Genomic DNA, 72,089 nt, shown 5'->3' on the forward strand with positions numbered 1-72,089 from the left:
TTGCTTGAAATTAAGACTTCTAAATAAAAACAGCAACAAATAAGCCATCAGGATAATATTCATGTTAAGCATGTGAGGTTCCCTCTGCACAGAGCATCTGTATTGCAGTTTTGTTACCAGCAGGTATGTGTGCCCCTGAACTGGTGCATCACAATCTCAAATAAAAGTAAAAACAAAAACACATCTACTAGGCATCGTGCCTAATTCCATTAAAATGCCTCACAAGTGACTGAATATTGAGATAACTTGGCTCACAAACTTGTGCTCAAATAAAAATCAATAACTGGATCTCCTGTAACCCACAGTCCTAATCCCCTATATTCAGCTTTCCATCTTCAAGAGGCAGGAAATTCTATTCCTAAATTCATGGGCACAAGAACAAACCTTACCTTGCTCTGGGATGAAGTCGTACACATTCGATTGTGGGATTCATTTATTGTGCCCTACTAACTAACCTGAGATTCCAAGAGCTTTCTGCCCATCATCACCAGTCATAAAAGTTTTTCCGGATCAAAATTAGCCCTTCAATGACCTCTGAGGAAGCCCAATGTCCTCATGGGTTTGAACAGTTTTAAGGGACTGGAATTTAGAAAATAATTCTACTGAAGAGAAGAAAAGTAGCATCCAACGCCGCTGGCGCTAGAAAATTCCTTTTTGTCTGTGTAGCACTTGCCATCTTTTAATTTCAATGAATCTTTAGAATGGCTTTTGTTAAGGCAAACTTTATCTGCCTTATGAATTAGAACCTCCGAATGGAGTTTTATTTTGCTTATTTTATGGCCTCTTTATTATGTATCTTTTAAACTACATGGATTCCTGAGTGTCAGCAAGACAGCTATGCTGTAAAGAAAATGATGCCTCACAACTCTGAAACAAAACACTCTGCCTCTAACAACAGAGGCTCCACTTACCTTTTCATCTGAAATCCTTGCTACTAGAAAAGACAATTCACTGAAAACAAGGAAGTGGGACAGATTATTTCAAGATCCTAGATGACTGATCAAACATCTGTCTACCCTCAATATTTGTATAGCTCCAGTCTGTGATTGCAACAATTTTCAACCCATCATTATTACTTAAGTTCTGTAGCATTTGGTGGCCAAGGTTCACTGAAATAATTAGCTTGCTTTCTGATTCATCATGCTTTCCATTCTTTAAAGTCACATAAGTAATTTTCATTACAATTTCATAAACTAATGTCTTAATTACTTCTCAAAAGTAAAAAGGAACATTGCTTGCAAACAAAGTTACATTAGCTTGTAACAGAAGATAAATGCATACTAATAACATCAAATTGATTCAGTGTATAGTCTAGATCCAATCTATGAACGGTTTTTGCTACTTCCAGCAACAACACGTTTACAGTGTTTCATATACAAGTTCTCTGGCAAATCATGCTCAAGTGAGAGTCCCAAGAGATCCTGAGTTAAATTTATCAGAATAATTGCAAAATCCAAATGAGAGACCATCAATAAACACAGTTTTATGCCCTTTTATGTCTTCTCTTACAAAGGGATATATGTTCATACTGTATTTCTCAGGAAATAATCGATCCATCTTCTTCAGCAAAGAAGGTTTATATTCTCTTTACATGTGTTGGGATATGTTTGTCCTCTTTGAAACACTAAAACATAGAATTTCAGTGACACCAGCTAGTGCCTTAAGACTCTTAAGTAAAATAAGTTGTCATGGGATAAGAGGGTAGGTCCTCTCATGGATTGATAACTGGTTAAATAGGAAACAAAGGATGGGAATAAATGGTCAGTTTTCAAAATGGAGAGCGGTAACTAGTGGTGTCCCCCAGGGATCCCTACTGGGACCAATCCTATTCAACATATTGATAAATGATCCTGAGAAAGGGGTAATCACTGAGATGGCAAAAATTGCAGATGATACCAAACTGCTCAAGATAGTTAAGTCCAAAGCAGACTGTGAAGAGATTCAAAGGATCTCACAAAAGTAGATGAGTGGGCAGCAAGAAGGCTGATGAAATTCAGTGTTGATAAATGAAAAGTAATGCACACTAGAAAACAATCCCACTTATACATGTAAAATGATGGGGACTAAATTAGCTGTTACCACTCAAGAGCAAGATCTTGGAGTCATTGTGGATAGTTCTCTGAAAACATCCACTCAGTGAGTAGCGGCAGTCAAAAAAAGCAAACAATGTCGGGAATCATGAAGGGTACGTCTACACTACACCATTATTTTGAAATATCTAGTTTTGAAATAAGGTATTTTGAAATAATGCGTCTACACACAAAATGCATTTCGAAATATCATTTGGCTATTTCAAAATAGCATGTCCACACTTAGTGGATGCTGAATTGCATTTAAGGCCGGCCAGAACCAGGTCCAGCGGGGCATCAGGTCAGGAGTTACTTTGTGTGGCTGCTGCCTGAGGCTATCTGAGGCCTGTGCTTAAAGGGACACCCTCTCTCCCCCCCAAGACAGTCAGTTCTCAGGTTTCCCTGCTTGCTTGCCTTCCTTGATGAGGGACAGCAAAGCATTTTCGTCTCTGCGTGCTCTGGTTGCCCTCACTCAGGACACCACAGCACTCTGCAACATAGAGCCAGAGCTGCCCCTGGGCACTCTGGTGCTTCTCGTGGATACGTTGCTGCGAGCCTGGCTGCACTTTCTGAAGGCTGTCATCCAAGGAGCCCATCGGGGGGCTGTCAGTATCCAGGAGACCCTGCGGGAGAGCTTCCACCCTGAGGAGCACTAAGAGCCTCCCTGGTCTGCCCCACTGGCGGCTTGTGCCTCATTCCTCCCTCAAATCCTTCCACCTAACCCACCCTAACCCCCCTTCCTGATGTAAAATAAGATGCATGTATTTTCATGAACACAACTCAATTTAACAAAACTGGGGGTGGAATGAAACTCTGGTGAGACTGGAGAAAGGAGGTGGGAGGGGAAGGAGACAGGGTGGGAGAGGGGAGGGGGAAACCTGGGAGGAGGGAGCTGGAAGGGGGAAGCAAGGGAAGAAGGGGGAGGGGAAGCTCAGGGTCTCACTAGATCAACTTGATTTTCATGCGAACCTCCTCCTGGGTTCGCATGTAGCCTTTGGTGGCCAGGCTGGCAGCTATCCTGCCATAGACAGTCACATTCCCCCATCTAGTGTGGAGATCATGGACGTGGGGACATCTCCCCAAACCTGAATAAGGTTCGTGGTCTCCACCCTGGACCAGGAAGGTGCGCACCTTCTCCAGGCCCTGGCAGGCTCCTGGGAGCTGGAAGACTGCTCCTGGGGAGGGGTGGAGGGCTGGCTGCCAGTGGCTTGCTGGTTCATGTTTTGGGGCCATTGGGTCAGGGGCAGTAACTGCTGCCTCTGGGCTGGCAGGCTTGGAGCTGGCACAGGCACTGTGGCCAGAGTCTACCCCTTTAAGGGCTCCAGGGAGGGGGAGAGGGAGATGAGTGTTCTTGGTTGAAGCCAGAGTGGCCACCAGGGCACCCTGGGAAGGGCTGGAGGCCCCCTATATCTAAATAAGTGTCTACACAGCACTTATTTCAAAATTGGCGTTATTCCTTGTGGAATGAGGTTTACCAATTTCAAAATAAGCCCTCCGCTATTTTGATTTAATTTTGAAATAGTGGTTGTGTTGTGTAGACACTAGGAAAGTTATTTCAAAATAACAGCTGTTACTTCGAATTAACTTTGATGTGTAGACATACCCTAAGAAAGGAATAGAGAAGAACAGAGAGAATATCTTATTGCTTCTATACCAATCTATAGAACACCCACATCTTGAATACTGAATGTAGATGTGGTTGCCTCACCTCAAAAAAAAGGTATCTTGGCATTGTAAAAAATTCAGGAAAGGGCACCAAAAATGATTATGGGGATGAAATGGCCAACGCTTTACCTCAGGGATCATCTATGTTCAGGCCCAGCAGCCAGCCAAAAGCTCTCTCTCACTCTCTTGGTCCCTGCCAGCACTGAGCTGTCTCTGGTGCTGCAACTCCCTTCCGCCAGCCAAGAACACCATCTGTAGAGCCCTGCGTGGACACAAAATTTTAATCCGGATCTGCTCTGTGAACCACATAAATAGTCCATGGATATCTGCAGATTTGTAGGGCACTATCTGCACTCCTCTGGCTCCAGTAAAGTATTGACTCTGGTCTGCATTGCTGTTCTTTTGATACTAGCCTGCAACCCTCTGATTGGCTAGTCCCTTGCAGCCTTCCCTGATTGGTTGCTTCCTCTACAGTTTTTTTAGGGCACTTGGGATGACCCCCCTGCTTCTTTCTAGAGATGTGCGTGACAGGATCCTGGAGGCCGCCAGAAGTGGTTTTCATGGACTAGTCCATCCAGTCATAGATGTGTATTAATAATCAGGACCAGAATGAAAAGGAGATGTTGCATTATATATAAAAAATAAAGGGGAAAAGGAAAAAAAAACCAAGGGTGACATCATAGTAACGGTTTACTATACATCAACAAATCAAGGGGAACAAGTCAACAAGCAACAGAAAGGTCCAAAAACACTTAGCAGCAATGAGGAACTTTAACTACCCAGACATCTGCTGGGCAAGTAATATGGCAAAACACAAAATGTGCAATAAGTACATTGGAATGTATTGGCCACAACTACTTGTTTCAGAAAGAAATTGGAGGGCAGTCATTTTAGGCTTAATATCACGAACAGGGATGAATTGGTTACAAAACTGAAGATGGAAGGCAATGTGGCTGAAAGAGACCATGGAAGGATAGATTTCTTGAGTCTAAAAAGAAAGAGAAAGCAGCAGAAAAAGAACACTGGATTTCAAAGAAGCAGACTTTAACACCTGCTAGGTAAGGGCCTATCAGTTAGAACTCCATGTAAGCGTGAAGGCTTGTCTCTTTCACCAAAAGATGACCCAATAAAAGATTACCTCACCCACCTTGTGTCTTATATCCCATGACCAAAATGGCCACAGTGGCAGGATCATCCAGGCTCAGAAAAACGTTGCCTCTTGGCTGAGCCAGCAGGAAGCAGTTCTGTATCTGTGCATCAGGCAACTGCATTCTGTATTGTAATGTGCCACATAGCTATGGATGCATGGCTATTAACTGATGGTCTATTAAAAAATATGCATATATCTCTTTAAACAAAGGAATAAGTTACTAGAGAAACACTTTGCATACCACAAGTTTTTGCAGAATACATCTGCCCTTTTAAAAAAAAGAAAAAAAGAAAAGAAAAAGGGGGGTTAGCTTGCTCTTGGAAATTCTGCCTAAAGGAAAACTGCTCTAATAATTTATTACTTGTTATCTGGAAGGAGGAGGTTACTCACCTTTAGCAGTAACTAACGTTCTTCAAGATGAGCGTCCCTGTGGGTGCTCCACAGCAGGTGTTGATGCATCCTAGCACTGCAGTCCAGAATCTTCAAAGCAGTGCCTTGGGGGGCTGCACATGGGTGGCAGCAGGCCACGCGAGTGCCAGGTGGTGCAACCATGCATGTACAGACACCCTCCCCCTCAGTTCTTCCTCCACATGGAAACCTGGCCGGTGGGGGGAAAAAACCCGTTCCAAAGTATAGGGGAGGAAGGATAGAGGAGAACCCACAGGTTTCTCTTGTTTCATCTTGAAGAATGTCAGTTACTGCTAAAGGTGAGTAACATCCTCTGAGAGAGAGATGTTCCCCCTGTGGGTGCTCCACAGCAAGTGACTGCAAAGCAATATGTCCTAAGGAAGCAGGGACTTTGGATCTGGCAGGTAAGCTGTAGACAGCACCGCCTTGGAGGCCCTCGTTGAAGAGAGAGGTTCATGAGAAAGTGCCTAGTGCTTCACAAACATTTGGTCAGAAGCCCATGTAACTGCAGGACATATGTCCTCAAGAGGGACCTTGCGGATGGAGGTAGGTGTAATGAGAGGATTGTGATGGTAGTATATGGCTATGCAGTCAGAAATCCAGTGAGATAGTCTTGGAGGATATCTGTTGCCCTTCTTTGCATTCTACAATGGATATGAAAAGTCTGGGCAAAGCCCTAAAAGGTCTTGTTCTGTGAATGCAAAATGAGAGAGCCGTGGGACATCTAGTATTTACTTCCTTGCTTTGAAAGTACTGGCATGAGGTTCAGGGGAAAATACAGGTAGGCAAATCTGATTTATGTGGCAGGAAGAGCGTACCTTGAAGAGAAATTTGGGGCGGGTACATAGTGTGACTTTGTCTTTCAAAAAGATGGTGTACGGAGGATCCACCATCGGGGCTGCCATTTCTCCCATCCACCTGGCGGATGTAATTGCAACCAAAAATGTGGTCTTCATAGAGAGATGAAGAAGGGAACAAGTGGCCATTGGCTCAAATAGAGGATTGGTGAGCATGTTGAGAATAAGATGAAGGTTCCATGGCTCCCTTGGTGGAGTTACATCAGGGTATGATGACTGTAAGCCCTTCGTGAAGCATTTTGTCATTGAATGGGCAAAAATTGTACTATCATCTATGTTTGAATGGAACATGGTTATAGCAGGTAGGTGCACCCTAACAGAAGTGATGGAAAGGTTGGACTGCGTTAAGTGCTGGAGGTAGTCAAGTATAACAGGTAATGGAGCAATCTCAGGAGAGAGGATACGTGGGATGGCCCAATAAACCAAGTGTGTCCACATGTCAGAATACGTTTTCCTAGTTGAGGCAACAAGACTGTGTAAGAGTACATTGCATATTTGTTTGGAACATTGTAATTCTATGCCCAAAAGCCATTCAGGTACCAAGCCTTTAGGTGGAGTCTGAGGAAACACTGGTGTTGTGTCTGAATGCCTAGTTGATATAACCGCCTGGGGTTGCGTGGCAGGGAAATTGGCAGAAACAGTGCCATTCAGCTGAGGAAAGGGAACCAGGATTGTCTGGGCCTGCATGGAGCTATTAGAATGACTCTGGCCCTGTCCCTCCTTATCTTGAGTATCCTGCAGAGGAGGGAAATGAGAGGGAAGGTGCAGAACATGCAACTGTTTCATTTAATGATAAGAACATTTAGAGTGAGCTTTTGCTTATGCCCACGCTGGAGCAGTACAGGAGACATTTTCTGTTGGCGCTTGTTGCAAAAAGGTCTACCATAGGGCGACCCCAGTGCATAAAAATCACATCCAGTGTCTGCTGATCTACCTGCCACTCATGCTGTTGAGGTAGCAATCTGCTTAATGCATCAGCTGTGGTATTCAATGTGCCTGGTAGATAATACGCACTGACAGTGATGGCATAGGAAAGGCAGAGTCCCTGGGAACAGGCTCCTCCCTGTCTGTTTATATAAAACATGCTGGCGACATTGTTGGTATATATATATTGACATGCTTGTATGCTATTACCAGAAGGAAGTGTTGGCAGGCTAGTCTCACAGCTCTTAATTCTAATACATTTATGTGGAGAGCCCCTTCCTCTGGTGTCCAGAGACCTTGTGTTGTTAGCTTTCCCATGTGCAGCCCCCAGCCCACGAGGGAGGCATCTGTTGTGATGATAGAGGGCTCTGGTGGTTGAAACAGAATTCCTGTGCATAGGTTCTGTGTCTTTGTGCACCACAGTAGTGTTTTTTTTACTGTAGGCCAGAAAGACTTGGTAAGGGGATGATAGTTTGCTCTGTAAACCAGGCTAAGCCAACCCTGTAGACACCTCGTGAACAGACATGTATTGGAGATCACTGGACTGCATGCTGCCATGTGGCCAAGCAACTGAAGGCAACTATGTGCCATTATCTGCGGCATCATGTGCAGCTTTTGGACCAGGTCCCTGATCTTCTCAAATCTTTCGGTGGGCAAGGAAGCTAGTTGAGTTGATCCTCTAAAGATTGTACGGACTGCACCAGTGTGAGTGTGACTGTTTCGTTTATCATCAGTAGGCCCAAAGAGTGGAAGCAAGTTGTAACTAACTGAGTCTCATGATGGGAGCGTGCCTGTGAGCTGGACTTGATAAGGCGGTGTAACGTTTCGCCCCATCCAAAGGGGAATATGTCACATTTCGCCCTGTCCAACGGGCCCTATCTCTGCACCTTGCTCTGTCTGTCCAAATTGGCTCTCCGGTTACCAACCGGGGCAGAGGGGACCTGGGCCCACCCCCTCTCCAGATCCCAGCCCAGGACCCTAAGGGTAGGCATTCAAAACGCACCGCCCGACCGGGGGTAGGGGGAGGCCTACGCCCGCAACTCACCGGTTCCCGGGGATTTCCGACCCTGTCCTGGGCTGCTTCCTCCAACCCCTTTGGTTCCGACCTGCCTTGATCAGTTCAGTAGGGTGCCAGGCGAGACTCACCCTCTCTAGTCGAGGGGGTCTTCTGCTGCCAGTCCCGCAGAGTTCCTGGCCGGCTGCACCTGCCGCCGCACCGCTCAGCAAGGTCTCCGCCTCTCCTCCCCGAGCTCACGGCCGCCTGGCTTTTGAACCCAGCGCTCCTGGCCTGGGACGCCAGCGCCTGTGCCCTGGGATGCCGGGTCCTCCCCAGAGTCGGGCGCGGTGGAGGCTCCCGTGCCTGCACCGGCCGCCGCCGCCAAGCAGGCTCGGTAGAGCTGCTCGGGCTTCCTGGCGGCTGCGCCCCATGGCACCCAAGTGCAGGGTGTGGGGTTAGGGCATGTGATCCCCACCGCCCCGTCACAGGCGGTCATTGAGATAATGAAAAATAATGACATTGAGTTTCCTTTGGTAGGTGATGACTATTGCAAGTATTTTGGAAAAGATCCTAGGTGCCATGAAGAGTCCAAATGGCAGGATAGCATTGGTAGTGGCATTTACCTAGCACAAAACAGAGAATACACCTATGAGCAGGATGAATGTGCACACAAAAACAGGCATCCTGTAAGTCAAGAGATGAAAACTAGTCATCAGGCTACAGAACAGGACTGATTGTATTGAGCATTACCATCTTGAACTTTTGCCTTTTTACAAATTTGTTAAGGGCTCTAAGGTCTAAAATGGGTCACCATCCACCATTCTTCTTTTGAGGGAGGAAGCAGTGTGAGTAGAATCCAGTCCCCTCGTATCCCTGTGGGACTAGCTCTATAGTGCCAAGTCTAAGAAGATGGTCAACTTCATGTTGTGGGATATTGTCATGAGATTGGTCCCAGAAGAGCATGGGGAAGGGGAACAGAGATAAATGGGATGGTATATCCTGAACTGATTGATTGAAGAACTCATTTGTCTGCCATGCTGTGTAAAAAGGGCAGAAGATGATGGTTGAATGGTTTCTTAGAAGTTAGTAGCTCTGAAGCAAGTGAAAGTGTTTTCCGTACCTCAGCTGAGGCCTCAAATTTGTTTATTTTGCTGAGACGGCTGATTTGCAGTGCTAGTCTGATTGTACCTACACTGCTGCCTGCCCCAACCCCGTTGTTGATGAGGCTAGTGTTCCTGTCTCTGCTGGTGGTAAGTATATGAGGGATACCTGGGTCTTGGGAAGGGTTGGTATCTAAATCGTCACCTTCTATTTGCAGATATGTGAATTCCCAAGGAATATACTGTGGCTCGAGTCCTTCATGGAATGGAGGACTTTGTTGAAAAGAGCTTCTTGCCCTCAAAGGGAAGGTCCTGCACTGCAGACTATATATCCCTTAGGAAAGCTGAGGAGTTAAACCAGGAGGCTCAGCTTATAAAAACTGCCCTGGCTGTCGCCCCAGTGGCCATGTCAGCAGCATCTAGGGTAGCTTGTAATGCTGTACGTGAAATTGCATGTCCTTTGGAGATCACCGCTTTAAATTGCTGTTTCTTTGACTCCAGTATATCGTCAATAAAAATATTGAACTTCAACTAGTTGTTGAAATCGTATTTGCTAAGCAACGTGGCATAGTTAGCAACTCACAACTGAAGTGTGGAAGACCTAAAGATATTTCTCCAAAAGAAGACTAGTCACTTGCTATCCCTGTCAGCTGAGGTGGACCGGGGCTGGTGGTGTTTATTTCTCTGGTGTGAAACCTCGACTACCAGCAAATTAGGCAGCAGAAAATCGGATCCCTTAGGGGGAACCTAATATTTTCTATCAGCCCATTTGCAGGTGGGCAGTATAGTTGTGGGAGTCTGCCAGATCATATTTGCAGGGTCCCTAAACACAGGATTTATAGGGAGTACGACCTTGGCTGTAGGAATGGCCTGTAGAATGTTGGTACGCTTGAGTTGGGTTTCAGAGACCTCCTCCATTGCAACATTGAGATCCGCTGCCATCCTTTTGGAGATCTTATGAAAGGATGTGAAGTCGTCCGCCGCAGTCAGAGGTGATGGCATTACTGCTTTGTCCAGTGAAGGTGATGAATTGGTGTCAGCAGAATTATCTGGCCCTGATTAATGGTTTTGCAGATCTGGTGCATCCTCTGAGGAGATGGAGACTGGAATCAAGGGGAATCATAGAATCCTAGAACTGGAAGGGACCTCGAGAGATCATGAAGTCCAGTACTCTGTCCTCACGAAGGACCAAGCATGGTCTATAACATCCCTGATAGATGTCTGTCTAACCTGCTCTTGAATATTTTCAGGGAAGGCATGGGCTGTTTATCTGTCTTTTTACTATGTTTCCTTTTATACACATATTCCCAAGGGCTCCAGTACAGCCACTGTGCACCATATGGCATGAGTGCTGGCATCCAGGGATGCGGGCCCTGGGCAGGAATTGCTGCCCCCATTCAGTGCCTAAAGGTAGGATGTGAGGAAGGTACCACGGTCCTGTTGTCAGGTGAGAGCTGGGGTGAGAAAGACAATTCCTCTGCATCCGCCTCTTCTCTAGTTGATAGCATAGGGAAAGAGATATGTCTTAGTGCCGCTGTGGCTGATAGTGTATCAGTGCTGAGAAACAGATATTTCAATTAAAATATATATTTTAAATGGGCAAACTAGTGCCCTCTTTAAAAAAGCAATTTAGAGTAAATTATGGGTCTAAATACTTGAACATTGAACAGATCTTGTATATCATGTTTTGCCTTTTTCAGGTGCTGAAAAATAACCACCTACCACCATTCAAAGTTGAAAAATTAACTAAGTTCTAGTCACCACAGTCAAAACATATCTAGTAACAATGAAAAAAAGCACAGAGATTGAACTGATACGGATTGTGCAAAGTTTTTTCACAACTGACAAAGCATGCGGACTACAGTTTAAGCCCACATTAAAGCATCTTGTAGAGCTGATAAATGGAAATTCTCAAAGGACGCTATTGATTGCTTTCATAACACTTTCATTCTATTAAGTTCACATTTTCATATTCTTACATCGTAACAGTGTGAAGTCTTGATGAACTAACAGTTGATGCACAACAAACCTTTTAGGAAATAGTGCTTTAAAAATACTTTAGTGAAATACTGTCCACATATACATATTGAACTTTCCCCAAATCGTTTCATAGTTCAGTAACATTGAATGGAATTAAGATAGCTATTTGTTCAATATAACATGTTGGTCCCCTTATAGTTAAAATGAAAATAAGCTATCTGTAAAAAAAAATTTACATTAGTAATTTTTCAAGTAAACAACTTGATTGATAAAGAAATAGAAAAACATGGACTAAAAACGTATTGCTGTTTAAAAGGTTAGTTTGTTCCAAGTTACAAGGTTAATATTATTGCTGTTTCACAAATGAACACGTGATTTCGGATTATTCACTTTAGGGGATGAGGGTGCTCAGAAAAGATAAGGCTCATAACCACTATCTTCAATGTTATATTTTGTGAAGTGGCATTGTTTTATTCTCTCTCCACGACTATAGCCAATGCAACTATTGCATTCATGCATTTGACCTCTTCATGGCAAGTATGAATACTACATTTCATCCCCACATCCTATATTCTTGATGCAATTTAATCTAATCCTAATTTACATTAGGCATATTTTTAATCTTGCCATAAGATAAAGCAACTAGTAAGAGTTTGTGACCTGAAAGTCAAAGGGACTCCTGTAATTCATGTAACTATTTCATCTATTCACTTCTATCAACTTTCTGATAAGATTTCTTATTCAAATAAAGCATTTTTCATTCACTCTGAATAATGGAGCAGCACTCAAAAGTAATTAGTAGTCCAATAACCACCACTTTGTTCTTTACAAATTTGAACAGTTCAGACTTACTCACAAGTCTGCAGTTCCACTTCCTTTGCATTGCATTGATTCCCAGTCATTAGAAAATACATTTATACAGGAACTTTTAAAAAGCAATCTATACTTAGACATTATACAGTGTTAGTAAAGCACACTAATTCCTTAAAGGCAACTTCTTCTTAAGTTATTTGTGCACACACAGTTGCCTGTGTTAGGTGGTGCGCAAATCAAACAATTTCACTCTTTCCCTCCCGGTTAAGCAAACACCATATTCGCAAGGGCCACTAGCAACTTAAACTGTATTTTAGTCTGAATTTTTATTTTACATACTATTGTTGCAAGTTAATACCTACTGTACTGTGAAGGAGATTAAATAAAATACTTCAGCTTTTATTTTGTCTGTAGTCACTTTCACTGTGATTACTATATAGTGAGCTTCCATTTCGTTTGTGGGTCCTTTCAAACAGCAGCACAGAGTAAAACATTTTTATAAATTAGCAAAAGAGCACGCTCTACTTTTTAACTTCCTCCTTAAAAAGGACTGGAATTCATGTTGATGCTGTTCCTTTAACAGTGATGCTTAAACTTTTTTTTCTGACCTAGCCATATTATAAACCACTGTTCAGGAGGCAGAAAGGGGAAAGAGAAAAGTTTAGTCTTAGATAGATTTAGCCTATAGGAAATGTCTATTTATAATATGGTTAGACTCAAACGTGTCAAGTGGTTAAGCAGCCAGAATTCTTATCCTAAAGCATTTACACTGGTCAATGATTTAAATACCAGGCATGATTAGATGTGGCCTTAATGAATGCACTGTTCAGATCCATTGCCACATCAGTTTTGTTCTTTCCTGCCCTTTGCCCCCCAGCCCTGCCCTAAAGTAGGTATCAGTACAGAAAGGGAGTAGCTTAAGTATCTGTAGACTGTTACACAAGTGAATGATCTACCACAAACAATTGCGAAGCTGCAAGCAACGAAGCAAAATCAGGTGGAAAAACCCACTTCGTTTTTCTTTGTATATACAAAGAGGAATCACATACTGACAAATGGACCCACAAATGCAACACCTCTTCAGTGGGAAAAATGTTCTTCTCCCTGGATTAGGTAACACACCTAGGACCATGAGTGACCTACACATATAAAACTTTTAAATTTTCAGGTTTCTTCAGACAGCTTAAAACAATACTTTAAATAAATTTTCCAAATTCAAAACTGTATTGTTAATTATCCACAACAGTGTGCAAGGTAAAAACCTGGCCTCAAAATAAATAAAAACAAAACAAAAACAAATACAACTGACTTTAAAAAGCAACAGAAATACAAACAGGGATTCTTCAGTCTTTGTAGGATGAGAGCACTGAAAGGGCCATTGCTGGAAAGGCTGCGGGAACCTCTAATCCAGTCCGTGCTCTCAGTTCCAGTCATTAGCTTGGTTTTTTGCAGAATTCACACTGTATTCCTCCACTGAGGTCTTTCACAACCCCTTCTTCTATCAGTTTTTGTAGGAATTTTGTTTCAGTTGTCACATTATGCATAGTTTGTCCATTCATTTCAGCCATGCAGACACTGTCATAGTAATGCAAAGGTGTGTTGGGTTGACTGAGGTCATATCCAAATCCTGCTAAACTCACTTCATCACATAAATGTGTGGCCAGAACAACAGCAGTGACCCCAATTGTGGGGACATTCTAAAAAGAAAAACAAATATTTACAATATAACATCTCCCTCCTTTATTAGTTTTTACAGAATCTGAAATGTAGGAGTGGAAGAGAGCTCCAGAAGTCACTCTGAGGCAAGACAAAAAACAATTAGACCACCTCTGTCATGTTTGACTAATCTCATCTTAGAAACCACCCATGACAGGGGTACTAAAACCTCCCTTGGAATCCTCTACAAGTATTTACTCATCCTTATAGTTAGGAAAAAAAAATCTAAAAGCTAGCATAAATCTCCCTTGCTGCAGTTTAAGTAAATTACTTTGTGTGCACATGGAAAACAACTGATCACTGTCCTCTTTATAACAGCTCTTTATACTGCACTTGAAGACTTCTCTCAGGATGAAGAATGCCCTTAAAAAAACAAAAACAAAAAAAAACACACCCTTCTCCTCAAATCAGATTTTCCAAATATTTTATTGGTTTTCTTGCTCCATTTTTATCTACCTCTTTCTTACAGTACAGTGACAGAAATTGAACATAGCACTTGAGTTCTCACCAGTGCTAAATAGAGTAGAACAATTACCTCCCATGTCCCAACATACTATGATCCTATTAAGATAACCCAGACCAATATAGCCGTTAGCATAGCATCACATTTGTAACAGACTGTTGAGTCATATTCAACTTGTGATGTACCTTATCCTCAGAGCTTTTTTATGCAACACCACCACCTAACCAGTTATTTTCTATTTTGTAGTTGTGCCTGTCTTTTTTTTTTTTTTCATCCTAGGAATGGTAATTTGCAGTTGTTTATTGACCACTTTGGCATCATCCACGAGTTTTAGAGTATGTTCTCCACTCCATTATCCAAGTCATGAGTGAAAATACTGAAGAGTACTAAACGCAGTATAGACTTCTCATCATCAATGAAAGCAAACAAAGGCAAACAGAACTGAATAATGAATGAAGCAAGAATGCCCAAGGGGGCTTATAAATAGTATGTGCTGAAAAGCCATGGATGGACTGAAGTCTAAGGTGAATAGTAATAGGTAATAAGCTTGCAGCTGCAGCTTTGTTCATTAGCACACTTGCAGCACATGGTTTCCTTACAATCGATACAGGGATTGGCTCACAAAATTAGTATGCTAATTGTAAAGTATGTGTTTCAATGTAGAATGTAATGCACATGTGTCAGTTAGGGATGTGACAGGTGATATGTTTGCCCTTCTCTAGTTCTGAGACCTCATCCATCCTCAATGACTTCTCAAAGACAATCATTAACAATTCCAAAATTACTGTAGGTAGTGTCTTAGGAAGCATACAGTGAATTGCATTAGACTCTGACAAGTTGTTACCCAACAGCTTAAAACATGACTTTAAATGAATCGCCCAAATTCAAAACTGTATTGATAATTAATGGGGAGCAGGTTTAAAACTAATAAAAGAAAGTTCTTCTTCACACAGCATGTAGTCAACCTGTGGAACTCCTTGCCAGAGGAGGCTGTGAAGGCTAGGACTATAATAGAGTTTAAAGAGAAACTAGATAATTTCATGGAGGTTAGGTCCATAAAAGGCTATTAGCCAGGGGATAAAATGGTGTCCTTGGCCTCTGTCTGTCAGAGGCTGGAGAGAGATGGCAGGAGACAAATCGCTTGATCATTGTCTTCGGTCCACCATCTCTGGGGCACCTAGTGCTGGCCACTGTCGGTAGACAGGATACTGGGTTAGATGGACCTTTGGTCTGACCCAGTACGGCCATTCTTATGTTATGTTCTTACTATCCACAGAAGTGTGCAAGGTAAAAAACTTGCCTCAAAATAAATTTTAAAATATAATGAATATACCTGCCATTAATAAGTAACAAATACAAACAGGAACCATACTGTGTTTTTACTATTCTTCCTATCTTTCATTCCCATCTGGATAGTTTGTTGTTGCAACTTTAAACTGCCAGGTATCTTGAACTATTTTTTCCTTCTATTTTCTTACCATGGGACCTTCCCTAGTTCTCAGAGTTGGTCAAGTCTGATGACATACTTCAAAGAAGCATTCTACCATTCTCACTCCTTCCTTTCCTTAAAAGGAAACTGGCGTTCTTCAAGATGTGTTGTTCACATTCATTCTAGTCAGGTGTACGCATGCATGAGTGTCAGAAACTTTTCCCCTAGCAGCTCTTGTAGGGTCAGCCATGAAGACCTCTAGAGTGGCACCACTATATCAGCACATATATACCACAACTGACCCTATCCTCCCTCAGTTCCTTCTTGCTAACTATTCCAACAGTGGGGAAGGAGGGTGGTCCCATACGTTTATTATGTACCAGGTTCATATCCCAAGCAGGTAGAGGTGGACAACAATATCGATATAACTGTCCAAGCCCTTCCTAAAACAAGTCACCATGAGGCGGCCAAACAAAGAACAGGTGGAACCCAGGTGGAAGACAGAGCACAGATCTGGTTGTCTGAGACGTCCCTTATGCTGCATCAGGAGGTCCGGGTACAAGGGAAGGGTTATCGGGGCCTCCACTGACAACTTGAGCAGGGGCCTCCACTGACAACTTGAGCAGGATGGAGAACCAATATTGGCACAGGATTATATGGGCCTGTCCCTACGGACTTTTAGGACCCAACATACTAGCAGAATCAGGGGAAATGCATACAGGAGAGTCCCTCTCTCCAAGTGGATAGCAAATGAGTCTCCCATGTAACCTGACAGTGATTCTGGAATGAGCTAAAGTCTATACACATTTTGTTCTCTGGAGTGGCCAACAGATCTAGATGGGGAGTCCCCCACCTGTGGAAGATTGACTGTATCACATATTCCCTGACTGACCACTTGCGGACAATAAAGGACCTGCTGAGGACATCTGCCAGTGTATGCTGTAGCCCAGGTAGATAATGGGCTTCCAAGTGGATTTTGTGCTTTATGCAATAATGCCACAGTCTCTGCACCTTGCTGAAGAGTCAAGATGATTGCATGCCCCTCTGCTTGTTTATGTAGAACCGTGGTCACCAACCCGTCGATCACGATCGACTGGTCGATCGCGAGGCCTCGAGCAGTCGATCGCGAGGCGTTTGGGCAACCCTGACCCCCATTTTCCCCCCCACCCCTGAGAAGCCCCACTACCTATCTCTAGTGTAGTGCCGGCTTCCCACGGGGTGGACGGAAGTCCTCTCTGAAGTCCGTGTCACTTCCGGGGGTTCCGGAAGTGTGCGGGCTGCTCCCTCTCCCACAGCTCTGTTGCGTGCTGGAGGACGGGGCGTTGGCCCTAGAGGAGGAGTGCGGAGGCTTCTTTGTGCCGCCAGCGCTGGAGGGGTGAGTTGGGCACAGGGGTTTCCCGTCCCCACTCCCCAAACTCTGTCCCCACTAGCACCCTGTCCCCTGCTGAACCCTGTCCTCTGCCCTCCCAGCACCCTGTTCCCTCTCCCCTGCCCCCAGCCTCAGAACTCTGTCCCCACAAAATGTATAATTAAATCTAAAATGAAGCATTTATAAATAGCATGAATAAAAAAACAGACCATTTATTTCATAACTATAGACACATTATTTTAATTTTATATATCGCATAATTTAAAAATAAAGTGTTTATCAGAGTGTGTAAGGAAGGGCTGGGGATAGCAAGTGATGGACAGGAGGAGAATAGAGAGGGCGGGGCTTCAAGGAAGGGGCGGGGTGGTAGATCTCTGCCTGTTCTGAGATTTAAAAAGTGATCTTTGGTGTAAAAAGGTTGGAGACCACCGATGTAGAACATCGCTGTCATATTGTCCAAACACACATTTGACCCTGCATCTGGGATTGGAATATCCGGCAGGCCAGTCTGATTGCTCTTAGTTCTTTTACACTCATGTGAAGTCTCGTGTCCACGGGCAACCACAGTCCTTCGATTCTCAAGTCAACAGGGTGGGTTCCCCCACCCCAGGTCTGGGGCATCAGTCATCAATGTTAGGGTGGGATCAAGGGGGCAAACTGCACCCCTTATGACAGGTTTAGACGGTCTAACCACCACCTGAGAGATTATCACTTGGTAGGGAATAGACACCACCATGTCCAGACTGTAGATACAGGTACACAGACTGAAGAGAGCCAGCCCCGAAGGGATCTGAGGAGTAGACATGCATATCTGATCATGTGACAACTCGACACCATGTGGCGTAGAAGTCTGAGACATGCCCTTGCCATTGTGACCAGGTACTGGGTGAGGGTGCATATCAGATCCCAAATGGCCTGGGCCTGAGACTATGGCAAAGATGTTTTCCCTTCACACTGAGTCTAGGATTGCCCCAATAAATTCTATTCTCTGCACCCAATTCAGGACTGACTTCTCCCTGTTGAAGAGGATGGCCAGAGTTCTGGAGAGCTCTAACAGGAAGTCTACATGTGTGTGAACCTGGTCTCCGGAAGTCGTTTTCAGCAACCAATCGTCCAGGTATAGGAAAACCTGGACCCCCACCCTTGCACAGGAAGGCCGCTGCCACTGCCGTACATTTAGTAAACACTCATGGGATAGATCAGAGGTCAAACGGTAGCACCACAAACTGGTAGTGCCTCTGCTACTGTAAATCTGAGGTAATGCCTGTGACATAGAAGGATTGACATGTGGAAATATGCATCCTTCATGTCATGGGCTTATTGTGACTAGCATGACCATCCTGAACTTTAGCTTCCGCGTGTAGCAGCTGAGATTCCTTAAGACTAGGATTGGTCTGAGACCACCTTTTGCCTTTGGTATGAGGACGTAACAGGAATGGAAACCCCTACCCCTGACTTCCACGGGGATCTCTTGTATCATACCTGCATCGAGGAGTGATCAGACTTCCTGTTTCAGGAGATGCTCGTGAGAGGCAACTCTCTGAAGAGGGATGGGGGAAGGGGAATGGTGATGCTGCGTGAATGCAAACTGCAGGGAGTACCCCACTCCAATTGTGCTAAACGGGTTGGTCTTTTTGGTCCCCTTGGCCTTGGGAGCCGGGACCTGCCTCTCTCCCTCATTGACAGCTGAGACCATGAGTGAAGAGGGATGGGGGTGAGAGTACAACTACTCATACCCTTTGGAGGGGACAAAGTACCTCCTCTCGACACCCTTGGCCGTTGGGGGAACGGAGGTCAGGATCATCCATAGGTTTGTATAATTTGACTGTCAACTTTTTGACAGAGCTACACTAAAGGGTCCATCCTGTGACAATGTCAACCATGGGGTCCTTTGGTTCCTGTATCTCCTCTAAGAGGGAATTCATGTTTTGGGCAACCTGGCGCAGTAGTTCCAGGTATGCCTTATGGCAGCGGTCTCCAACCTTAAGCATGAGATCACTTTTTTAAATTTAAGTGCAATCCAAGATCTACCTCACATATAAAGACCCTTGCCCCACCTCCTTCCTGCTCCTTCTCCGAGGCCTCATCTCTGCTCACTCTATCCTCCCTCTCTTGCCCATCTGCACTCACTTTCATTAGGCTGGGGCAGAGGTTTGGAATGCAGGCTCTGGTATTGGATTATGGGATCTGGAGTGTGGGAGGGGCTCTGAGCTGCTCTTGGGGTGGCCAGTTGGGATGTAGGAGAGGGTTCGAGGTGCAGGCTCTGGGAGGGTCTTTGGGTGCAGAGGTGCTCAGGGCTGGGGCAGAGGCTTAGGGTGCGGGGGGGGGGGGGTCATGACTGGGGTAGGGCTTCAGGATGTGGGCTCTGACTGGGCACTGCTTACCTCAGGTGGCTCCTGGCTAGTGGGACTAACTCACCCCTGTGCTGGCCCTGGACCACTCCTAAAGCAGCCAAAAACTGCATCCCAAATCCTGTTGTGCCCCCTCTCTGCTTTGTGGAGAAAGGATACAGAGTGAGAGGGGGCATCTTGACATCAGCACTCCTCTTCTAGCTCTCCTGCCCTGCACAGCAAGCAGGAGGTTTCGCAGGGGGAGGGGCAGCTCCAAGGCAAAAGGCAGGAGATGAGCAGCAGTGGAGGGGAGAGGCAGCTGAAGTGCTGGCACTTGATAGCCTCATGGCAAAACCAGTCAGGATCACCTGACAGAGGCTCCAAGATCTACCAGTAGATCCCGGTCTACCGGTTAGCGACCACTGCCCTACGGTCAACTTGCAGGAGACCAGATATGGAAGTGCCTGTCCCAGCCTCGTCCAGAGAGGACAACAAATAACGTGTGCAGGCAGGGTATTGTCAGCTGGCTGGGTCCAGGGTCCCTTTTCTGGTTCCACTGTATGTCCTTGCCCAGCTGGCCTCAGGGGCGGGGGGTAGGCTGTCACCTCTCAGTGGTTAGGATTCCATTGGTGATGGTGCCCTCAAATGGCGCCTGTCCGAAGGGGATTGGGACATGTGCCACAGGTCCACCATCAATGTGGGTGCACCCTGAGACTGATGGTATGCCCAGGACATCCAGAAAGGCCACTGCATAGGCAGTAGCCACCGTTGTTGCAACTGCACCCGAGGGGCCTGGTGGCATGACCGCAGCAGCTGTGTTTAGAGCAAGTCGACACAACATCCAATTCCATGTGGGACAACCATGGCGGAGTCAACGATTTCGATGCTGGGAGCCAAGACCCTCTAGGGGATCTTGAATGGTACTGAGAGGGTCTGGAATGGGAACAGCATGTGGTGTTCCTGGACCTCAACCTGGAGATCGATCTCCGCGCCAGTATAGTGCTCAGGGCCAAGCCCTCCATCTGTACCAGTGGTAGGGCATGCTGCCCTGGTGGAAGTGGACCTTCCTAGGAGGATGACCTGTCCTGGGACCATTCTGTGGACGGTGGTCAATGCAGCATCTCCGGTTTCCCCCCTCAAGAGGTGTAGTTCCGACAGTGCCAGAGGTTTTTCCCACACTCTGGATGCCTTGGCCTCCAAAATCTCTGTAAGGTCTCTGGCCGCAATTCAACACCTGCACTGGACTTAAGTCTCTCCATGATAGGTCACATGCCAGATATGACAGCACTGGTCCCTGGCTAGAGTCAATGACACACCTTGGACCTCTTGCGCTGGGGACTTCCACTGTACTTGGTTCCATCTCTCCTGGGACTTATTAGGGGATCTGCCCCAGCCCCCCTTCTGCCTCGCAATGCCAGCAAGGTGGACCTGTGTCTTGACCCTGCAGTTTTCAGTGCCGGAGAACCCTGGTACCAAGAGTCTTAGCGCTTACCAGGAGTCTTAGAGGGGGTTTTAGCGCTGCTTTCATGAGGAGCTGGTGGAGTCTATACTCCCGGTCCTTTCTGGTAAAGGGGCTTAAAGCTTCCACAAATCTTACACTTCTCAGGGTGCTGTTCTTCACCCAGACAGCAGATATACACGTCGTGTGGATCGCTTTTGGGCTTAAGGCATTTACAGACTGCATTAAAACTTGGAGCGTTAGGTATGTCCCAGCACCCCAAAGAAGCTAAAGATCTTGGGCACTTGCCACCTATCTGCTGACTCTGAAGACTCTACTTTTACGCTAATGAAGATGACAACAAAGAGCTATAAGGTAGGGACTAGACACTTGCCAGAGCAAGAGCTAGGAAGTTCCAACAGTCACAGATGGTAAGAAGGAACTGAGGGAGGGTAGGGTCAGCTGTGGTATATATGCACTGATATGGTGGCACCATTCTAGGGGTCTTCACGGCTGATGCTACGGGAGCTGCTAGGGGAACAGTTTCCGGTGCTCATGCATGCAGCACGTGTACATCTGATTGGAATCAACGTGAACAAGCACTCGAAGAAGAATCACATGTATCAGGTCATGATCATTTTCATCTAAACTGCCTTTGTAGCATTTTATCTTTTCAATATTTTACTAGAATACCATAAACTTGTGCTACTATCATGAAGAAACTATGCCCTGGTTCTGTTACATTTATTTATTGTACTTGCTTTCATCACGTGACTCTACAAACTGATGTCTCTACTAGAAATAGGAACACCACTTTGAAGGCTATGTTTAAATTATATTCAAACTAAGTATTTTCAGAATCCAACATTTGCCCATTACTTTTTTTTTTCCTCTGAATTTAAGTTAGTCAAAATTCCTGCTATGCCATGGCAAAGAACTAGGGTTTATTAACATAATTAAACTCCTTTGTTCAAATATCTGGAACCCATGAACTGCTGATACGTTAAACACCACTCGTCCCCCTAAACTTGACTTTGCAATCAGTGTGTAACACCATATTTGCTAGCAACAAGGTTGTGTTTTAACACAACTAGATTTCAGATAAGACTAGCCCTTGGTGGAGAAGGTAATAATTCAACTGACTGTTTCAGATTTTGAATTCGTTTGCTTCTCATCTTTGCCATGTTTATGCATTTTCCAATGACTACTTTTGCCTGACAGCATGCTGCCTGAGCCTTAGTAATTACACTGCAAAAGAGTGTTTTTTTTCTTGGGTTAACCAATCAGCATTAGTTAACTCAAGTATAATAGCAGAGAAGACACAGCAACCAGGCTTTTAACTCAGGGTAAGAACTCGAGTTCAATTCCAAGTTCCCCTATAAGCTTTAAATCAAGCTGACCATCCAAGGTAAAGCAGAATTGCCATGGCCTCACTGCTATTTTAAGGCAAGTGACCTACCCGAAGCAAAGAACTCACCTGTTTTTGCACTGTACATATATTTTTAAGTGAAATCCTCCTCAGCCAAAAAGGGGGACAAAAACAATTTAAAGAGCCTTAAGCTCTTAAAGTTTAAAGGCAGCTATGGCCTGCCACATATACATGGTTTTAAAAGGCCCTCAACCTTAATGGATTTCTCAGAAGTATTTTCCTTTTTTAAACTTTGGCGCCTTTTAAAAAAAAAAAATCATACGTGGGTTACCTTACATGAACATAAACAAGCCAACCCCCTAACTAAAATGGCCCTAGATTTGTACTTTCTGACTGACGAGAATGCTGACCCCAACTATTTTATAAATATTTAATAGAGAATATTAAAAAAATACAAATAATACTTGAAAAAGATTTTGGGCAAATTCTCAGTCATTATAAAACACCAAAGAAACTACCCCAAATGAAGAGTCCAAACTGTTTTTATTTGATTATATCTTAAGACTTTTAAAGAGTAAAATACATCTATCCAGGACCTTTCTCCATTCCCCACCCAAAAGATCTCTTACCTTATCCCAGCCCCAAAATTTAGATCGAGGTTCAGGGTATTGTAGTATATCCAAGGCAGTCTCTTTAACAATGATCGGATTCAAAATACGAAACTGTTTTGATGTTACAGGAATTTTCTCAGCCACCCGCTTCCAAAAAAAGAGTCGTACCCACAGTGGCTAAAAATAAAAATAAAAAAAACCAATTAAACAGGGAAAAAATACATTGGACATGGAAAACTGGTACAGGGCATAGCATGACACTCCTTGCTGGCAAATCAAAAGATTGTCCACATAACATCACATATGATTTATTGGCAAAGACTCACTAGGACATTGATGTATAATTCATAAATACCTGAATTATTTTATGTAAACAATGCTTAAGATATGAGAGAGACAAAAAGCAATTCATCATCTGTTTAGTTCAGGGGTGGGAAACCTCTGGCTGGCGGGCTAGATGTGGGTTGTCAGAGTTAGCTGCTGGCGGGCCAAACGGTCCGTTCATCTTAGCGTCCACAGGCATGGAGTCCTGCAGCACTCAGTGGCTGTGGTTTGCCATTCCCTGCCAACAGGAGCAACGGGAGGCGGTGGCCCAGTTCAGGATCTGAAACTATTTTACTTGCATTTTCAAACGTACTGTATTTCTAGTTGACAGTGTATGTTTCAAGACAAGTGTAGTAGGCTAGAAGGAGAGAATAGCAATGAGACTCAATAATAGGATTTAATGCCAAAATGTGTCAGAAATTTAAAGTCGTCAATGGAAATGCAATGGTGCTAAACCAGTAAAAGATCAGAATAAGGCTCATTTTATGTTTCCCTCCATAAATTGTGTCATGGTGAGCAAATGAAAAAAAAGGCTTTTTCTGTACATTGGATACATTATTCCTAAAAAAAAAATCCCTTTTAAAATATTTGTTATATCTATTATTGTAGCATGACTTCTCTTCCAATCAGAACTGGGTTTTGTTCCCAGCTTTGCCACCTTAACAACCAAATCACTTAACTCCAAAAAATTAATTTAGACTTTACTGAGCACATAAGAAATTGTGTCTAGCATGCATAAATGATCAAGATGAATATTGGTCTGAGCGTATAATATTAAATCTACATGACATAACAGCTAGAAATACTGCAACAAAGTGAATGTTTGGAAGGTGGATAACAATTCAATATCTTCTTTTTAAAAGTAATTTGAAATTATGCTAAGATCTGCATTTATTAATATTTACAACTGTTTAAATATTATTTTGATATTTAAATTATATCTGTTTGTTGCCAGGAAAGTAATACCAGTGAACTAAGTAATTAGCTGTGCACCTAGAACAGGGGTGGGCAATAATTTTTTTTTTTTTGGGGGGGGGGGGGTACATTCCAAGATTTTGGCAAGTGGTCAAGAGCTACATTTCTACTGGGGGGGTGGGGGGCTGGGACAGAGGTTGGGTGCAGAAGGAAGCTTGGGTTAGGGGGCTGGGGTGCAGGAGGAACTGTGGGGTCTGAGAGGGAGTTTGGGTGAAGGAGGGGGTTGTGATCTGGGGAAGAGCCTTGGGGTGCAGAGTCCAGAAGGAGATATGGGTGCAGGAGAGGATTCTGGCTTGGGGGAAGGGTTGTAGGAGGTGACGCAGGGTCTGGGAGGGAATTGTGGCCTAGATGTAAGGGGGGTGCAGAGGGCTTGGGTAGTGACCTAGGGCGGGAAAATAGAGTGCAGGATCAGGGAGGGAGTGTGGGTACTAGAGAGGATTCTGGGAGAGGGATGTAAGAGGGGGTACAGGGTCTGGGACAGAGTTGTGACCTGGGGGAAAGAGGTACAGAGAGTTTGGGTGGCAGCCTGGGGCAAGTAGTTGGTGGGAGGGGGAAGAGGGTTAGTGCCAGAGGCAGGCTGTGGCTATGAGGTACTTACCTAGGTGGCTCCCAGCCAGCAGCCCTGCAGGAACCTGAAAGCTGTAGTTGCAAGCTGCTCCATAAGGCTCTTCTCCAGGCAGGAGGCGTCATTGGCTGCCCATGCTGCCAGCAAAATTTCTCATCCCGTATTGGCCAGAAACTGGCCAATGGGAGCAGAGAGATTCTGCTGGAAGGTGGGACAGAGCACAAAGCATTTAAAGTGGTGGCAGCTACACTGTGATTAAGGGTCCGAGCAAGGCAGCTGTGGGCTGGATCTTGTGGCTTCGCAGGCCAGAACCAGCCCACTAGCCGCCTCTTGTCCACCTAACCTAGAACTAGGGTTTGTTGAAGTGTTACACCAGCTTTTGACAGACAGGTGCAGAGAGAATATTTTCTTCATTTCAGTTGTTAGTATGACTAATTCATACAAAGTTAAGAAACCAGCTGGAAGTTGAAAGCAAAGCGTTTGTTTTTCTTTTGTAATTCATCAATAAGTATAAGGGGCCAGGGGGAGATCTACTAATTATAAAATCTTGGACATGGTAACAACCAGAAAGAATTCAGTTCAATTAACTATAGGTAATGCTTTCATTGATAAATCATTAAATGCAAAAATTGTTTATACATTTTGTCTTGTATATCCAGCATATTTTAAGGTAGTTTTAACAAAAAAAACTTTACATTTTTATTATGTTTTTAATTAAATTCCAATTTCCATCCAATTAATACCAGTAATAATATAACAAACACTTGGTCCTTATATAGCACTTATCTTCTATATCTGAAAACACTTTACATAAAGGTCACAGTATCACTATCCCCATTTTATAGATGAGGAAACAGGGAAAGTGACTCGCCCATGGTCACACAGACCTGAGGAAGAACCAAGAATCAAACTCATTTCCTAGGCCCCCTCATCTAGTTATCTAACCACTGAGCTATATACAAGGCAAGTCACTACCCCCCCCCCAAAAAACAACCCCAATCAATCTAAACGTTTCATTAATCATTCCCTAACAAAAATAGAAAAAAATAAAAACCTGATTAAATGTATGCTAAGCTACATAACTGCTTAAATAAAATAAAGTAAATCAAATAGAAGAATGAAGAAACCTCAAGAAGTCATCTAATCCCCTGTATTCAAGGCACAATTATGACCTAGTCTACACTAGATGTGGAAGGTCAGGTTAAGATGCACAACTCCAACTACATCATCATCATCCCCCTCCTGAGCTGGAGTGGGCTTATCTTAAGATGAACTTAGTGACATCTTTATAGCAGGAGGTTAATGGGAATAAATGCTCCCATTGGCTTCCCTTACTCCTCACAGGAGGAATACTGGTGCCAACCAAAGCCACCCTCAGCTTCCGATTCAACAGATCTTAACTAGACCTTCTAATTTCAACGCCAGAAGATTAATCTTTGGCATGGCAAGTAAAGATGTGGCCTAAGTATTGTCTTCTAGACCATTCCTGACAGATGTTTTTCTAACTTGTTCTTAAGGTCTCCAAGGATGGCAATTCCACAGCCTCCCAGGGCAATTTACTGCAAAGCTAACCACCCTAATATTTTGGAAAATTTTCATTAATGCATAATCTAAACTGCCTTTGTTGCAATTTAAGCCCACTGCTTCTTGTCCTATCCTCAGAGATTTTAAGAGCAAAAATTTCCACCCACCACCTTATAAAAGTAGTTGAAAACTTTTTTTCTTCCCTACTTCAATATTCTCTTCTCCAGACTAAAGAAACCCAATTTCTTCAATCTTCCCACATAGGTCATGTTTTCTAGATCTTTAATCATTTTTATTGCTCTCCTCTGGACTTTCTCCAACTTGTCCACATCTTTCCTGAAATGTGGCACCCAGAACTGGTCACAATACTCCACTTGAGGCTTACTCAGCATGGAACAGAGCAGATGAATTACAGGTTGAACCTCTCTAGTCCAGCATTCTCTAATCCAGCAACATTCACAGTCCAGCATAGTTCCTCCCAAGTGAAGTATTTTGCATTTGTCCTTGTTGAATATCATCTTATTATCTCAGGACTATTTCTCCAACTTTTCTCAATCATTTTGAATTTTAATCCTACCCTCCACTGGCAACTCTCCCAGTTTGCTATCCCCTGCAAACTAATAAGTGTACTCACTATGCCATTAAATATCATGTATCTTCCTGGTTAGTGAAAAGCGATACCACATTATACCAACCAATGAGAATCGACCTTCCTTTAGAAAAAATCATGTAAAAGTACAAATGCAAAACAAGATTAAAACTGAATATTTAAAAAAAAAAAAAGTTTCTTACTTGCCAATTTTAAAAAGTCCACCCTGACTGCTTATGAAGAATTCACAACAAGTAAAAGAGTGATAGGACTGGAAAAATCAGTTGTGTGTGCGCATCAGAAAACTAAGACAAACATGTGATAAGTCAACTGTTTACCTACCAATGCTTCATTTTTTACCATTGCTTGAAGCCAATTGAAATCAACACTTTTAAATAAGACAACAACAAACAAGCTGTCAGGGTAATATTCATTTTCAGAAAGTGGGGCTCCTTCTGGATAGGTCATCCTTATGGTAGTTTTGTTACCAACATGATCTGTGTAGCCCTGAACTGGTGCATTATTTAATCTAAAATAATAAGAAAAGAAATAAAGTTAAAAGAAACACATTAAATTAAGCCTAGTTAGTGTATGATGTCATTCAAATACCACACAAGTGATTTTTAATACCCAAAGTAACAAGCTGCAGTTGATTCACCAAATTTTATTTGAACATAACACATCAATAAATTACTCTCTTGGTAACAAGAACAGACCTCAGTGGGTGACCATAATCTGAGAAGCAACCATACAAATACAATTGGAGTCTTCGTGGTTCTTGTTGCCTATAACTCAATTAGAGCTCTGAGGGGCAAATGCCAACCTTCCTTCACATCACTACAAGAAATATCAGGCTCTTCAAGTCAAAATTATGCTTTCAATGGAATCCCAAAGGTTTGCAGCATTCTAACTGACTGGAATTTAGAAGACAAGGTGAATGAGGTATTACCTTCTCTTGGATCAACTTCTGTTGGTGACAGACAAGTTTTCAAGCTTACAAAGAGCTTTTCTTTAGGTCTGGGAGATTAACTCCAACCATGCATATACTACAAAATTAAATTGACCTAACTTACACCTGCATCCAGGTGCTGCAGTAATTACACCACTTGTGTGTATCTATTTGCTCCTTGTGTCAGCAGTGTGCCTCCTCACAAGGAGTGCTTGTATTGATTGTACTGTTAATGTGGGGTACTGAGGGATGGCTCCTAAAAGTCAGAACAGTCAATATAAGCAGCACCCAGTGTCTGCATTGACACTGCACTGAGCTCTCCACATGGACCTTGACTCTACATTGCTCTCTAGAGATAGAGTTAAGTCAATGCAGTGGGGCAATTACATCCACAGGAGAAACAGAAGCGTCAACATTTCTGTAGTTACATTGACTTAAACTGCCTTGTGTTGACCTCTCTGTAAACCTCAGAGTGCCACTGCTAAATGCAAGATGGAAGAGACTGTTTAGCATAAGTTGTTAACTCATATTTCAAGAGACTAGTCAAGACAAATGGAGGGAGGAAAGGGCAGGGGAAGCAACTGAGATGAGGGGCTGTTAGTGGTTTATAAATGGTCAAAATAAGCCATAATGCAATGCCTTGAATCAGTCCATGGTTTTTAGTATCTTGCAATTCTACTGGTAACAATTAAAGTAGTATCTCTCCAGCACTAACAAAGTTAAAAGAAAGCAGTAAATACTTTAAAATGAGCAGACAATATATATTTTACATAGCACTTGTCATGTTTTAATTTCAATGAGTATTTAACATGAACTCTAGAAAGTCTATATTATTCTTTGCCCATTCCATCACTCCTAAACCTTTTTTCTTTTTTTCAGGGAGAGAGGGGGAAAATTGGAACCTCAGAATTAGTTTTTATATAAAGGAGGCCATGGTTCATATCATTTTAATGGACTGTTTATTATGCTTCTGTTTTATGATGGGTCTTCTAGAGTGCCAGCAAGACAGGTGCATTGAACACAAAGCTATGCATCACAACTCTGAAACAGAATGCTTTTTAACACTAACAGATCCACTTACCCTTTCATTTGAAACACTTAATTCCAGAAAAGCAAGATAGCTGATAAATTCCCCAAAAACCAGAAGGTTGGACAGGTTATTTCAAGAGCCTACATTAGAATGATCAGACATCTATTTACTTTAGGAATGTATGTAGTACTAACCTCATGTGTATATTGTGCTTTGTAGGTGACTGCAATAATTTCCAACTCACTATTTTCATTACCTATGTTTTCTGGTATCTCATGTCTCAGGCAGTGTTTTTCAAATTGTAGGGCACTACCTAAAAGTGGGTTGCAAGAATGCAGCAAAGGGTCACAGCCACCCAATTCTCACTGCCCAGCGCTAACAGCCCAAAACCCTGCCACCAAGGGCTGAAGTCATGCAAGTCACACAAAAACCACAGAATCGGTGATCTCCATAACCCACTGTATGGCCTTACAAATTAGCCAATTGAATGCAAGGTGGGAAGAGTTATGGGAATAGTGCTATACAGAGTTTCAAGTCAAGAGTGTCTATATTAATCATGAAGTGAATCTTTAATTAAATGGATATTTTTTGAAACTCTTCTGTTTCAGCTGCAAGTACCAATGATAGTAAGATTCATCAAAATCTGAGAAGAAAAAGTAATCATAAGTACAACTCTTCTTTCTTAAAGTTTGGGTTTTCATTTACTGAGGGGAACATAGGCTACAGTGTGTCATCTGCAGTAAACCCTTAAGCAAATGAAAAACTAAAACCAAACATATGGTAGGCATTTGGAGACAAAACACTCTAACTATAACAAGACAATTTGATTTTTTTTAAATGAAAAAAGAAGGAATTTAAAAATATCACCAAAAATCTGACCATGTATTTACTCTCTTAAACATTGCATTCCCCTCAGCTTGTTGCACACCACACTGTCACAAGATAGTTAAACTTTAGTTTCTGCTATTGGTATGTGCACTAATTGTTCCACAAGTCAGTGGACGAAAAAAACAAAAAAAGAAGCAGCAATCCTTCTCTCCAACAATACAATATGGAGAAGAATCTGAGATCTCAGACTATACAACTATAGACTTTCATTACACAACTGTTTTGCTTTACAATTCAATTAATCTAAAGATGTATCTAACTGCTGGTTTATGTAAGGTGTGTATTGAAAAGTGATTTGAAATAACACCTGTTTAATGTGGATTTGCCTATTTCTTCTACTGCTGCTGATGTATTGGTTGCACTGGATAATTACTTGGAGTTGGAGAGATTAAGCTGGTTGAAGTATGTTGGTGTTTCAACTGATGGAGCCATTTCAATAACAGGAAAATATTCAGGAGTTGCTCAAAGAATCCTTTTGAAAGCCCACATTGCAACATGGAATTTTCCTAAACAGGGAGGCATTGGCAGCTAGAGACAAAGCATCTTAGCTTCTCAAAAAACTCTTAAAAATGCTGTCAAAATTGTGAAGTACGTCAAATAAAATGCCAAGAATACATGATGCTTTCAAGTTTTCTGTCAGAAAATGGGCAGTGCACATGTACATCTGCTTTACCATGCTGATGTTTGCTGGCTGTCCCATGGCAAAGTGTTCTCATATATACAAACTTAAAGATGAGTTAGCAACTTTTCTTGAAGAAAAAAGCCTCACCTGACAGAGCACTTCAGTGGCTTGTTCATGTTGCAGATCTGGCAGATATAGTCAACCATCTGAATAATGTGAATCTGTCTTTACAAGGCAGAAGGCACAATCGCTTTGAACTGACAAAACTGCTATTTCAAATGATAGGATGGGCATGTTCTATGACGTGTCTAGAAACAAAATATCTGAAAGATTCCACCACCAAGGAAGAATTACTTTCCAGACGAACAATTTAAAGGCATAAATGGATAAGGGATCTGTTTGGAATTATGTTAGAAAACATGGCTCTACCTAGGAAGAATCTCAGCTGATTGAGAAAATACACTGAAATGCGCTTTCCCCAGTTTTGGTGCAGTGCTGCTACTGGACAACGTCCTGCTCTCCTTGCCATGCTATTAGTTTTTACTTGCCTTTCATTACCACATACACGACCTTCAGATCGTACTGACTAGAATTGCAACAAACTTTGATAACTTGTTGAAGAGAAACAACCTTGGGTTTCTCATTAGGTGGAAACTAGGATTTAATGTGTTCCTGTTTATGTTGATTTCTGCCCATAATTTTCTGACTATTACGCTGCTTTAACTTATAACTTTTACTATTTTTGTTATTGTTACATGCAGCAGGTAATGGGTATTCAGGGAGCAAAATATGTTTGTTTTATACTTACCAGGAATGCTATGGATTGGGACTGGCTATCAATGTTTACAAATGGATCCTGGCCCAAAAAAGATTGAGAACCACTAGTCCAGAGCCCAATGAAATAATTATATACACACCTGGGTCTGCAGAGTCTGAATTTTAGTTTATCTGAACCACCATACTTTGAATATTATAAAGGCAAGTAATTTTAATAAACAGTTTTAATTTCATAAAATAAATTAAGTTTGAGACTCCTATTTCCTAACAAAAATAGAAGCTGTTTGTAATTAATACAAAAGTTAAATTAAATATAGTTAAATTAAAAAGTTAAGCTTAAATATAGTTCAAAGGCAAAGATGCCATTTTATCATTCCTCAATAAAATTAAAAGATTTGTAGTTTTAGAAAGAAGAGAAATATGTACCTTATAACAATATCAAACTGATTCAGCACATGGCCCAGTTCCAATCCATGAAGTAATCCACCACTTCCCACAACAACACAACGCTTACAGTGTTGAGACTTCAAGTTCTCTGGCAAGTCATGTTCAGGTAAGAGTTTTAAGAGGTTCTGAAGTTTATCAGAGTTCTTGTGAAATCCAAATGGGGGCTCATATTTAAATACATCTTCATGTCTCTTTATATCTTCTCTTACAAAGGGAAATACATTTGCGCTGTACTTCTCAGCAAATAATCTCTCCATTTCCTTCTTCACAAAAGAAGGTCGACATTCTCTTTGCCATACGAGTTTGGCATATGTGTGTGCTCTCTGAAACAAGAATGTATATAAAATTTAAGTCGTACAAGCTATATATGTCATTATTACAAATATAGCGTAACTAGTCTGAAGCAAACTTCCACGAGACCAAACGTACATCTGTAAATTAACAGATATAGGTTTTAAATGAGAAAGATAAACCAAGGCGAACTTCCAACTGTGGAAAATTTCAAAGAAGTCAGTTAAAAGAAGGAGCTGCCTGTTTGTGTTGTTATTCTGAGCGAAGATTTCAGAGTAAAACTTATATCCTTCAGGTGGAACATTTCCTTAGGAATAACTCAGAATGTAAGTGTAGTCAGAAAGAATACTATAAAAATGGTACCTTTTACAAAGATTGTCCGCTTCCTGAATACTTTCAAGTAATAATTGGTTATTTTTTTTCATGGACAACACAGCTATGGAAAAGGAAGATTATTTTTGTTCTGTCTCATCCATCAGTAACAAATTTGGCAGCTAAACTTTGATAGCAGAACCTGCACTACCAGCGACACAAGCTGGAAAGAAAAACTTTTCCACATCCAAGAAAGAGCTTGAAGCATTTTTACTTGTGAACTGATTTTTATCTAGATCGATTTTGTTTACAGACATTTTTAAAAATCCCCCTATAACCAGACTTAAAATGTTCCCCTGGAAGTAGAGGGTCTCAAGTGCTTCTTAAAATAAAGATGAATCACACACAAAAAAAAAAAAACTATGGTACCAGCCTTCAGCTGAATGTTTCCCTGCCAAACAAATGATGATCTGTCTCTTTGAACAAGATCCTCCTGCACATTTTTAGAGAGTAGAACCAGCAAATTGGGGTCTGGTACACAAAAGAATCTTAACTATAGTTCAAAGGCAAAGATGCCATTTTACCACTCCTCAATAAGTTAGAAAATGTATCAAAAACCAAGAACCAAATGGTGGGAGAACAGAGGCAAATAGAAAACAAAGAGATATTTGTGGGATATGTGGGAGAGTCAGAAATGCAAGTCTGATGTTACAGAAAAGGGGAACAATGGAAAATGGAAAAAGGGAGGTGATTTTAATTGCTACTGAAAGAACTCCACAGGTGGGCGGAACAGACCCTACAAATACCAAAAAAAAGGTTAACAGGGCCAGATATTTTAGAATTCTAAGCAAATGTTTAGAATACCAAATTCTTCCTTCTTTCCCAATGCAGGGTGAGAGTCAGCATCTTTTATGTTACAGTATAAGAAGTATACTGTTTCAGTTTTTTTGAACAATTCCCAAGCCTTAGCATTCTGCATGAACTCTTTCTTAAAATCTGACTAGTCATCCGATATATTCTGCAACTTCCTGTAAGGTCAGCAGGCATTCCAGGCATGCAACATGCAAAATGATCAGGCCACAGAATTCTACATAGTTGCATTTTCAAACCACATCTCAGATCCATCATGGAAAATATTGTTTTTATAAACCGTTGTTTTCTTCTTCAGTTTTATTCCTAAAACCCTATAATTTTCTCTCTGTACGTCTTCCTGTCTACACAAGCATAAGACACACACACACACACACACACACCCCAACAACAACAAACAGTAATATTTGCTAGATACAGATAAAAAATAGCAAACCTTTACACGTTCAGGGTCCACATAATGCATTTTCTTCATGTCACATTCTTCAGGGCCAAAACTTAACTTGAGGATATAAAGGAAGCACACCAGGACAGCAAACAGTATAACATGTCTAAAACAAACACACACCAATTACTTTAGAACAGAAGGCCACTGCCAACAGTGGAATTACTTTTATACTACTCATTTGTGAAGCTGATAAATGTGAGCAAGTTGAAAAAAAACCAAAACTGTAAAAAGCATATATAAAGTGCAAACTATATTGACATACTGCACAGTCCTACTGCTGTAAGCCACATTCTTCCTGACCCCATCAAAGCTTTTTGCAGTGAAGTATAAAAGTGGATCAATACTGTAATATGGAGACTGATGCTCAAGGATGCTTCTTTGGTTTTGTAGTGTGGTTCTGTATTACTTTAAATTAAATAGCCTTGATGTGTCCTGCATCAAATGTGACTACATCAATAGGCTGGTCTCTCTAAATTTAGGGACAACACAAACGTTACCCATGTCAAGAATGCAGTTGAAAACTGGATGTTCAGTATCAAAAATACAGTACTTAATATTTTGATGCTGAAAGCCCCATTTATAAATTTCAGAGCATTAAACCCACACTCTGGTGTTCAAACCACCACTTTGATGCTGCCAAATCTATTTTAGGTTACTTGGAAGGCCACAAAACAGCATTTATAATCCCAAATTTAAAGATACCCAGATACCTAAATGTCTGCCACATATTAAAGAGCAGACATTCCTAGAATTATTTTAATATGAGTTTTTCCTCAGTAGTTTGTGCCTGTAAAGGGGTATGTGAACACTGAATATTATTACTGGGAACTTCTACTTTAATAACGTAAGTCATATAGCTACTGATCAGCTGAACACTTATCTTACTTAGATGGAGTGTTAGAATACACTATATATTTGTTTGAAAGTATTTTAAACAGTAGTTTTTATCTTTTCGTTCCACCTTTAATTTGGGGTGTAGGAAAGAGTAAATATAAAGTTTTAATATTAAAACAGTTATTACAGATAATGACTGTTAGCACTTAAAAAAAAAAAAAACAACCAACAACAACAAAAAAACACCACCTCTGATTTCTCCACTCTTCTAGTGCTAGCTCCTATAATGGGAACTACATTACTCCCTAATTCTGAAAGGGACTGAAATAAACTATGACGAGCAAATGTTTATAATCCCAAATTTAAAGACACTCAAACATATAATGGCAGTCTAACTGCAGATCATAGATGCAACAGAGCCAGACCTGAAGGCAACACATATGGAGACAGGCATACAGTGTGACTATGGTTCAGACCACGATATGGTCCAGGATAGGAATGTTAAATATTGGTTAATCGAATAGTCGATTAACCTCATGAAATTCTTATCGGTTACTCGACTATTCTATAGTCCCCAGGGGTTGGACCAGCAACCAGTGTGCTCCGGCCCCATTTCCAAGTTAAAAAACCAGCTCCCCTTGCAAACCAGCTGCTTGTCACCCTGCCTGTCCGGGAGGAGTGTGGGGGGTGGAGGGGCTGAGTTCCCAGACCCAGTGCAAGCTGGAGCGGACCTGGGCTGCCTGCCTGCCTGCCTGCCTGGCTACTAATACACTTTAAATGCAGAGTCACAGTGGGGGTAGATCCCAGACCCAGCCTGAGCCAGGGCTAAACCAGGCTGCTGGCCAGTCTGCTAAGAAATTTACTGGCAATGGGGAAGGGGGAGAATACATAAGAATGGCCATACTGGGTGAGACCAAAGGTCCATCTAGCCCAGTAGCCTCTCTGCCGACAGTGGCCAGCACCAGGTGCCCCAGAGAGGGTGGACCGCCAGCACCAGGTGCCCCAGAGAGGGTGGACCGAAGACAATGATCAAGCGATTTGTCTCCTGCCATCCTTCTCCAGCTTCTGACAGACAGAGGCCAGGGACACCATTTCTATCCCCTGGCTAACAGGCTTTTATGGACCTAACCTCCATGAAATTATCTAGCTTCTCTTTAAACTCTGTTATAGTCCTAGCCTTCACAGCCTCCTCTGGAAAGGAGTTCCACAGGTTGACTACACGCTGTGTGAAGAAGAACTTTTTTTTATTAGTTTTAAACCTGCTACCCATTAATTTCATTTGGTGTCCTCTAGTTCTTCTATTATGGGAACTAATAAATAACTTTTCTTTATTTGCCCTCTCCACATTGCTCATGATTTTATATACCTCTATCACATTCCCCCCTCAGTCTCCTCTTTTCTAAACTGAGAAGTCCCAGTCGCTTTAACCTCTCTTCATATGGGACCCATTCCAAACCCCTAACCATTTTAGTTGCCCTTTTCTGAACCCTTTCCAAGGCCAAAATATCTTTTTGAAGTGAGGAGACCACATTTGTATACAGTATTCAAGATGTGGGCGTACCATAGCTTTATACAGGGGCATTAAGATAGTCTGTAGTCTATAGCAGGGGTCAGCAACCTTTCCAAAGTGGTGTGCCAAGGTTTAACCCTCCTGCCCTCTGGGGAGAGGTGCAGGGGCTCTCTCCACCATGGCCCCCTGGACCACCTGGGTCAATGCAAAAACTTTCCACGGACTACCAACTGCTAATAGAAACTCATGGTTAATTACATAATTATGTCCAAGCCATTTTGCTAGGGCTGCAACTCGGGAGAACGGTTTAATTTAAATTATTAACAGATTGAGCATTTTCATTTTAAATAAACTAAGTAAAATATTATGTCTAACAAAAGGTTTCAATGTTTTCTTTATTTATGGCAGGGATGAGGAATCTTTTTGGGTCAGGGGTCACAGTTACTAAAGTTACAGGCTAAAATGTTTACCCCCTGAGACTAATAGCCTGATTTGTCATGTTAAAACACAGTACCAAAAATAATGGAGGTGTCCTTAGGCACCTTAAAGGCTAACAGATTTATTTGGACATAAGCTTTCATGGGTCAAAACCACTTCAGCAGATGCATGGTCAATGAAGTGCATCTGACAAAGTAGATTTACCCACAAAAGCTTATGTCCTAATAAATGTTTTTAAAGTACCCCAAGACTCCTTGTTGTTTTTACAGATACAGATTAATACGGCTACCTCTTTAAGACTTAATACCAAAAAATAGTCAGCAAAAGGTTATTTGGTCACTGATACCCTAGAAACAGGCAGATGCCAAAGAATAAAAATATTTTAAAATTGACTGTTACAAATGCATATTGTTCTTGTTAGTTAATTTGAATGATTCCTTGTTATGAGGAAATCTGGCTGCTGCTTTTGAGGGTTAGTTGTTCATTTATTCCTATGGAATAATAGCCAACTATAACAATTTATGGATTTTTAAACTCAATAAATCACTATTAATGATCAGTTAGAGTAGCAGAGATACCTTTTAATCAACTATAATGACCTGTATATTTGGTTTCTGCATGTCAGAAGTAAATATACATTAAGTCCAAGATTTTCACAAATAAATGACTTTTATTCTTTTGCATCTGCCTGTTTCTAGGGCATCAGTGACCAAAAAGCCTTTTGCTGACTATTTCTGGTATTAAGTCTAGGCTGTGAAGTCTGTATTAGTTACCCTACATAAATAACACCCTCACATTTTTAGAAGTCCCAAGCACCCAGCAGCTCCCACTTATTTAACTATCTTTGACAAACTTAGTCTGTGCCAAGCAGACATCTATGTTAATAACTTCTCTCTGAAAAGGTGGATTTGCTAATCCACACTAGTAAATCATAACTCTGGTAGTTTCACTATATTTCAAAAAGATACAATGGCCCATTCTGTAATGACGTATCTTAATACAAAGATATATTTGTATTTTATATAATTTAACATTTATATTAACGTACTACTAGCTATGAAGTATTATCAAATTAGAGCTAACTGCAAGAGACAACTTTTATGCAGTTTTGTTAAAAATGCAGTTTTGTTTAGCAAATAAGTGAACAATGGGAAAAGTCAGTCATCTGTAACACATTTTCGTTGTACACTATTTTTATTACACACCACACTATGCAAGTGTCTGGACAAGATGATTCATTGTACTGCTAAGTTCTTATGGGGTTGGGAAAGGAGAGAGGATGTGGGCTATGTTCATTATATATAGAGAGACCCCGGTTTCTTCAAAAAGTGACACTGGCAGCCAATGTCCAGTGGATCTCAATGTGATTGAATGCTTAATTCCCTTTGGCAGAGGTGATACTTCAGTATCTGCATCTTCAAATATGTTTGTGTAAACAGCAATTTCAATCTAAGTTACCATGATAGAGACGCACTTACTTGAGAGTACCTTTTAAAAACCAGCCTGGTCTTTTCATCTTCATGTGTGACCAGCTTATACCATTGCACAGAAGGGGAGTGAACACTTTTCAAGTTCATACAATTATCTTCATCACTCAGCATTGCTGAAAAAGAAAAACACACACACACACACACACACACTTTAAATAATAATCTTGTTGCTATGCATGCAAAGAAGCTACTGAAGGCATCCAATTACTATGAGCAATTAAAGTGGAACATTTCTTGGAACAGATCTTGGTTTTGTTTACTCTGGTGTCAATGGTGAATTGCAGTTTAAATTTTTGTATTGTGGAGAGCCACTTCTCATCCCAATAGGTTGCAATCGACAAACAAATTAATCCCAACCAATATACTGCTAGGACGCAATTCTAGAAATATACCAGTATTACTATTTACATAGTATAGATTTCATGTGAATTTAAATCATAAGTAAATGCAACATTTTGAACTATACAAATTACACAGAAGTTGTATAAAGAAACCACAGAACACAATAACTGACTACACACACACCTACCCCAGATGTCCTATCTTCCACATTATAATCACAGCTCAGATTGTAAACCACCCAAGACAATTGTATCTCTAAATTCTATTCAGCATCATAGACACCTATGACAATAAGATATTTCAAGCAGGGAGTCTCTGCAGAGAAAAGGCAGGTGTGATTATTAAAAAGACCAAGTTGCAAAAAGAATGTCTAAACAGAGGGTAAACCAAAACACAGGGTTCAATGAATGTATTAGAAAGGTTATCTAAAATACAAGATAAATATTTTCCAAGAGCATACTAACAGTTAACTTGATCAGTCTATATAGGAAGGATATTTGTGATCATTACAGACTCCTTAAATCTAGCAGAAAAGAAGCCTTGGGCCATCCCAAATCTTTACACCAGTGTTTCCCAACCAGGGTTCTGCAGACCATCGTCGGGTTCCACGAGAAATCGTGGAATAAATAAAATTTTTGAAATATCACGAACAATTCCAAATCTCTTGAAATATCGCGGGAATTTTTGTCCAGCAATTGGCAACACTGGAGTAATCTTCATACGCTACCAACTGCCTCTGGGTTTTTTTTTTGGTCAGTTCGTATCTAAGATTATATTTAGTTGTATTGTGCCTGTCCTTCTGCTTCCCAGAATTCTCCACGTTTCTACTCTTTTTTAGTGCACATTACGGTCATTCGCTATTTTGTAGATTTGTAGTCTTTGCACTGTTTTGTAATTAACGTTTTTACTGAAACTGATTGTTTTCATGTATCTAAAATCTCACCTATGTAACAGTATTTTTATATGGCCGTCAAATTTTTAAAAAATATGGAATTATATGAAAAGAAGGCGCGTCAGTGAAGGAGAGGACAGTGAAAATTAATCAAAATTATCAGAGCCAAGTACGAATGAAACAAGAGGAGAAGTGACTGATATTTTAAAAAATTCACCTTTACAATGACAATTACTTGGCCATAGGTTTTACATGGATTGGAGACAAAAATCGCCCTGTTCCATTGTGCATTGTTTGCAGGGAAAAACTAACACACACAGCTATGGCCCTGGCCAAGTTAAATTGACACTTCACTACTAATCACAGTCACTTGTCAAATAAAACAGTTGATAACTTTCAACGACTTTTGGATTCACAAGGAAAACAACGTAAAGTTTTTGAGAAGCAGGTAACGATCAGTGAAAAGACTCAAGAAGCAAGCTATTTAGTAGCTGAGCTAGTTGCACAAAAAATGAAAAGTCACACTATTGCTGAAAGCCTAATAATGCCTGCTTGTAAAATAATAGTGAGTACAATGATTGTCAATTTCACGTTCAGTCTCTTTGCCTAGGTTCCTGTTTCTAATACTACTATTAGTAGGTGTGTGGATGACATTGAAAATGTCTTGTCTAAAATACTAAAAAAAATACTAACTTTGCTCTCCGCGTCAACGAGCCAACAGACATAACAAGTAAAGCTCAGCTGTTGACATGCGTACGATTTGAAAATGAAGGTGAAAAAAAATGGAAAATTTTTGTTGTTGTAAAGAGCTTCCAGAAACAACCAAAGGTCAAGACATTTTCAACATCTTGTCTTCTTATCTGGAATCCTGTGGTTTGTCATGGAGCCAGTGTATTGGAATTTGCACTGATGGTGCCCCCTCAATGATCAGCTCAATAAAAGGCTGTGTTACACTCACCAAAGAAAAAAACCCTTATGTCATAATGACCCACTGCTTCCTTAACCGGGAAGTTCTTGTTTCAAAAACTATTGGGGAGGATTTAAAACAAGTCCTTGATGTAGCTGCGAACATGGTCAATTTTATAAAACAGCACCCTCTTAAGTCATGTATGTTCGCAAAGCTGTGCGAAAATATGCAAGAAGATCATGTGACTCTCCTTCTACACACCGATGTTAGATGGCTTTCAAGAGGGAAAGTTTTAACAAGGGTATTTGAGCTGCGAGGGGAACTACTGCTTTTCTTCAAAGATAATAAAGCCAGTTTTTCTGACTTTCTTGAAGATACAAAATGGCTGCTGAAACTAGCCTCCTTAGCAGATATGTATTAGCACTTAAACACCTTAAACACCACCATGCAGGGCCCAAAAGAAAACATTCTAACTTCCACAGACAAACTTCTTGCATTCAAGAATAAACTCAAGGTTTGGAAAAGACACCTTTCAAGTGGAAATACTGAAATTATTAAGAGCAACAAGAATGATTAAAGGTCTAGAAAACACAACCTATGAAGGAAGGCTGAAAGACTTGGGTTTGTTTAGTTTAGAAAAAAGAGAAGATTGAGAGGGGACATGATAACAGTTTTCAGGTATCTAAAAGGGTATCCACAAGGACGACACAGAAAATTTGTTCTTCCGGGCCTCTGAGGACAGAGCAAGAAGCAATGGGCTTAAACTGCAGCAAGGGAGGTTTAGGTTGGACATTAGGAAAAAGTTCCTAACTGTCAGGGTAGTCAAACACTGGAATAAATTGCCCAGAGAGGTTGTGGAATCTCCATCTCTGGAGATATTTAAGAGTAGGTTAGATAAATGTCTATCAGGGATGGTCTAGACAGTATTTGGCCCTGCCATGAGGGCAAGGGGCTGGACTCGATGACCTCTCGAGGTCTCTTCCAGTCCTAATATTCTATGATTCTATGAAATGTTTCCGCTCCTACTTCAGTTTCAGAGTCAGACAGATTATAAAGAAGTCATTCCATTAATTACCAGTCATTTGGAATCACTGACAGAAAATCTTCACCTGTCGTGGAACCTGGGTGGATGCAACTGCTAGAAGCTAAGAGTTTTTAGTGGACTCTAACATGCTATAGGACCACTTGTTTTCTTAAGTTTAACCACCACAGAGTACACAAACCCAAAACTCAATCTGAACAAAAAACTTTTCTCCTCGAAGTAGCAAATCATAATATTGGGTCCACCAACAGGTGGAAGGAATTGTACAAACTGAAAGACTTACAAATGTGGATTTAAAGTGGAATGAGAGGACAAGACAGTCTCAAAAACATTGATAAGATCACTAAGTGAAAATTTTGTATGAAGAAATGGATTCCAGTCAAAGATGCTACCAGTATAATTTTTTTCTTTCCTTGCTTATAATTCTATACTAGACTTTTTTTTATTATTTTACTATCCAGTACTTACTATTTCTGTGAAGTTTGGTGTTTCTATTATTCTACCAAATCAAAGCATTATTAATAATGCACTCTAGATTCTTGTGTATGTTTTGCTGTTTATTTTAGGAAAAATCCTCCCCCTAAACACAGAGGGATTTCCATTTTTCTTCTCTTTAAATTACCCCAAATTTTCACAAACATGGAACTTTCTACAGTTCAGATCTGGACTAAATTCTCTGCATGATTTAAGCTATATTTACACAATGTACACTCACCAACAGTCCACTAAAAACTCTTAGCTTCTAGCAGTTGCATCCACCCAGGTTCCATGACAGGTGAAGATTTTTTGGTGGCCTCCAAATAAAAGATCAAAATGTGAAGTTCAAACATGGGGTTCCCCTCATTCTCCTGAGCCTATTTGTACCACCGGAGTTTCTCCTCCTCCTTCAACCTTCCAACTGCCATGGAATCTTCTTAAAGTGTTCTAAAGGGTGAAATGAAAATAACCCATGATGTAAAATTGTATCAGATATCAAGACGCTCTCAAAAAGGCCTTAAAACAAAAGCACCTGATTAAAACAAAATGTGTCAGCTGTTTTCTGATGGAAAGGTCAGTATTTGGATTTGAGATTTCTCCTTCTATTTAGCATCATAGGATTTCATTATTCTAGCTGAGAATTGGCAAGCCAACTATACCAGTTAATATCTGAATGGTATTAAAAACAGTTCCTTTTCTTGGTAATGAATTTATTTTGTTCAATGTTAGAGCCATGTCTGAATTTCGCAAGTTCCATTTTTTTTCCAGCCAAGGAGTGTTCTACATTACACCTGAATTATGCAGTAGAACACCACTGAAAAAGCAGGAAACTGGTAATTATGAAATTGTGTTAATAGTTCAATGGAATTTACACAACCATATCATCTAATGCTCCATGACATGATAGCAAAAGTTACGCTTATACTTAAACAACTGGTGGCTACAAAGAATTTCCTAGACCAAGATGGGCCTAACAGAAATTTGTAATAAGATGGAGGAAACAATTAGAGTTTCAACTTCAGGAGTTCTCTCTTTGAAATTAATGGGATTTAACTTCAAATTCATATTCATATTCATTTGTGAGAGACGTGAAAATGCCGCGAAAAAGTAACACTGAGGAATAGCAATTTTATTAATACTGTTTCTAGACTTATCAATGAAGGGAATATTGTACACTAGGTAAAAATTTTCATATATGAATGCACTCATCTAGGTGCTGTGGGAAAAATTAACAGAAAAAAGCAACACAATGGCTTTCCACATAAGAGCATCCAGAAACACACACAAAAGACAAGGAGAAAAATTGAAGGAGCCAGGCCCTCCCAGAGATAGCGAATCACAGAAATGTAGGGCTGGATGAAACTGAGAAATCATTAAGTCCAACTCCATTTGCTGAGTCGAGACCAAATAAATCTAGACCATCCCTGACAAGTGTTTGTCCAAATTACTAAAAACTTCCAATAATCAGTATTCCATAACCTCCCTTGGAAACCTATTCCAGACCTTAATTGTCCTTGTACTCTGGAAATTTTTCATGATATCTAACTTAAATTTCCCTTGCTGCAGTTCAAGTCCGTTACTTCTTGTCCTATATTCAATGGATAAGTAGAACAATTAATCACAGTCTTCTTTAGACTACTACTTAATGTATCTGATGACTTACCTGGTTCTCTCCTCAATCGTCTTTTCTCAATACCGTGTTTTTAACCTTTCCTCATAGGTCAGGTTTTCTAAACCTTTTCTCCTTTTTGTTAGTCTCCTCTAGACTCCCTCTAATTTGTCCACACTTTAGGGGGAGGAAAAAAAAACACACCCTTTTTCAAAAGAACCGCGTCTAGATTGCTTTTTCCCCTCTCCCCAAAATAACAGTTTCTGAAAAGTGATCGGACGCGACTATGCAAATGAAGCACAAGATTTGTAAATCTGCGCTTCATCTGCATTTTCAATTTCCTTCCTTTACATTCCTCTTTTAAAAGAGGAATGTAGTCTAGACGCACCCATAGAGTCCTGCGAGCCTCTTGCAATGGAACTCTGTTAAGATCACGCTCACTTTATAGAAATGTCATCTAAACTCCATTTTCCTATGTTGTATATGAGAAAGTTATATGGAACTGTATCAAAAGCCTTAGTAAAAATCAAGATACATCCCCTCTAACTACTTCTATGCACTAGACCAATAACCCTAAAAAAGTAGTAAATGAGACTTATTAGGCATATTTTATTCTTGATAAAGCCACACTGGCTATTTTTAACCTCACTAACTTTCAGGTGTTAATTTGTTTAATCATCATTCCAGTATCTTTCCAGACACTTAAATTGGACTGACTGGTCTATTATTCCATAGGTGTTTGTTCCTCTTAAAAGTTAGATACTGTGTTTTCCCATCCCCAGTCCTCTGTAAGGTCAGTGCATGCTTGTATGCTGCCTGGAAAATTGATGACACCCAGCCTTTCCCTGGATTTCATTTACACCAGGTTGGGATAGAGGGTTGTGGTTCAGGGGGAGTATAGGCTCTGGTCTTGGGCCAAGAGGTTCAGAGTGTGGGAGGGCCTCTGAGACAGGCAGAGGGGTTCAGGATGGAACTCAGGATGCAGACTTCGGGAGGGAGTTTGGGTGCGGGGTGGGCTCAGCGTTGGGGCAGTGTATTGGTGTGCAGGAGGGGGTTCAGGACTAGGACTGGGATTCCGAATGAAGGATCCATCCAGGCACCGCTTACCTCAGGCAGCTCCTAGTCAGTGGCACAATAGGGCTACGGCAGGCTCACACCTGCCCTGTGCCACACCCAAAAGTGGCTGGCATGTTCAGCAGCAGCTCCTGAAAGGAGGATCAGGTGGCACATATGCTGCATCCTGTCCACAGCCATCGCCCCCGTAACCCCCCCCCTGGCCGTGGCTCCTATTCCCAGCTAACGGGAGCTTTGGGGGCAGTGCCTGCTAGCAGCGATAGGGTGTGGAGACCCCCTCCCCCTCTCCCAGGGGCCACAGAAACATACTGAATGCTTCCAGGAGTGACAGTGCCAGGGCAGGGGCGGAGCCTGCCTTATCCCCACTGGCTACTAACAGTCCAGCAGCACAATCTCCCACTTTGGCTGCAGGACTCTCCAGGCTTGCAACAGATCCGGGATCTACCTCTGCTGCAGCTCTGCATTTAAAGTGTATTAGGAGCCGGGTGGGCAGGCAGCATGGCTCAATTCCAGATCACGCTGGATCCAGGAGCTCAGATCCACCCCCAGATAGGGGCTGCTGCCATCCCAGGCTGCTGCATCTTTATCAGAAGCAGCAGCACAGGGCGACAGGCAGCTGGTCCGGGAGGGGAGCAGGTTTTTAAATGGGCTCCCCTTGTGGATCAGCTCCCACCTGCCACCCTCTGCTGCAGCATGGAGTGGCAGAGGGCTCCCTCAGGAGTGAGGCTGCCAGCCCTGCCCCTGGTGATTATAGAATAGTCGACTTACCAGTAAGAATTAATGATGTTACTTGACTGTTCAATTAACCGATATTTAACAACCCTACTATATACTATGGTAGGCCGTCTCATCATACTATTCTCTCAAGCTCAGTCTTGAAGCCAGTTAGGATTTTTTTGCCACTACTGCTTTCAATGTGACTCGCTATAGTCTCCACTTTATCCAGGCCATCATCCACCTTTCAATTCTCATATTAATCATTAATCTTCTCCAACTGGACTAATAATTTACCATATGGAATTGTATCAAATGACTTACTGAAATCCAGGTATATTAGATCTAGTACATTTCTTTGGTCTAAAAAAACCAATTGTATTATCTACAAAGCAGATCATGCTGGAGTGGCACAATATACATATTATAAACCTATATTGTATTTTATCCCAATTCTTATTTACAGTAAAACTCCAATTGTCCAGCATCCAGTGGTCCAGCACTCCCAATAGTCTGGCACCAACTGGAACCCGGAAGTGCTCCGGCCAGCCGGACAATTGGAGTTGCTTGCATGCTTTCCCAAGTCCACTGCTGCCGCTGCTGAAACTGACCAGCACTAGGAGTAACGGTAGTTCGAATTAGGAGCTTTAATTCAAACTACCTAGTCTGTGCCACATGTAGCAGCAGGCAGGTAGTTCAAACTACCTGCCATTTTAAAATGGCGGCGCCTGGGAATATGCAAATAAAGCCTGGGATATTTAAATCCCGGGCTTCATTTGCAAGTTCGAATGCCTACATTAGCCACCCTAGTTCAAACTAGGGTGGCAGTTTTGGCCTTCCCTGAAAGAGAGGGAGGGAATAGCTTTCGTCTGGCCCACGAAAGCTCATCACCTATTAAACCATTTTGTTAGTCTCTAAAGTGCTACAGGTCTGCTCATTCTTTGGTACAGGTTATCTGTGTTCCTCCCCCATTTAATCCTATTAAGCTATTTGAGTTTGACTCTCCCTCCCCCAGATGTGGTCATTTTTTACTTCCATATTCTTATTCCACTAGCCACCCTGCCTCTGCTCCTAAACTCTACACTAGCCTTATTAAAAATTGAAACAAAGTATTGATTTAGCTGTTAAGACATGCCTACATTATCTTTCATCTCCATCCCTTTATAAGGGCTATGGGGCCCCACTTCTTTCCATTATTATAAATTTTTTTACTGTTAGTTTTAATTTCCTTTGAAAGGTCCAACTCTGCTTGGCTTCTGGCAGTTCTCACTTTTTCCTCTATACTTTCTGACCTCCAAGAGATAGATTTCCTTGATGATCCTTCCCATCTTCCATTCCTTATAGATTCGTGTTAAGCTTGCAGCGCACTTTGAAATACCAGCATTATCCTATATAATGCTTATCTTATCAAGAGGTTAAATGGATACAAAGTACAATGTCCAGGCTAAAACACCCTCATCCAGCTTCAGCAAAGATCCAATAATGAGCAGTTACATAACATTTTGTATTATAGTGTATAATAAAAAGCAAGGTTTTCTAGGGGCTTCTTCGACAGAGCTTTTCCCTTATATCACACAGTTCTCCACAGCTGGGAAAATCTTATAAAAATTGAAAAAAAATACTTAACACACATAATTTTGCATGATTTAAATTGATAAAAATAAAAAAATGCTTAAAAATAAACATTGATAATGTCCATCCCAATCACACAAAAAATTTTCCAAGCCTATCTGTCTTGAAAGTTCCCAAAACAAATAGAAAGAAGTCAGTATAAAAGGTGGAATAGACAATGAAATTCAAAGGAAGCAGCTTGATTAGAATCCCAACTTTGAAAGCTGCTCAGAGAGATGATAGCATAATTTATTATTACACCTCCATTTGTCAAAGGGATCAACACCATGGGTGCTCCAGGAAAAAAAAAAATAGTGGATGCTTGGCCCCACCAGCAACCAGCTCTCCCAAAGTGCTGGGTGAAGAGGAAAAAGGAGGGGGCTATGCTTGGGTGAGGGGTGCAACTGGGAAGAAAGAAGCAGGCTAGGTGGTGCTTGGGGCAGAGCAGGCCAGAGGAAGCCAGTACCTTGTGCCTACTGTCCTTTCCCTTTGGTGTGTAAGCACCTCCATTTCCCAGCAACAATCAGACTTTACTGGAGAAACACAGGCTCAGTGTTGTGATAGCCATAAGACAAAAATACAGGAATGAGAACATTTAGTGTAAGGTCTTCCCTTTTTCTAAATGCACTGGTCCACATCCTTTTTCAGAGGCAAGAAAGATTCACTATATAAAAGAAAACAGTATGCTGGTGTATTTGTTATTTTTGGAAAAAATAAAAATTAACAATAAAACAAAAATAATTGCATAAAAGCACCACCTTAAATTACTAGTGGGCTACACCCCCTGCTCGCTAAACTTGCCAATCCCCTCTTTCTGGGGGTAGGCAGTCCTGACTCTTCCCCCAGTTGCCGTGGAGGAGTTGGGGCTGAGGCCATGCCAGCCCCGGTTTCTTGGACCTCCCCCTAGCCAGCAGGAAGGGCTGGGGCCTAGGCTGCACCAGCCCCCATCTCTCAGCCCCCAGACACTGGGGTGGACCAGCCTAAGGCCACAGCAGCTCTCCCCCCTGCTGCTGGGGGAAGGGGGGTAGGTGAGGGCTGCATCGGGGTGCAGCATGACAGCCCCAGCTCTTCACATGGCCAGGCTGAGAGTGCGTAGGCCTTGGCTCCTGTGGATGCCGAGCAATGTGAAGATGTCACTCGCATCCCAGATGAAATTTTTTTTAAACATATTGTGAAAGATAATTAGGGATGTAATACAATTGTTGAATTTTAAGCAACAGGAAGTGTTGAATCCACAGGACCTTCTCGAAGTTAAAAATGTTCTATGTAAGTTACCAGCGGGTTGTTTTTATTTTTTAAATTATTATTCCCACACCTCAAATTATAATAAAAAACTATTCCTGTGCAGCCAAGATCCAGTGATGTTTGGTTACAGACACTTTTGCCACATGGGAGGATGCTCACTTAATCTGTCTTTTTAAACATGTATAGATAACACCCAAGAAAGGGGATTCTATTTTCTACTGTCTCTACCACATTACACAAAATTATAGAAGAGCCTCTGTACCATTTCCAATTGCTTAAACAGTACTGAATAGGTGTCCTCAAGCATACTTTCAACTAAACAAGATTCTCCTGACATGGCTGCTTATAACATCTGTTATTTCTAGAGTAGACAAAGCCGGGACAAATTTGCTTTCACTTTCAACCTATAGCCACCACTTATGCCCACACTTAAGTCTTCTAAACCCCATGATTATGACAACTTTTCTTATACCTAATTTATTTCACCAATGAACTTTACTCGAAGTAAAGAGTCTTGAGATTGGTGTGAATGCTGTGCTTGAATTACTACTGTGTGCGTTGTTGTGGATAGCTCATTTGTGAACCAAATTTATTCAACTATGCTGAAGACACCATGTGTAATTGGAGACCTAAGTCCCTAGCTAATCTAATTTTAGAGTGTTACTATTAGCATTTAACTGAAAATGTACACATATAAAATAAGTTTTTACACAAGCTAATATGAAGAGAAACATTTCCATTCTCTCTCTTTTTTTAATTTCAACAGAGAGCACTTTAAACAAAAATATTCCCCTGTAGTTAGCTGCACCCTAAACACTAAATCTCAGTATGTAAGAGCCTCAAAGTAAAGCCAATTAGTCCAGAGAAAGACAAAAGAATCCAATGAATAGCTAAAACAAATTGTATGTTAAGGTTTCATTTTTATTAACCTAAATCTCAATTTGCAACACAAATACTTTTCTAGCCTTTACAAATCTCTTTAAATGTGACACAATGAAGAACATGAATATCCTGCTCACCCTTACAACTTTTCAGAACTGAAACAGAAACAATTACCTAGACAGAAAAAGACTGCTTTCCCATTCTCCCCTACCCACACAGTTTTAAGGTCAAAAGAACCAATTTACAAATATAAGTTAGAAAAGAGAAATTCAGAAGATATGAAAAATACCATCCTCACGGAGCATTATTAACAGCCTTAGAAAAAATGGGTGCCTGAGCAAATATAGTTTGGCACTCCCAGAGTTTAAAAACAGCAGTATGGGACTCAGGAAAAGGATGAGCTCCTGGCCCCAGGAGCTTAGCTGGGCTGTACAGAAGAAACTGCTGAGTATGAGACACCTGACCATGCACCCCATGAACACCTAGCAAAGAGAATGACTATGCAGACACTGCCCATACCTACAGAACTGAGGGATCCAGCAGCTGCTCACTGGCTCTGCAGAGGTAAATCCTGCTGCCTGTGTCTCCCCACCAGGCTGACAGCTCTGAGTGGCACTGTCCAGTCCTCAATTCTCCCACACACACCCTTGCCCTTACAGCCCAGGTTTACCCGTTTGCAGAACTCAGACAGCACCCCGCTGACCAGAGCACACTGGGTGGCTGCCCACATCACCTACCCGTAAGGCCAACCCTGGCTATTAACGAAAGCAAGAATAAGGAAATGTGTTTTAGTAGCAGAAAAGGCTATTTCTTTCCATTTTGCCTCTTTACTGCTTCAAATTACAGCAGCAAATATACACACAAACCATGCAGTCAAATGTAAATCTATATATTTCAAGGGAAACCCAAAACAATGCAAGCCAAAAAATACTCTCTTCTCAAAAATAGTGAGAAGAAAAACAACCGACTTCCATTATCGGTTACAGACTCATCCACAATGTTGTGACTTCTCTATCATTTACAGAAAGCCTTCCTCTTTAAAGGCAGTTTTGAAAGTCTCACCATCTGTCATGATAAAAATTCACATCCATTTTGAAACCCATTGTATCTATATTTGATTGCTGTGAATCCAGCAGATCCTCAAACCAATTTAGAGTACCAGACCACATGACAGAGATAAATTATCTAACAGGAAAAACTGTATTTATTTAAGAGCAAAGCATGCACTTGGGGAAACTATATAGTCTAGAATCATGTTCAATTTACTATTCCTAGCTGGCAATAAATCCCCAAATGAAGCTTGCTGTAGATTCCATAATTTAAATGAGCAGCTCCTATTTAGTGGGATATGAATAAATATGAATGAGTACAGGTTGTACCTCTCTTAACCAGGACTCTGGTCTGGCAACATCCGTGTTCTGGCAGGACCAGGGATGTTTCTGGACCACAGAGCCCACGTACAGGGAGGTTGGGCCATGGGACAGGAGCGTGGCAGAAGGGAAAAGAGGGGGCTCCAACTCGACCTCATATGGTGGTGGGGGACACAGAGGAGCAGGCAGCACAGCAGAGGGTTCTGCCCTCTGAGGCCGGGAAGTAGCAGGGTCCAGCAGCAGCCGCGGAGCTCTGGCCCTGAAGCTCCAGCTCTGGCCCTGAAGCTCCAGCTCTGGCCCTGAAGCTCCAGCTCTGGCCCTGAAGCTCCAGCTCTGGCCCTGAAGCTCCAGCTCTGGCCCTGAAGCTCGGGTCCAGCAGCTGCTGCTCTGCTCCAGCCATGAAGCTTGGTGTCCAGCAGCAGCACCTAAGGAGCTCCAGCTTGGAGAGTTACGGCCAGGCAGGCCTCCCCTGATCAGTCAGGTCCCAAGGGTGCCAGATAAGGGAGGTCCAATCTATGCCACTACTGGTATTTTGGATTTCTTTCTGTAGCTGGCAACTATGGAAATCCCCTACCAAACCATCCCTATTCAATTACATGTAGCTTGATCACTTACAATAGCAAAGTTGGGATTTAGAAGACCCCACAGGCAGTTCCAGGTTTTGTGATTGAATATAGACAGTATCCAAGATGATACAACTGAGAACTTGATTTAAAGATGTAAACATGCCCCATAAATAGTATTTTCCCTTCTTCTGAAAGGGGAAAGGGAAACTGTCACAAACTGCTCTCTCTAAACCAAATCCCCCACAACCTATCCCTTCTAAAGACACTCTTCTCCTCTCTCTCACACCAAGTACCCCAACCCCACCCTATTTCCAAAATCTCAATACTTTCACTAGCCACTGACATAAAAAACTTCATTAACCCTTTATAGCCCTCTCCTAACCCAACAAACCCCACCCAACACTTCCCTAGCCCCATACCAACCCAATAACATCCTATATAAACTCTCCCACCACCTCAGAGCATCAAAACCTTTCACAGCTGAAGGAAGGGGACGGGGTGCCCCCTTGATAAAGTTTAATCCAATGGTATGTGTACTCACCTGGGACCATAGGACAGGGTGCCCTACCCACTGGGCTGGATATTCTGGTATGGAGGATCTAAATATTTCCTGTTGAAACTGTTGCACTTTGTGTAAATCAGTGGTCACCAACCAGGAGATCAGGATCTACTGGTAAATCTTGGAGTCTCTGAGAGGTGATCCTAACTGGTTTGGCTGGGAGGCCATCAAGTGCTGACACTTCAGCTGCCTCTCCCCACACTGCTCTGCTGCTCCTGCCCAGAGCCTCAGAGGTGCCCCTTGGGAGCCTCCTGCTTGGTGTGCAGTGTGGGGGAAACTGAAGCAGAGAGGCACTGATGTCACTCTGTGCCCCTCTCCTGTACCCCATCTTCACAGAGGAGGGTGGGGCCTCAGCAAAGAGTGGGGGGAAGCAAGGGTATATGGGTTTGAGGTAGATCCTGGATGGACTTACATTAAAAAAAGTGATCTTGTGCTTAAAAAATGTGGAGACCACTTGTATAAATAATAAATCACTCATTGGAGCAAAGGCTGAATTTGTGTCTTCCACATCCCAGGTGAATGCCCTAACTCCCCTGGAGCCATAGAGTAATTCCTTTTCCCTGGTCTACTGTAATTATAAATAACTATGAATTGATAATGTGAAAGACAATGAGCAATCACTGCACCAGAGAACGAGAATCTCTCTATAGCTAGAGGTCTAGGGCACCCACACAGCATATGGGATATCCAAGATCAATCCCTGGTTTAAGAATTGATTATTTACACAATATAAAACAGTTTCAACAAGGGAGAGATAGAGACTAAAACATTCATCCCAATTATTAGAGCACTCTCTGCAAGGTACCAAACCCAAGTTCAAATCCCTTCTCCATATCAGAGAGAAAGCAGAATAGAACTTGGGTCTCCCACACCTTAAGTAACTTAAAAGGAAAGCACCGCAAGCCAACTCCTCAATCTCCCCCTCTCGGGTTTTTTTAAAAAGAATGCCTGAAATAGAAATAAAAAATGTGAATTGGCTTGAAGAAAATGTTTCATTTGGTCCTACTAGAAACGATTACTGATTTTTTTAAATATGTATTTTTTACACACACACACACACACACACACACACACACCACGAAAACTAGTTTTCATTTCAACCCAAAACAAAAACAAAAAACCTTAAGATTTTTTTAGAATTACTAAAACTGAAGAAAAAAAACTAACTCCGCCCATGGCATTCCAATCACCACCATCATATTCAAGCCTCCCATAACACCTCATAACATCCCCTTCTAACCAAAAGCCACCACCCCAAAACTAACATATCCACAGCCCCCTACAACACGTAATAAATACTCCGTCCCCAACAGTCCTAAAACCTCTTACAAAACTACCACAATATCACCAACAATCCCCATAACTTCCTTCAGACTCCAAAATATGCCCTACAGAACCACCCCACGACCAATGTTCTATTTTTTCCATCTGTATGTGGAATACATTTTATGTGTACCGAGGCACATGCCGATGTGCACCCCCATTAGAAACACCAGTTGTCCGATGTGCACCCCCATTAGAAACACCAGTTGTCCGCTGTGCATGCTCTGCTAAGCAGCTGGGCAGCATTTGAATTTCTCCTGAGTGGCTGCCTAAGCACTCAGCTTACAGGAAACACTGCCCATAACCTTAAGGCAATCAATACCATACCTCTGCCCAGGACAAGCTCATGATACTGTCTACATATTTTGTTAGTCTTTAAGATGCTGCTAGACTATTTGTGGTTTTTTACGTTTTTTCCAGTTTCAGACTAACTGGGCTACCCCTCTGAAGCTTTTATAACCATCTGCAAACACACACACCCTAACATGCCCTAAAGATACAATTTCACTCCAATCCCTTACCTTCTTCATAACCTCCCTACAAAAATTGGCCCCATGAACACCCAACTGACAACCACTACCCCCTCCCAACCCCAGCATCTTCAAAATGCAACCCTGTCAAGGCCCCACTGCAGCCTGCAGACCCCCAATAGTCTCAAAACACAGCACCAGCACCCAGTCTTGTAACCCCCGAACAAAGAAACACCCAGCGCCCTATCCTCCCCCCCCTCCCCCCGACAGACAACCAATACCCATTCCCCGCATCTCAACTGCCCCATAACCCCTATCAAGCAACCAATACCCAGACTCCCAAAAGGCAACGAACCCACAGCCCTCCCCATACCCCATAACCCCCGACAGGCAACCCACCCCCAGCCTTCCCCCATGCCTCATAACCCCCGACAGGCAACCCACCCCCAGCCTTCCCCCATGCCTCATAACCCCCAACAGGCAACCCACCCCCAGCCCCCCAACCGGTCTCCATAACCCGCGACAGGCAACCCACACGCAGCCCCCCAACCGGCCTCCATAACCCCCGACAGGCAACCCACCCCCAGCCTTCCCCCATGCCTCATAACCCGCGACAGGCAACCCACACGCAGCCCCCCCGACAGGCAACCAATACCCATTCCCCGCATTTCGTTCGCCCCATAGGCCCCGTCAGGCAACCAACACCCGGACCCCCAACCCCGAAAGGAAACGAACCCACAGCCCTTCCCATACCCCATAACCCCCGACAGGTATCCGGCCCCCAGCCTTCCCCCATGCCTCATAACCCCCGACAGGCAACCGACCCCCAGCCTTCCCCCATGCCTCATAACCCCCGACAGGCAACCGACCCCCAGCCCTCCCCCATGCCTCATAACCCCCGACAGGCAACCCACCCCCAGCCTTCCCCCGTGCCTCATAACCCCCGACAGGCAACCCACCCCCAGCCCTCCCCCATGCCTCATAACCCCCGACAGGCAACCCACCCCCAGCCTTCCCCCGTGCCTCATAACCCCCGACAGGCAACCGACCCCCAGCCTTCCCCCATGCCTCATAACCCCCGACAGGCAACCCACCCCCAGCCCTCCCCCGTGCCTCATAACCCCCGACAGGCAACCGACCCCCAGCCTTCCCCCATGCCTCATAACCCCCGACAGGCAACCCACCCCCAGCCCTCCCCCATGCCTCATAACCCCCGACAGGCAACCCACCCCCAGCCTTCCCCCATGCCTCATAACCCCCGACAGGCAACCCACCCCCAGCCTTCCCCCATGCCTCATAACCCCCGACAGGCAACCCACCCCCAGCCTTCCCCCATGCCTCATAACCCCCGACAGGCAACCCACCCCCAGCCCTCCCCCATGCCTCATAACCCCCGACAGGCAACCCACCCCCAGCCTTCCCCCATGCCTCATAACCCCCGTCAGGCAACCCACCCCCAGCCCTCCCCCGTGCCTCATAACCCCCGACAGGCAACCCACCCCCAGCCTTCCCCCGTGCCTCATAACCCCCGACAGGCAACCCACCCCCAGCCTTCCCCCGTGCCTCATAACCCCCGACAGGCAACCCACCCCCAGCCTTCCCCCGTGCCTCATAACCCCCGACAGGCAACCCACCCCCAGCCTTCCCCCGTGCCTCATAACCCCCAACAGGCAACCCACCCCCAGCCCTCCCCCATGCCTCATAACCCCCGACAGGCAACCCACCCCCAGCCCCCCAACCCCGAAAGGGGACCAACCCACAGCCCTCCCCGTGCCCCACAACCCCCGAGAGGCAGCCCCCAACCGGGCTCCATAGCCCCCCCCCCCCGGCCCCCTGCAGGGCCTGCGAGGAGCCCGCTACCCACTCACCTCCCCCGACCCTCCAGCTCCACCCGCCCCCGCGGGCCGCTCCCCAGCCCCTACCTGCGCTGGGCTGCGCGCCGGCCCCGCCGCCTTTCCTCCGCATGGGGCGGGGGGGGGGGGCGCCAGGCCAGCGGCTCCCTCTGTCCGGCCGCGGCTGAGCCGGGCTCCGCGGGAAAGGGGGGGGGGGAAGTCGAAGGAAGAGGAGGGGGCGCGACACGTGGGGCGGCGCAGCCAATCGCACCGCGTCGGGCTCTGCAGCAGAACGGGGTGGGGGGGAGACGCGGGGGGAGCGGGCTGAGGGGAGGGGACTGCTCCAAGGCTGCGGGAGGGGGGGGGGGGACCAGGCAGTAGGTCGCTGAGGCGGCTCACCGCGCTCCTGCCTCAGGGGCCCTCCCCCTGCGAGGTGCCTCTCTTGGGCCCGCCGGAGACGCCCCTTTGGATGTGCCGGGGTAGCAAGGCTGCCTCCGAACGATGCCAGTCTAGCGGCAGCTGGCGGGGCAGCCAGAGCCCTGCCTGCGTGCCCGTGCTCCTGCCCGCTGGCGGGGCTCGCGAGGCAACAGCTGTATCTGCCTCCCTTTCTTGCAAACGCGGAGCCGGCAGGTCTCCGCCGCCGCGGCTGCCCCAGGCTTGCAGGGCTCCGCAGATGATACGCGGGTGCAATTAGCAGCCCCGTCCTCAGTATTCACCAGTGCAGTGCGCGGCTCCTCCCAGCAGAGAACCACGAGGCGCTGCCAGAGTTTGAATCATATCAGAGAACACTAGGACTGGAAAGGGACCTCGAGAGGTCGAGTCCAGTCCTCTGCCCCCATGGCAGGACCCAGTACGGTCTAGACCATCCCTGATAGACATTTATCTAACCTGTTCTTAAATATCTCCACAGATGGGGGATTCCACAACCTCCCTGGGGAATTTATTCCAATGTTTAACCACCCTGAGAGTTAGGAACTTTTTCCTAATGTCCAACCTAAACCTCTCTTGCTGCAGTTTAAGCCCGTTGCTTCTTGTTCTATCTTCAGAGGCCAGGAAGAACAAGTTTTCTCTCTCCTCCTTGTGACACTCTTAGATATCTGAAAAAGTCCTACAGTACTCATGTCTGCCTGTGCATGTAGTCTTGTTAGCCCCAAGTGTCCAAAAATCATGTCAGGTGGGGGAGGGGGGGTGAGCGTGGCTTAAAAGTCATTTAAAAAATTATGAATAATATATTTTGGGTTCTTTCTCTCTCCAGTTTCTGAATCTTTATGTTTGCTTCATGTTTCTAAGAGACAGGGAAGTGTTAGTACCATTCGATAAGACACTAGTTTAAAACAGATTTCACGGGCAAGCAACATGCTTAAAACAAACAAAAGGAGGAATTTCTTCACACAGGGCACAGTCAACCTGTGGAACTCCTTGCCAGAGGATGTTGTGAAGGGCAAGAATATTATGAGGTGCAAAAAAGAGCTAGATAAATTCATGGAGGGTAGGTCCAGCCATAGCTGTCAGCTAGGATGGGTAAGGATGGTGTCTCTAGTCCTCGTTTGCCAGAAGCTGGGAATGGGTGACAGGGAATGGATCACTTGATGATTACTTGTTCTGTTCATTCTTTTGAAGTATTTGTCATTGGCCATTGTCAGAAGATAGGATACTAGGTTAGATGGACCTTTAGTATGACCCTGTATGGCCGCTCTTATGTTCTTATGAAACTTCCTCTGGAGTATGCAGTTGCTCTGGGGCTCAAGCACTCCCCATGGATAAAACAGGAGGGTCTCAGCACCCGCCATGTTCCTATCCAGCTGGCCACCAATCAGCTGTTCAGCAAGTGGGAGGCACTTGGGGGACCTACGGCAGGAGTGGAATGGGAACAAGCAAAGGAAGGATGAGGGGAGGGATGGAGTGAGAGTGGGAAGACAGAGGGTGGAGCCTCAGGGAAATAGGCAGAGTAGAAGTGGGGCCTCAGGATGGACCAAGGGTGGAGCACCCACTGGAGAAAACACAAGTCAACACCTTTGAGTGTGTGCAGGCATTTTTCCTTACTGTGTTTAAATTTAAAGATGACACCCAGGCCATGCCCAGGTTAAAAGGCCAGGAGGTATCAACTTTTCATTGTTTTACTTGTACAAGAGGAGATAACAGCACAGCAGATGTAGAACTGACCCATGTTTTTCATTTCTCTGTTGGGCTAGGCAGAGAGAAGGGGACAGCATGCAGAGCAGTTTGCTTGTACACTCAGGGGTGTCCCTTGCATCTTTCTTAGAGAGCTCAACGTGACTTTCATGGAGATACTTGACAATCCTCTCCTGAATGTTTCCTGAGATGGCTGTCTTATGTCCTCTTCTGCGGTCAGGCACTTTTCCACATTACTCCACAATGAGTTCAGTTGGCAACACTGCAGTCAACAGGGAAGCAGCATTTATATGCAGGTGACTTCGGGGTCTGTGCACCTTTGTAACCCTCAGGAGTAAGATATCAGCTAAAACCATCACCACCTGTAGAAAATAGTGGCAATATTGAGTGCCATTGCCCTGTACTTGTGTTCATGAATATGGAATAAATTATTATTGTTTCACACAACCAAAATTCTTCCCACACTCTTTGTGGGGCACATTCATTCATGGCTGGGTTTGGGGAGCAGTGCTCTGCAGAAGTGCTTCAGAGCTGGAGTATCAACAAGCATGTCTTATTAAAAGTTTTTATGGCAATAATGGAAGGCAGTTTTAAAACTTATCTTTTCCTTTCTGTTGTGACTGTAAACCCAATGATACGTCTGTCTGTTTTTATCAGCATTTGCTGCCGATTTGGCATTGAGGGTTGTCTCATCCTCCCCAGCAGAACACCTGACCCTGATGTGAAAGAAAAAGAAAAGGACTAGGGAAGAAATGTCAGCAAGATCCTACAAGCAAGTGCTGCATAGGACTGCAAACAAAGAGTCTTGAGGGCCAATTTGGCAGGTGGCATGAATGAAGAAAGAGTGGACAGGAGAAAGGCCCAAGAATTCCCGCAGGAAAAGGAGAGCAAGATGCACCAGAATATAATGGGTCTTCTCAGGCAGCAAACCCAAATACTGCAGACCTTGGTTGACCTAAAGGTCCAAAAATCCCAGACTCCCTATCCTTTTCAGTACTTGGAACAGTCCATAGCAGCAATACCTATGACCTCTGTGACGGACCCAGCAGGGTCCTCACTAGGAGCGGGGGAGGCCCACCCTCCCCCGCGGGAAGCGGCGGCCAGGGACGGCCAAAAGCCGCTCGGCGCGGCGCCGCCATCCCCGCCGCGGCAAAAAGCAGAGGCGGGCGCGCGCTGGGGGAAACGGGGGAAGCCCCGGGCACCCGGGAGACGTTTGGCTAGGGCGCCCCGGTTTGCGCCCAGGGGCGGAGCCACGGGCACGCTCCGGCGGGGTCCGGGTTGGAACACCCCGGAGGGGGCGGGGCTTACGCCCCTGACGTCACCCGCCCGCGCCCATAACAGGGCCGCCGAGACGCCCAGGAAAGGGGGAGCGAGCGGGCAGCCACCCTGGCTTCCCGGCACCCCAAGCACCCGGCCTTCCGGGCAACGAAGGGAGACGACCCCGGCAGCTGGCGACTCGCCCTGGGAGTCTGCGACGGGGTAAGCGACTTAACTCTGCACCGGCCTGAGGGACCGGCGCAGCGGGAGTGGAAGGAGTCCGAGGCGGGACCGTTTTGGCGCCCGTGGGCAGGCGAGTTTTGGGCGGCTGCCCCGCCTGCCGTGGGGGGATCGCTTTAAGGCACCCACCCCACTTAGGGCCTCGGGCTGGGACCCGGTGGTGAGGGCGGGCCCGGGTCCCCCACTCTCCCACGCCCCGACCTCAGCGTAGGTCCACAAGGCGGCAACAGCCGCACACTCCACCCCTCCCCTTCCCGCTGAGAGGGACCGGGAGAAAGGGGGCAGGACTAGAGGGACGGCTCAAGAGCCCCGGTCGGGCCCCCGGCCAGGGGCCACCCGGGAAGTTGACGACCCGGGTCCGCCGAGCCCCCCCGTCCCTACTCAGGACGAGGGGTGATCGCACCCGGGACCGGACTCACCCGTGGACCCCGGAGGGCAGGGTAACTGGACATTCTAAGGCGGTGGGTTCGCGGAGCCCCACCCCACCCCGTCCGTGCCCCGGGGTGTGGAGCTCGCACCCGTAAAACCCGCCACAACCTCCAACATTCTTTGGGGCATTATGGACCATATCCTTGCCCCTACCCACTCTGCACTAGGGGACAGCCAGGAAAACTACAGCTTCACATACACAGACTAATGAGAACCACTGTAGGTATATGCAGAGACAATGGACTAGTGACTGACTACACTGAACTGCTGCACTGAACTGGACAATAACGATTGCTGCCTTTCCTATCTTACAGCTCTACTCTGTTAATCTAAGTTAAAGTTTGTATTGGATAGCTTTTTTATTTCTGCATATTTTTTGCACTGCTTTTGACATTAAAATAATTTTTTGAGAAAAAAGTATTAGTTTACAACACATACTGCAGAATGCACAGTGGTACTTAAAGTGCACAGTACTTGTAAATGTACAGCAAGCACTGCATAACTCATAGGTTCAGGAAAATACACCGTCATTTTATAAACATGCATCAAGTACCATATGACTCATAGGTTCTGGTAATATAGTTTTGTGTCAAATGTGCAACACTAGCAAGCACTACACTACTCCTAGCAGCTCCCAAATCTCCAAGCACAAAGAACAATTCACCAAGGAACACTATGGTGACTGAGCATTAAAGCACCCCTTCAAAGCCTCCCTTAACATAGTTCTTTGTTGAGCTCATGTAATGTCCATTGTATGTTGCTGTTCAAAGTCAGGAAACAAAGTCTCCACCCTAACAACTTTTTCCCCTTTGACTCACAGATATGATGCAGGACACAAGAGACAGCTATAATCATTGGGATATTTTTATCATTCAGAACTAATCTGCTGAGTAAACACCACTAGTGTCTTTTCAATCTACCAAAAGCACATTCAACCACAGGAATTGGCTTCCTCTGGGCACTCAGAGTGCTTAACCCCTCACTCCATCTCAGACCTAGACCCCACCTTAACCCTCCCCCCAAGTTCCCACACTGTCTCTTCCCACCCCTGCTGTGCCCCATATAGCCCACTTTCATCCCTTTCTCCAATTCCTCACCCCACCCTGCCTCTTCCTGTCCAGGTCCACTCCCTCACCTGAGCACAATCCGTTCCCACTTCTCCCCCTCCATCCTAGTGGTGGGCAGGCTGTGCTGGGCGGGAGAGGGGGGAATTGATCAGCAGGGCTTCCAGGAGGTACGAGGCACTGGAGGGGAAGGGGCAAGTTGGCTGTAGGTGAGCACTAAGTACCTTCTATTTTTTTCCATGTATGCTCCAGCCCTAGAGCACACGGTGGCTACGTCTACACTGGCCCCTCTTCCGTAAGGGGCATGTAAATTTCAGCAGTCGTCGTAGGGAAATCAGTCGTCGTAGGGAAATCTTACTTTGAAGTAAGAATAAGACCCTCCGGAAAAGGGCGCTTTTTCCGGAGGATCGGGGCCAGTGTAGACGCTCTTTTCCGGCTTTTTTAAAAGCCGGAAAAAAGCGGCGGCCATGTTTATTTAAATGCCGCGGGGGATATTTAAATCCCCCGCGCATTTCCCTACGACGATAGGTGAAATTTACATGCCCCTTACGGAAAAGGGGCCAGTGTAGACGTAGCCATTGAGACAGCATTTATCCATTCAACAATCAATCTGCACTTACTGAGCTGGTAGCTGGATCTTTTCTTGTTGCTGATGAGGTAACCAGTGTATAATAACATCAGCTGGGGGGCAAGGAAGAGGCATGGTCCCCCCCAAAGTCACTATTGGCATTTATATATCACCAATGATATAGGAATATACTGGTCTGGTAGGAATGGTTCTGCTCACATATTCTGAACTGTCCCATATTAATAAAGATGTGAGAATCATACAACTTACCTGATCAGCCCACAATAATATTTGTGAAGTATATCTGCCAGTGATCCATCAATTCTTGCATAAACATAGAAAAGTAGACCTATATACTGATGTATTCTGTGACAAGGTGGGCTAGTGGCAAACAAGAGATCTATGTGCCCTCTGTTGTCCCACCAGAGGGGCACTGGGGAGCAATTACTTTGAATGATTCTGGGGAGTCATTATTTCAAAATAGCAGCGGTGGAGCATCCACACTACCACTATTTCCAAATATTTTGAAATAAGCATTATTCCTTATGAAAAGCAGGAGTTATTATTTTGAAAAAACGGGTTTGGTAGTGTTGACACCCTGCTTGTTATTTCAAAATAGACCTAGTGTAGACCAGAGCAATGTGAAAAGACCAGGAGCAGGTGTTTTCACAGCAATGCAGTGTGAAAGGCTGAAAAGCAATCCCAGTTGAAGAGGACACAACTGTTCAGTTGTCTAGATTGTACTATAGAGGGTGCGTCTACACTGCACCCTTACCTCAAAATAAAGTGCTATTCCGACAAGTCCCTTAACCCTTGTGGAACGAGGCTTACAGAGATGCCGGAATAGCGCTCCCGTTATTTTGAAATAACAGGTGCACTTAAAGACATGGAATTGCTATTTCAGGATACTTCCAGTATCCCAAAATAGCACCGCTATCTAGATGTAGCCTAGGGAATGTAATGCTGACTCACTTGGATGACAACGCTCCCCTCCCCACTGTGGATTTTCCAACTCCCAAATGATTTCCCACTGACCAGTAGCAATCCAGTGTTGCAAGCTTCCAGAATATAATTGCCGCTTCCTGTTCCACTATTAATTCTGCTTTCATTCTGGTGTCCCTCCACTGACGGGCTGGGGTGAGCTCTGTAGACAGACCCAGAAAGATGAGTTTTCACATCCAAAGTTCTGCCGTCAATGCTCATCAATCCAAACCTGCAGTTTAATGTACCTCCACCAGGCAGTGTTCATTTCTCAAACTGGGAATGGTCTTGACCATCTGCAGGTGCTCTATGAATGTCACCAACAACTTGAATTGTTTTCCCCTATGTTCCTCAGCAAATTGTCCTCAAAAAAATCACCATGTTACCCATTGCTGCAGTACTTCCTGCAGCTCTGCTAATACAGGAAGATCATGCATCCTAACTTTCGTAAGAATAGTGATAGAGATGCAGCCGTGTTAGTCTGGTCTAGCTGAAACAAAAGACAGAACTATGTAGCACTTTAAGACTAGCAAGATGGTTTATTAGGACGATTCACATAGTGAAAGAATGTTGGCAACTGCTGCAGGCATCCACAGAATAGAGCTGAAGTTCTGGGCCTGTATGAAGAAAGCACCGAGTGATGGACTCAGAACACATGCAGCTCTGAGAAGATCAGCAGTGGCTTCAGAACTTGGGGGCATGGAAGGCCACATTTTGGCAGTTGTTTTAATAATTTGCCCCAGCCTTCCAGTGCAGAAACACAAAAAGGAGAGCTGGTCTCACAGCACAGAAACAGGGAAGCTTGCAATCCCATATTGCCGTTGGCTGGTGGACAATTAGTTCAGTGTGCAGTAAGGGTTGCCACCAGGTATTCAGTTTTTGACTGGAACATGTAGTCAAAAAGGGACCCTGGTGGCTCTGGTCAGGGCTAGATCATTAAAAGTCGGATTGGCGTGGGGCTGGGAGGCTCCCTACCCAGCTGTGCATAGCTCATGAGAGGTGGCTGGCATGTCACTCTGGTTCCTAGATGCAGGAGTTGACACGGGGGAAGGAGGACTCTGTGCACTGTCCCTGCCTTGAGCACTGGCTCCGCAGCTCCTATTGACTGGGAACTGCAGCCAATGGGAGCTGCGGTTGCAGCCCTGCAGGCAGCACGAGGGACAGTATGCAGAGTCCCTGGGCCATGCCTCTGTTTAGGAGTTGCTGAAGGGACATGCTGGCTGCTTCCTGGGAGTTGCCTGAGCTGAGCCATAGTAGGTGCCACCCAAGGAGTCTGGACCACTGTGTGCAGCTCTGGATCCTCCATCAGCTCTGAACAGCATTCCCTGTGGGCAGGGGCGGCCCGTGACTATAGGCCGACTCAGCCGTCGCCTAGGGCGCCGCCTTCAACAGGGCACCCGGGGCGCCCAATGATGACGTCATGGGGCACCCAAGGCGCCCAATGATGATGTCACTCCATTGATGGCCATGCAGGTGGGGGCGCCAATCGCACGTTCTGCTTGGTGGGGTGCATTGCCAGTTCTGATTCTCAGAGACTTACTCTGCTCTTTGCTTCCTTGGCTCATGAAGCCATACCGCAGGAATCTGGAAAGCAGCAAAGAAACATTTAACTATTACTTGTGCAGGTGCAGGATGACCACAGTGTGTGTGCGCCTTTAGCTGATTAAATGGACAGTGGGGAGGTCTCTTGACCAGACTGGATCTCTGCAAGCAAAATATTTATTTTATTATATATTGTATTCGACATAATATTTGCAAAGCAAAGGGGGGAACATTACAAGCAGGATGAAGTGGGAAGTGGAAAAATTATTGGCTGATTTTGATCAGCCTTACACAAGAGAACTGCATATCTGAGGGAGGCCTGAGAAGCACACTTCCAATGTGCCATAACCAGCCATTGGGCTGCAGCTGATTCTTGGTGAATAAACAGTGCATGTGTAACTGCCACTGGTCAGATTTGAACCGGACCTCTCAAGCATAGTATAGGAGCCTCTATTCTTTGAGCTAAAAGCCAGCTGGCTTTCAGCCCATGCTGTAGAAGTCTCTTGGTTTTATCTATTGCTGTGGTGTAGGTACCACTGCATAGGACAGTGAACCACACTGAGGGTATGTCTAGACCACACCCCTCTGACGGCAGAGGGATGCAGATTAGGCAGGTCGACATTGCAAATGAGGCAGGGATTTAAATATCCCGCGCCTAATTTGCATAAACATGGCCACTGCATTTTGCCGATTCAGCACTTTGTGCAAGAACCCGCCAGTGGAGACATAGCCTAGGTGTGTGGGTTACACATGACCAGAGTGTGAATTCATATTGGCTGTGTCTAGACTGGCAAGTTTTTCCGCAAAATCATCTGATTTTGCGGAAAAACTTGCCAGCTGTCTACACTGGCCGCTTGAATTCCCGGAAAAGCACTGACGATCTCATGTAAGATTGTCAGTGCTTTTCCAGAAATACTATGCTGCTCCCGTTTGAGCAAAAGTCTTTTTCCGAAAGACTTTTGTGCAAACGGGCCAGTGTAAACAGTACAGTAGTGTTTTCCGCAAAAAAGCCCCGATCGCAATCTAGACATGCTTTTCCGAAAATGCTTTTAACGGATATTTAACGGGATATTTAACCCTTGATTTATACAAAGAAAACCAGTAGCAAATCTTCCCAGCTCCCAGCCTTGCACCCCAAAAATGCTCCGGTTCTTCTCATAAACAGTGCAAGCTCATTAATGAACTTGCCACTTCATCAGAGGAAAGTGAACAAGCACCAGCCTTTGTAATCCTAGCAGATTCCACATGCACTTTAGACAAACTCATTGGTAAGGACAAAACATTACAATAAGTATATTAACTACAGAAAGATAGCTTTTACGTGATTATAAGTGTTAGACATAGAGATCAAAATTGGTTCCTGCAGTCTAAAATCTAACTCTAACAGACTAAACAAAAACAAATAGTCTCTAGAAGCACCTTAAAGACTAAAAAAATGTGTAAATGGTATCATGAGCGTTTGTGAACACAACTCACTAAGCAAGATTTGAATCAAACAGCATTTCTCACACTGCCGGATATTACAGGCAATTTACAGTTCTTAACATAGAGGTTGAATTCCTTTTCAGCCTGGGAGCAATCTCCCCAGTTCAAACAAAATACAGGACTATGTAGCGCTTTAAAGACTAACAAGATGGTTTATTAGATGATGAGCTTTCGTGGGCCAGACCCACTTCCTCAGATCAAATAGTGGAAGAAAATAGTCACAACCATATATACCAAAGGATACAATTTAAAAAAAAGTGAACACATATGAAAAGGACAAATCACATTCCAGAACAGAAGGAGGATGCGGGGGCGGGGGGAGGAAGGTAAATGTCTGTGAGCTAATGGTATTAGAGGTGATAATTGGGGAAGCTTTCTTTGTAATGGGTAAGGTAGTTGGTGTCTTTGTTGAGCCCGACTTAGAGTGTCGAATCTTAGCATGAATGACAGTTCAGAGGATTCCCTTTCAAGTGCAGATTTGAAAGGCTGTGTCACCCAGACTCTCCCCCAGGTGTTGAGATAGGAGAGGAGAGAGGTCAATTGACAATGTCAACAGCCCTCACTTTTATTTTCTCTCCAGGTGCTGTGACTTGGGGGTTAGGTAGCCCCCCATTGTGAAAGTGCCCTCTCTGAGCAGTCTTCTTATCGGCCCATCAACACGTCTGTCTGGTCCTGATATGAATCTGTCTTGTCGGTTGCTCCTTTGTTGCCACTGAAACGCCAGCTGTGGGTGTCTCCCACTTACCACATAATTCAGGAGCAAATATGTCGCCATACTTCATAACTTCACATCACAATGACAGCACATACAATTCAACAGGGTATTAATGTTCAACAGATCCAGATTTTTGAATGGTCCCTCCCAAGACCTACTTTATACAAAAGTTATCACAAACAGGTGTTGAACATGGAGGGTGCTATTTTGAGACAGAGGCACAAAGTTTTTCCACACTTCCATGTGCAATAATAAACAACACACACACCATTAAAAAAGATTAAAACCACTGAAAAAGTGCAATGAGCAGAGGAACAATTTACAGCTCAGTGTAGGTGCAGCCCTAAGAGTTCCCTTTATTTTCTAACTGGAAATAGTGGACGGGGTAATGTTGCAGAGAATGTATTTTCCCTTGTTTGTTTCTTTTTCAACTCTATCCCAGTCAGTCTTGTAGCAGACCTGAAGGGAGTGCCCCTCCGTGAACACTGAGGGAGAGGCCCCTGATAAGCAGCCAGACAGATTCAAGGGTCCAGTAGCAAACAGAAACAGATAAGCGTCACAACTCACTACATTTTTCCCATATAGCTCTCTATAAACATTATGAACAAGCATGAATGCTTGCTTCCGGGCCATCAGTCACTACATAGCACAGAGAGGCTATGTCTAGACTGCAGGCTTCTTGTTCAAGAAGCTTTTTGCAGAAGAGATCTTCCACAAACATTTCTTGCACAAGAGTGGGTCCACACTGCAAAAGTGCATCGGAAAAGCGATGTGCTTTTGCGCAACAGAGCGTCCAGACTGCATGGACACTCTCTCACAAGAAAGCTCTAGAGAGGTAGCCATGTAGTCCGATCTTGCTAAAACAAAAGGAAAAACTATGTAGCACTTTAAAGACTAACAAGATGGTTTAATAGGTGATGAGCTTTCGTGGGCCGGACCCACTTCCTCAGATCATATTCTGGAAGAGAATATATATGGTCATGCCAATTCTCTTCCAGAATATGTTCTAAGGAAGTGGGTCTGGCCCATGAAAGCTCATCTTGTTAGTCTTTGAAGTTCTACTAGTTTTACCATTTGTTTTAGCAAGAAAGCTCTGATTAGCATTAGCAGAATGGCCACCAGGGCACCTGTGCTTCTTTCTATAGGCTGTTTTTGCAGAAAAAAAAACCCTATTTCCTGTCCACACACAGCCTTTTACACAAGAGCTCTTGTGCAAAAAGGCTTATTCCTCGTAGGAAGAGGAATAACTATTGCTCAAAAACGCCTCTCCTCTTCTGATTTTCTGTAAATTTTCTTGCGCAAAAACGTGTTTGCAGTGTGGATGCTCCACGAGTTTTTGCGCAAAAACTCTTCAGTCTAGACATCGCCTGAGTGTAGGGGGATGATTTGCAAACCTGGTAGCTACGAGAAGTGGCAGGGCTGAACAGCATGGAGGTGCCCATGTGACAACGGACAGAGTCGAGAACACTGCTAAAGTCATTACAGGCAATGGTGATCAAGGTTTCCTGAGGCAAGCTGTCAAAGACCCATAGAATGCAGATGCTTGAGATCACAGGTGATGCACGGAGAGCAATGCAGGGTCACATGCCCGCCCCACCCCCGACCAATTCACTGTTTTGCTTGTACTGAGCATGCATACACAGACTGAGCATGCTCAGTAACACTGCTGAAGTGGACTGCCCTTGCTCTGCCCCTGCACGACCGCTAGGCACAGGTCATTTTGCTTGAGATGTCTCCTGGTCACTCCAGGCCATATGCTCCTGACTTCTTCGCAGTGATGGTGACCCCAGAGCTAACTGCAGAATGGCTTTGGAAGTTGTTTTATTGCAGCAGGTGAAACAAGTCAGCTATTCCTGGAAATGTGCAAAGATCAAACAGTCCTTACTTGAGAACATCACTGAAATTGTGCCCAAGGACAAAAGGGAGGGCGAGGATAAGATAAACCAGAGTCTCTGCAAGCAGAGAAGAGCTGTGCTCACTGGCTAGCTTTGTGAGCCCACAAGCCCTTGGAGCCAGCAACATACCATTTTCCTTTCTCCTGAAACAAAGCCTGGTCTGTGAGTAATTTGTTTTGGACATGTGGCCTCAGAAACAAAAATAGCGTGTTTGAGTGCAAAACATGCTGTCAGAAAATGAGCAATGTTCTTCCTGCAAAATTATGCGGTATGAGTGCCCAGTGGTTGGAGCATTGTGCGCATTCTTGTTTCTCTTCCATGTATTTACTTTGGATGCTTGGGTATTGGTATATGTATTTTCGTGATGCTGGCAGGCCAGATCCCAGCACTTGCTCAGGCTGCAGGTGTTAGCTAAGAACAAACAGACACACAGGTGGTGACCAGATCAGTTTGCCTTTGTTATTTTAGCTCAAAATAGGTATTAGTCAGCCCTCGCCCTGCCCAGGTTCAGCAGGTAAGCCCCACAGGCTCAGCTTCTGGGGACAGGAGTTGACTCTGAGCATGCTGGGGAGGGCAAGGGGGGGCCGGCTCGCTTGGCCACTGTCCCCAGGAGCTGAGTCTGTGGGGGTTACCTGCTGCTGCAGCCAGGTCCTCTCCCAAGCAGCTGCCGTGCTGCACTGGGCAGCATCCGGGAGCAGCTCCAGAGCCTGGCTGCCAGAAGAGCATCCAAACAGCCAGGCAAAGCCAGGCCAGTAACATGGGAGGGGCCCTGCACTGGAGGTAGGGAGGAGTCACATGGGGTCCTGCGGAAGGAGTCACAAGGGGGTGTCACATGCCCCCCTTTTTGTCCCTCCCACTAGTGGCCTCTGTCAGTGGCTCCTGCACTTGTGGGGTGGTACAGGTGGCAGCCCAGCAACGAAGCCGGCAGCAGCTCGCTGGGTACCCGCCAGAATAAACCTTTTGACAGTTTCTTACAGGATTGACTACAGCCATTGTCACTGGTGTAAGATCTAGGGTACCAATTGGTTGGGGGTAAATGACTGGCCTCTTGGGACAGGGAGCAAACTGACTATTGTGTGCTTTTGGGTTCAAAAGACCATTTATCGCTAACTCCATTTTGTCTGAGTGTCGAGACAGACTGAATAGTCTGAGAGGTCTGCCTGACTCCACGGTAAGCCTTCTGCAGTGATCCAGGACCTCATTTGTGATTGCTCCAGTGAAATCTAATATAATTTTGGTTATCAGCTCTGTTTTTGACAGTCTGCCCTGGGGTGAGCCTCTCTAGACAGCATGACGGTTGATGTTTGGAACTGAATTTGCATTGTTTTTACTTTACTTTTTTTTTCCTGCCTGCATAGAATACATACATGCTTTTTGGCTATTTACAGTACTCTTTCTGCTTCTTGGTTTAATACTGGCAGCGCCTGGTCTTAAAATAAACTGAAACTTTAAAAGGCAATTCCTTTGTTCCTATCCTCACATGGTCAAATGCCATTTGAAGAGATGAAAAGGGGGGGGGGGAGAAGGAGTTTTGGGAGCCTGGAAGAAAGTTAACAGAAAAGGAGTACATTAATGGGAGCGGTAAGTTACACTTACCAGAATTATCTTCCCCTTTCTCAGTGGGTTCCACCTCTGGGTTTGGCTGGGTCACAATTGGCAGGAGCGAGAATAGCTCCTGGCTCTTCCTGTGCTCCACTTCCCCTCTCTTCATCACTGGATAGTTGTGGGATGCCTTCCTTCGGATGTCAGAAGGTGTCCACTGCTTCTCGTGGGGCCGTGGTAGACTCCCCGCTCAGTGTTGCATGGAGTTCTGCATAGTAGAAGCAGGTATAGGAGGGGCAGCACTATCTGGTCTGTGGGCCTCCCCTGCTCTTTGGTAGGATTCCTGCATTCCTTTCTCCTTCACCTGGCATTGCTGCTCGTCCCTGTTATACCCCAGCTTCTATATGCAATTTGCAAGTCCAAATAAACAATTCCTGCGGCATATCCATAGTTGGCCTCGCACTGCCCCTTCCCCCCAGAGGCTGAGGAACCCAGGGACTTCTTTCAGGAGCGGCAGAAGCTCCTTAAAAGTGGAAGAGCCACCGACACCCAAATCCCACAGCCTCATGTAGCCCCTCCCTCATGAACCCCAGCCCACACACCATCCCTTCAAGGCCCCCTCTCCAATGCCACTCCTTCCCCTGAAGCTCAGCTGTCCTACTGCCCATTCCCACTAACACCCTGGTCTCTCCTCTCCACCCCTTCCTCCCTGTCTCTTGCCTTTAAAAGTGACGGGGCCATGGGCCCCTAACCTCCCCCCCCCTTTTGACACCCCAACTCCTTTCCTTGACCAGGCAGCAGTACCAGGCATCCTTAGCTGCAGCTTTACCCATCTCCTAATGTGGCAAAGATGAGCTTCCAAAAGTAGAAGCAGGAAACGATAGGCATTTTAAGTAGCAGGTGACGATAGGCTTCTGGCTGCTGTGATCCAGAGTTCAAAAATTCAGCCCTGTAGTCACTGCTGTGGGGAGAGGACACGGCTATTGTTGCCAGAGAACTTTTGGTAGGGGTACAGGTAATTCAGCATTGACACGAGTATTGTACTGGTGGAAAATTGCCAATGCAGGATTGAAGCTTCTTGGGAAAGAGGTATGCGGGGGTGTATGAACCCACCTTGGTGCGGAGGATGACAGAGAAATCCTTGGGGCTCTACTAGCCCGACCCCTCCTGACTTATCAGTCATATATAGAATCATAGAAAGCTAGAACTGGAAGGGACCTTGAGAGGTCATCAAGTCCAGTCTCCTGCCCTCTTGGCAGGACCAAGCACTGCGATCATCCCTAACAAGAGTCTGTCTAACCTGCTCTTAAATATCTCCAGTGATGGAGATTCCACAATGCCGCTATGCAATTTATTCCAGGGTTTAACCACCCTGAGAAGTTTCTCCTAAAGTCCAACCTAAAACTCACTTGCTGCAATTTAAGCCCATTGCTGCTTCTCCTAGTCTCAGAGGCCCAAGAGAACAATTATTTTCCCTCTGCCTTCTAACACCCTTTTAGATGCTTGAAAACCACTATCATGTCCACTCTCAGTCTCTTCTTTTCTAAACTAAACAAGTCCGGTTCTTTCAGTCTACTCTCACAGGTCATGTTTTCTAGACCTTGAATCATTCTTGTTGCTCTTCTCTGGACCGTGTCCAATTTCTCCACCTCTTTTTTGAAATGTGGTGCCCAGATCTGGACACAATACTCCAGCTGATGCCTAATCAGTGCAGAGTAGAGCGGAAGAATGACTTCATGTCTTGCTGTGACGGGGCAGGCGCCGCATCCGCGCTCCCCCGCACTGAGTCGGGAACCGGGGGGGGCGAGGCAGGCGCCGTTCCCGCAACCCCCCGCACGGAGCCAGGGTCTGGGACAGAGACTGGCCCGCCGGGGAAGCGGGCGATCGGGGGAGGTCCGGCTGCGAGGGACCCGGAAGGCTGAGCAGAGGGGGAAAGGGCAAGCGGCCACGAGGACGCTCCGGCGCGGCCGGATGACGTCAGGGGGAGCGGCGCGGAGGACGCCCAGGAGGGCGGGACCGCAGGCGCTGGGGGAGGACCCGCCTTACTGCTCGGGCGGGGAGTTCAAAAAGGCAAGAGCCCCAGCCCAGAGGACACCAGGGGCGAGGAGACGGACAGACCCCCACAAGGGCAGAAGAACCCAGGGGAACCCAGGGGCACGGACCCTCGGCGGAGGCAGAGACCGGGGTTAAGCCTATTCCCCCGCTGGGGAATTCCCCGGGGCTAAGCTGGGAAGAAGAGACCCAGGGCGGGGCCGCAGTCCCCGCGAGTGGAGGGTTTGGGGGAACTTGTCCCCCTCCACTATCCAGGGACTAGCGTCCCTGTCTTAGGGCCCTGGGTCGGGGCTCGGATTGTGGGAGGGCCCGAGCCCCCTTCCCGGCCCCCTCAGGCCCATCGGAGCGTGGGCCGACAGCGCCTACAGTTAGGACCGCGGGCAGGCGGTCAAGCACAAAACAGAGAGGGCGCCCGAACTTGGGGTGACCTCCCGAGACTTGGGAACACTCGGTGACACTTGCTCACAAACTCCTGTTAATGCATCCCAGATTCATGTTTGCTTTTTTCCCAACAGTGTCACACTGTTGACTCATGTTTAACTTGTGATCCACGATGATCCCTAAATCCCTTTCTACAGTACTCCTTCCTAGACTTCCCATTCTGTATGTGGAAAACGGATTGTTCCTTCCTAAGTGGAGTACTTTGCATTCGTCCTTATTAAACTTCACCCTATTTACCTCTGAATATTTCTCTAGTTTGTCCAGAATATTTTGAATTTTGACCCTATCCTCCAAAACACTTACAACCTCTCCCAGCTTGGTATTAGCTGCAAACTTAATAATCATATTCTCTATGCCATCATCAAAATAGTTGATATCGAACAGAACCTTTCCTATAATGGACCCCTGTGGAACCCCACTTGTTATGCCCTTCCTGCATGATTGTGAATCATTAATAACTACTCTCTGAGGGTATGTCTACACTACCCCGCTAGTTCGAACTAGCGGGGTAATGTATGCATACCGCACTTGCTAATGAAGCCCGGGATTTGAATTTCCCGGGCTTCATTAGCATAAGCGGGGAGCCGCCATTTTTAAATCCCCGCTGCTTCGAACCCCGTGTAGCGCGGCTACACGGGGCTCGAACTAGGTAGTTCGGACTAGGGTGCCTATTCCGAACTACCGGTACACCTCGTTTCACGAGGAGTACCGGTAGTTCGGAATAGGACCCTAGTCCGAACTACCTAGTTCGAGCCCCGTGTAGCCGCGCTACACGGGGTTCGAAGCAGCGGGGATTTAAAAATGGCGGCTCCCCGCTTATGCTAATGAAGCCCGGGAAATTCAAATCCCGGGCTTCATTAGCAAGTGCGGTATGCATACATTACCCCGCTAGTTCGAACTAGCGGGGTAGTGTAGACATACCCTGAGAACAGTTATCCAGCCTGTTATGCACCCACCTTATAGTAGCCCCATCTAGGTTGCATTTCCCTAGTTTAGTGATAAGAAGGTCATGCGAGACCGTGTCAAATGCCTTACTAAAGTCTAGGTATATCATGTCCACCACTTCTCCCTTATCCACAAGGCTTGATATCCTATCAAAGAAAGCTATCAGATTGGTTTGATATGATTTGTTCTTTACAAATCCATGTTGGCTGTTACCTATTGCCTTATTTTCTTCCAGATGTTTGCAGGGAGATTCCTTAATTACTTGCTCCATTATCTTCCCTGGAACAGAAGTTAAACTGATTGGTCTGTAGTTT

The 72,089-nt window shown here is 44.5% G+C and overlaps 1 protein-coding gene and 1 long non-coding RNA gene across 9 annotated transcripts in view; both read right to left on the minus strand.

Annotated features, from left to right (window-relative positions):
- Nucleotides 1-10,983: 10,983 nt before the first annotated feature.
- On the minus strand, nt 10,984-55,134 carry ST3GAL5 (ST3 beta-galactoside alpha-2,3-sialyltransferase 5). Of its 7 annotated transcripts, none has more exons than XM_075930936.1 (8): nt 54,577-54,688; nt 41,470-41,678; nt 37,570-37,684; nt 33,288-33,402; nt 31,358-31,701; nt 27,008-27,194; nt 22,707-22,865; nt 10,984-13,660 (listed from the first exon to the last, which is right to left on the minus strand). In XM_075930936.1, the coding sequence occupies exons 3-8, from the start codon at nt 37,680-37,682 to the stop codon at nt 13,397-13,399; spliced, it is 1,182 nt and encodes a 393-aa protein (XP_075787051.1). In that variant the 5' UTR covers nt 37,683-37,684; nt 41,470-41,678; nt 54,577-54,688; the 3' UTR covers nt 10,984-13,396. The 7 variants fall into 7 exon arrangements, with proteins under 7 accessions (XP_075787051.1, XP_075787053.1, XP_075787052.1 ...); XM_075930938.1 differs by having other exon boundaries at nt 37,560-37,684; nt 54,577-54,685; XM_075930937.1 differs by lacking the exons at nt 41,470-41,678; nt 54,577-54,688 and adding an exon at nt 54,886-55,134.
- Nucleotides 55,135-65,939: 10,805 nt separating this feature from the next.
- The window catches only part of LOC106732188 (uncharacterized), a 22,004-nt gene continuing 15,854 nt past the window's right edge, over nt 65,940-72,089 (minus strand). For both annotated transcript variants that reach the window (XR_003089784.2, XR_001368454.3), the window contains 2 exons: nt 68,392-68,605; nt 65,940-67,206 (listed from right to left, as the gene is read on the minus strand). This is a non-coding gene — a long non-coding RNA (uncharacterized LOC106732188). The remainder of the gene's footprint in view (nt 67,207-68,391; nt 68,606-72,089) is intronic.

Source organism: Pelodiscus sinensis, chromosome 5 (assembly GCF_049634645.1).
Source record: "Pelodiscus sinensis isolate JC-2024 chromosome 5, ASM4963464v1, whole genome shotgun sequence".
NCBI classification, from domain to species: domain Eukaryota; kingdom Metazoa; phylum Chordata; order Testudines; family Trionychidae; genus Pelodiscus; species Pelodiscus sinensis.

Excerpts from the sequence above, each read along its gene's own strand:
- ST3GAL5 (XM_075930935.1), bottom strand. The coding sequence starts at position 54,619 with ATGCGGAGGAAAGGCGGCGGGGCCGGCGCGCAGCCCAGCGCAG. Across the intron at positions 31,702-33,287 it reads TGGACCCTGAACGTGTAAAG|AGAGCACACACATATGCCAA; the intron begins GTTTGCTATTTT and ends TTCTTGTTTCAG. Across the intron at positions 27,195-31,357 it reads CAGTTTGATATTGTTATAAG|ATTAAATAATGCACCAGTTC; the intron begins GTACATATTTCT and ends TTATTATTTTAG.